This window comes from Cibotium barometz, chromosome 20, assembly GCF_041138505.1.
Source record: "Cibotium barometz isolate CiBa-2024 chromosome 20, ASM4113850v1, whole genome shotgun sequence".
NCBI lineage: Eukaryota > Viridiplantae > Streptophyta > Polypodiopsida > Cyatheales > Cibotiaceae > Cibotium > Cibotium barometz.
Window position 1 is genome coordinate 16,398,713 of NC_141065.1, and position 72,089 is coordinate 16,470,801.

At 40.7% G+C, this 72,089-nt stretch overlaps 1 protein-coding gene across 2 annotated transcripts; it reads right to left on the reverse strand.

Moving 5' to 3' along the window:
• Nucleotides 1–15,490: 15,490 nt before the first annotated feature.
• On the reverse strand, nt 15,491–35,739 carry LOC147627588 (uncharacterized). 2 transcript variants are annotated; one of them, XM_086814497.1, is made up of 6 exons: nt 35,582–35,739; nt 35,346–35,482; nt 17,534–17,616; nt 17,277–17,426; nt 16,433–16,476; nt 15,491–16,306 (listed from the first exon to the last, which is right to left on the reverse strand). In XM_086814497.1, the coding sequence occupies exons 1-6, from the start codon at nt 35,691–35,693 to the stop codon at nt 16,188–16,190; spliced, it is 645 nt and encodes a 214-aa protein (XP_086670623.1). In that variant the 5' UTR covers nt 35,694–35,739; the 3' UTR covers nt 15,491–16,187. The 2 variants fall into 2 exon arrangements, with proteins under 2 accessions (XP_086670623.1, XP_086670622.1); XM_086814496.1 differs by having other exon boundaries at nt 35,573–35,739.
• Nucleotides 35,740–72,089: the final 36,350 nt, after the last annotated feature.

Sequence of the window (72,089 nt, forward strand, 5' to 3'; positions counted from 1 at the left end):
TTAGCAGTGCTACCTTTTCTACTCCTCCTCTCTCTCTCTCTCTCTCTCTCTATGTGCATAGCCTTAAGATGATGTACATGCTGCTACCTTCTCTACTCCTCCTCTCTCTCTATGTGCACGGCATTAAGATGACATACATGTTGATGTCCCTATGGCATCATTGGCAACTAGAACGATCACCCTCTGCTCACTCAGGGGCCTTTTCGATAGTTCCTAGCCCATAGTACCCAGGAATATAATCAAGTATTCCATTCATTCCTCCCTCAGCGTACCTATGACATCATTGGCAACCAGAACGCTCACCACCTACTCACTCAAGGGCCTTTTCAATAGTTTTGTTGCAACTTTCCACTTTTAATATCATTATGCTTTTTATAGCACTTCTTTGTCATGTTCCCTACTTTTCCATAGTAATAACACTCTACGTTATTTGCATTCTGATTTCTTTGCCAACACCTCGTCCCCTTTGGCTCTCCTTACCTCTAGAGTGGCCTCTTCCACTTGTTTGCACATTTGAATCTTGTTGTTTTTTGTTGCTACCCATGATTTTTGTTTCCAAAAAGGCCTCCACCTGAGCCTCTAGATGATGATCTCCCTATGCTTCTATGTGTATCTTAGTAGAAGGCCTACTCATTTCAATTTCTGGAGGATGAACCTTCAATAATATTTATCTCATTAATGGATGAGAAGAGTAATCAATTCCTGAAAATCAAGAAAGTTCTCTTGAACTCCAATGGAGATTTGAAACTGGCCAAAACCATTGAAGGTAACAGACACCTTCATCTCTCAAACTCCAAAATGGAGGTCTGAAATTGGCTCTTTGCCAAGACCATTCAAGGTAATGGACACCATATCATCATCATCTAGTCATAGAGATCTAATAGAATCAAGGAAATCTATACAAGAACTTTAACCTTCATTAAGTAATTATTTATACTCATCTTTCCTTTGGTCACATTATGCAGCTCCTGCTTTAGTTGCATCTTCTGAGCTTGGGTGTTTGTGATGTACATCTTCACCAATGTGTCCCAAGCCTCCTTAGGAATTTATAAATCTTGTATATGCATAATCATAGAATCTGTCACTCTAACATATAACCAGTATAGCACCTTTCTGGCTTTTTTATTCCATGCTTTATATGCATGCACTTGCTGAGGGGTCCAATTTTCTTTAACAATATCCGGTTCCTTTTCATTGCTTGTGATGAACTCCCACTATCCTTTTCCTATAATAAGAAAATTGGTCATCTTCAACTTCCATGCCCATTAGTTATTCTTGTCTAGCTTCCTAATCACAATAATCTGTGATAAACTGTCAGACATCTTTGCAAAAAAGCTTATGCACTTGTAGTAAATTCGTAATCTTCTATAGTGGTACTGTAAACCTATTATAATGCCATTGTATGTGAACCAGTCATATATATATACATCTGCCAACACTTGTAACACTTAGATTCTCTACACAGCATGTCCTATAGCCAAACTTTTGCTACAAGTTTGCACTGAACAAGAAATTGGACATATATAGTCAAAATCAACACTTCATAGTGCTTGCAAAAAACTTGTGGAGCCAAAATGGGTCCAGACACACGCCCGAATCGTGCCAAAACATGCAAAAACTTAGTTAACCATGTTGACTATACATAATATGGTCTTCTTCCTTCACCCAAGAGAATGCCTCAATCTAAGACAATGGCTTCCCTGTCTGCCTGTAGCTCTCACAGAGCTACTAAAGTTATTACTTCAAAATCAAAGAGAGAAAGAAATAGAAATATCCTTACCCATGTATCACTTCCTTGCTTGCCTTGTTCTTGCCTCTTGCTTGCCTCCTTAGCTCTAATATCATAAAGAAAATGTGGGTAAAGGGAGAGCTTGAGTTCCTTGTTGCAAGCAAATACACACACACACAAGATAGAGCAAGACACAAGAGAGAGATGGATGGCTGAATTTTCTTCTATCTTTTTCTCTTCTATACAACCATTAACATAAAGACATAAGAGCACATACTATAAGGAAAAGTACTCTCTCACTATAACATACAATGGTCATTCCATAGTGTGAACCCAACTATATGAGGTGGCGTTATAATTATGCCATAACTCTAGTACTCGAAAGTGGTTGTAACACAGCCTACATCCACTGGCGGCATATCAACCATAATCTCACCAACCATGCCAGTGGCATAAGTGAGGACACTATCACCCAGGCAGATCATCAATGTTCATAGCACTAGTTGAGCTTGATATCTCAAAAAATATTTGATAGCACGGCACTGGATATCTAGATTTTTATCGGCATGTTTGTCATGTTTATCATGGTTATCAAGATTGACATGGGGAATCCTTCTTACACTTTTAGATTGAGAGATAACTTTGGTTACTTTGAATAGTTTATTTGTGATTTTTCTGGTTACTGATCTGACAACTATCCTTGAATAAAATTTATTAGGGTTATCACTTTAATCTCATAATCCATGTTTGTCTCATAGCTGTGACTAGTTGCATAGTGAATATTCGTAGTTGCTATTACTTTCTTGTACGATCATTGATCTTGCCTATTTTGACACTACTAATTAGGGAGCCTTATTTTTACAATCTGGTCCCTAGGTTTTACCTGCTGTATAGAGATATAATGGAGGAGATTGGGCACATTTCTTTGTAGTGTTGCATATGATACTCTTGGAGGTACTTTTTGAGCATCCTTTGATAGAGGCAATGGCTTTACATTGGCATTTCAGTGGGGCTCTAGTATGGTGGTAATTTTGTGGCTCTCACATGAGTTCAAGCCATAGGGAGCATAAGTCTTAACTATGATCAAGACCAATTCATGTATGTGATTTGATACTATAAGATTCCTCCCTCCAGCTTTTGAGATGTAAAGATGTGAGAACCTCCCCTTTAGTCTCTGTAATCATCCCCTATTTTAGAATGCAAAAAAACCTTGTTTTCCCTTGTAGAGAAAGAAAATATTCTAGAGAGAGATAATACAGTTTTGAAATATTTTTGGATAAGTATTTTCTCCCAGTCAATAGGAAGAGATCCCCTGAAACAAAATCTTAAAATGAAAAACTTGGATTAATCCTATTGGCCCTTCAAAACACTCTTTGGACCTTAACCAAATTTTTTTGAAAATGTGGACCCTTAGGGTAAGGTCTCTAATACACATTTTCAATTTTTGAAAATGTGGACCCTTAGGGTAAGGTCTCTAATACACATATTCAATTAGTTTCTAATGCACATTGGAAAATTATTTTTGAAATTTTGTTCTAGGAAAATTCATCTTAAATATAAGGAGAAACTTTGTATTCAAAAATATCTCAAAATTGAATTACCTCTCTCTAGAAGATTTTCTCTCTCTAGACCAAAAACAAGGAAAACAATGTTTTCTTGCATTATTCTGAAATAGGGGATGATTATAGGGGACTGAGAGGAGAGCTTATACATCTTTTAGGGCTTAGGAGGAACCTTTTAGTAGGGGTGTGGTTGGCTTCCGTGATGTCCTTTTAGCTTTGCTCAACCTCCTTAATGACTTGATATATTTCTTCCCATCAGTTGTGCATTGAGCTTTGTGAGTATGCTGGCATGGCGTTTAAGTAGGCATTTTGTAGAGGCTTGCATATGAAAATTGTGCATTTAAGTAGGCAATTTTGCACAGGCCTGCATATGAAAATTGTGCTCTATCATTTGGGCAAAAAGGATACTAAGGTTGGAGACGTACATCTCTATCTCATAATCTTATCACTCTTCTTGATTTAGATATTCCTCCACCCTATTGTACTTTGGCTTTATGCAGCGAAGAAGGCCCTTTTCTAGTTCATGGATTGTCACACCCGCCTAGTTGTGGCATCTATATCTTGCAATCGTAGGATGAGCAGCTTGTACCTTTCTTCTTCTCTTTATTCTACTTCCCACTTTTGGTGCTTTTCTATTGTATCTACCTCCTCACCACTGCCAAAACTTACTTGAATGCTTCCCACTGCCAAAACTTACTTTGAATGCTCTCCTTGTGCATGCTTCTTGGAAGATGATGGTTCTGCAGAGGCTCGGGTTTGGATTCAAGTGATTAGATCTTCCAATTTTAATGGGTCCACCAAATCTCAAGGAGGGAAAAATGGAATTGGATGGTGTGGTAGAGGCCAGCTTTGTTGTTGGCTTTGTTCCTTGCTTCACCACTACTATAGGTTCCTGGAGTGGTATGTTGGGGATAGTGACTTCCTCTTGCACCTCCAGAGTGGTAGGTTCTTGTGGGATTGGAGAAGATGGTGGTGGAGGTCTTGGTGCGTCTTTAGTGGTACTTTTGTGTCCCCCTCAGCATGAGTTGAAGTGGGTGGAGAAATAAAAAGAGGCCCTCTAGGGATGGTCTTCACTCTTTTCTTTGTTGCTTGTTCTAAGAGAGCTTAAGCCAAGTTGCATCATGCTATGACTGCTTGATTCTCCGCCAATTCCCTTCTCATTGCATTGTGTTCTGAGGTGGCCACCTCAGTTTCTTTGAGCTAACCTTTTGGTGGTGGAGTCCCGACATCGTGGATTAAAATTTATGCAAGGATATAGGGATTCACCACCTTGTTGCCATGCTTTGTGATGTAGTGTGTCAAAACCCTGTGGAGAATGCCCAAATCATCTTGTTCACCCTTATGCAAGACCTTGTGCATATCCACTCTATTATACCTTTCTACGGGATTCACTTACATGATCATGGAGGCAACCGTGCAAGCCTTCTCCAACTTGGGATCTTTGAGGGTAGCAAACTTAGCTCCATTGTTGTTGACCTTATTGGGTGGGCAGATGTCACAAAAATCTAGCTTCTTTGAGAAGGGTGTGGGCCTAGGTCTAACAGGCAGTCGGAGGGCATCCCTAATAAGATTTTTGGTTATCAAAATGGGCCTCTTGAATCCATCCACACCTGTGACCATGCCCCTCTTGGTGCCCTATTGGTATGAGGCTAAAAACTCGGCACATAGTTTTGTGCTACCCTTGCATTGCACGACCTCTACGAGGTTCCCGAGCCCTGCTTGCTTACAGCTTCTCCTTTAGCTTAGTGGCATTCACCAACTACATGCATCTGGCTGAATTATACTAAAAATAAATTTTTTGTCTGCTCCGGCTTCTCCTTTAGCTTAGTGTCATTCACCAACTGCATGCAGCTGGGTGAATGATACTAAAATAAACTTTTTTGTTGTCTATTGTCTCGAAGTGGTTGAGGATTGTGTCATGGCACTAGTCCATGAGTAGTCCGAGATAGCTTGCTTTTTGGTGGACCTACTTTGCCTTTCCCTTCTTGGACCGCTTCTTGGGGGTTCTATCATCTCCTCTTAAGGAAAAGGGTGACCTTGTATCCTTGTAAAGTGGATCCGAGTTGGTATCTTTGCTGCCATGATGTTGAAACAGAGAATATTTATCATTCCACTAAGATTGGTAGGAGCATCATCGTCCCTTGTTATAGAGGTACATGTTGGAATTATGTGTTAGAATAGAACTGTGAGATAGGAGGGAGAAATGAACCATAGCTCTATTTTCACACTTGGCCAAGATTCAATAGACTACATAATCACGGTGTTACAACGTGCATGATTTCACCCAATTTTGGTAGCATAACATTGGGGAAGGATTATAGGTGAAGCATTGGATGTGTGCATAAAAAATAAAATTTTATGATTGTGCAGTCATATGAGGCGGTGATGTGATTGTGCAAAGATAATGTAGAAATCACGATCGTGATTAAGAAGCCCACGATTGGTGATGTGGTAGTTACGAGGTGTGATTGGTGATGTGGCACCATGATTAGTGATGTGGCAATCACAGGTGGTAATTTTTGAGGTGTGATTGGTGACGGGGCACCATGATTGAGAAGCATGATTGGTGACATGATTATTAATGTGGCAATCACATGACATTATTTTTGAGGCGTGATTTGTGTGATTGGCACCGTGATTGAGAAGCGTGACTGGTGATATGGCAATTACGGTGTGTGACTGGTGATGTTGCACCGTGATTAGTTATGTGGCAATCAAGAGGCGTGATTTTTGAGGCATGATTGGTGACAAGGAACCATGATTAGTGACGTGACAATCACGGGGTGTGATTTTTTAGGTGTGATTGGTGACATGGCACCATGATTAGTGACATGACAATCATGCATCGTGATTCCGCAAACTACAGAATCACAATTGCACATGGATGTCATTGATTATGAATAAATGTTATTGGCACTCAATCCTCTTTGTTCCAAATCATTCCAAGCACCAATGACCTTGTTGTTGTACAATTCTGATGTAAATATATGCCTCATCTCATCTTTAAAGGTTGTCCAAGTTGACCTCATAACCATGAGAAGAAATGTGTCTCCACCAAGTGTGAGCATATTCTTCAAGGTGAAGAGTTTCAAAATAGACCTTTTCCCTTTCACTTTGTGGGTTGAGCTGAAAGTACATATCCATCTTATTGATCCATTCTCCAAACTCTTCATTGTAAGTGCTTTCTCCTTTAAACTTGGTGAGAACCACTTTGTCCTTTACCCCTTTGAATTCATCTCTATCTTCATTAGTGTTGTCAAAATGCATCCTTGTGGAATGTCTTCTATCATTCCAAGTTCCATCCATGCTGCGTGTGAAATCAAAGATGTTTCCCTTTTTCTTAATTCCAAAAAGAAGAAGGCATTTGATGATGATCTCCTCCCATAGACCTTGATGATGGTGGATGGTTATCCTTGTTAGCATAACCACCCTCATTACCTTTGCCAATGGAAATGCTCCTTGCTTGAGATGCCATTTCTTCATGTATCCTAGAAGAAGAAGCCAATCCTTGTGTACTATGCATTAGATCTTCACCCATGAGTTTTATCCATAGATTATTTGCCACCATGATGCATGCTTTCACCTTTAAGCTCATTCCTAAGGAAATACAACTCACTCATCATTCCTTCAATCAACATTTCTTGTTTCTTCTTGAAGCTATCCATCGTGCCCTCCATCATAGAATGCATCATTCATTATCATTGATTGCATCTCCATACTCATTGAAGTGTTTGTGCTAGGCATCTCCCCTTGGATATCTACATTCTCCTATCTAGAATGCATTTGATCCATAGCATTGTTGCCACTATCACCCACTTGCACTTGGGAAACATTCTCATCATCCATTGCATCCACATTATCATGCTCAACATTGGCATCTTACAACACCTCTTGACCGAATCAAACATTATCAGTTCAGCATAGAGAAACTGTAAAAAAATTACCATAATTTCTCCCAAAATGTTTGACTGAATCAAACATTATCAGTTCAGTTGTGCATAGAGAAACTACAAAAAATTTACCATAGTTTCTCCCAAAATCAATGCAGATTTCAATTTTCCACATTAAGTGATTATTCCACGTAATAGGCATCCAAAAGTATACAATTGCCCAACAATGGCCAACTCTCACTACCCAACCAATTTGCAATGCCAATGATTTTTCCACTTGAATACAACTCCAATGATTTATCCAATTGAATATGATTTTTTTGAAGAAGATGATGTTAGAGAAGAGCTTTATGCTTGTCAATCTCTCAACCAAGCCTTCTCACCTTCTTATCAAAGTTTGAAATCCAATGGCAAGGATTGAGACCAATTCTTCACACCGATATACCTAATCCTCCATCTATCCACTTTTTCAAGGCTCTCACAGGGATAGACGGATTCAAGCCATGCTCCCCTTTTGCCTCTTCAGTTATGCCAAAGTTACCTCTCAACATACTAGATTCTACAAGCCTTTTTAATTGAAATTTGTATATAACTATGAGCTTGCAATCAAGTATGTGAGTGTCCACTTACAACATAGGTACTTATAATTACATGCCAATACAATCCATATCAATACAAGATTTTAATGCCGATGGTGAGGCTTGCAAAGGTGAACTCCAAAAGGTTGTTGGGCAAAATACAACTTCAATCACTTGTCGTTCACTCAATACATGTGCCTCTTCACATATGTATATGACATTCCTTATGTCATTTGAATCAAACATAATTGATAGCATTAATTTTCATTTCAATAATGGTGTCCAATGCTCAACCATCATGCAATGAAGCCCACAAGGCATGTAGATATGAGAAAAGACAAGCCAAGAAGCTCAAATTCCATGAAAATGCCCAACCTTATGCATGAAGGTATGAGATTGATGTTTCCAATGTGTAATGAGGTTGAATGGAGGCATGTAAAGCTTAATAAGCTTGCATTTGAAGCAGAGCCATGTGGAAGAGCTTCATTCAAGCATGGCAGAATCCAAGAAACCTTGATTTTTCATGGAAATAACCAAAATTTGCAAGAGGAAATAGCTATGATCATTATGCATATATCCCTTCATTTAATAGAACATTAGCATTATCATTTGAAGATTATGGTAATTAGAAAGCTTAATTCTCATGAAAATCCCTAAACTTGATGCAAGAAAAGATGATTCAAGTTAAAGTTGATGAAATTCGTGAATGAAAGCATCAATTAAGATGATATGGCAAAAAGAGCTTTATTATGCAAAGCAAGAAAGAGATTATGCATTCAATCTCCTCGTGAAACCCTAGATGAGGTAGGCACAGCCCGTGTTTTCATTATGAGCAAAAAATAGTACTAATCACAACCCTATTAGGTGCCTTATGTCTTATAACAAGAGAACAAGACATAAGAAACAAGCTTTGATGATTGGAATAGCTAGGGTTTGAGATAGTGACCAACATGAAGGTTGCCACCTACATGAGCAGCCCGTGGAAGAAATCGTATCAAGCAACGCCATTTTTGCCCATAAAAGCTTCAAAACATTGCCAAAGATCTCCACGATGCCTTCCCATACCTCCAAGATGAACAAAATAACTCCAAATATACCGTAGAACCAAAAATGTGAGGGAGAGATGAAGGGAAAAGAAAGGAAGAAGATGTGCAGGTCCACACCTCCAAACTTTGCATGCCCTAATCAAATTTTGGTCCAAATTGTGTTCGATCACCAAGATTTCTCCAAAATTGATGCAATTTTTACCAAAATAGGCTCAGATCTTGACCAAGATCCATGATCCTCATGCCCCTTAATCCTTGTATGATCAACTTGAACATGAAACAAGATTTTTAAGAAAATTTTGGATAGAACTTCAAGAATCACATTTTTTTTAAAAAATGTAAAAAGCGAACTGAACTGAAGAAGAAGATGGATCAAGAGCTAGGCTCTGATACCAATGCAAGAAAGGTTAGCACTTGGAGTGCACACATCCTAGCATTCATTGCATGGAATGCACACATGAGTAGTCTTAACACCATGAAAGCTTGGGCATAAGTTCCAAGAAGATTGTATATTCCAAAAGTTAGTAAATGAACAAGTCCATGGGCTTATATACTTGGCCCCTTCTACACTACACTTATTAATTTCCATTTTACACTTGTCCATTGCCTTTGGCCCATACCATTATTTACATGGCATTAATAGCTTTGTTACACTCATGACATCAACCATGTATCTTGATCGTGATATCCACATGTGAACTGAATGATTTATCTCGATCGAGATATCACCAACACAAATCACAATCATTCACATCTAAATGCATGTAAATCTAGGTCATTTATTTTTCTTAGCCTAAAACTTGTAACACATAACCTCAAAGGCATAAGTTTTTTTTGTCCTCATTATCTTCCACCATCGTTTTTTTCACTCGCACCATTAGTGGTGATTTACATCTATATTAATGGTGCTTTAGAGCTTCATTAGTACCAAATTAAAGTTTTCTTGAGCCAATCATTGAGGCTTTCACATTGGCCTTTTACATTTGCTGGCTCTTTTGTGTTAATCCTTAGGGGCTAGTATGGAGTCATGCCAAGAGGGATGTGATGTAATTGTAGACCTCATCGCATTCATTATTGGCTATCTTTAAGAGTGCTGGAGCCACACCATCTATCCTCATATCAAAATTAGAGGTGATGTTCTCATCCCTAAGTAGCCTTCACAATGTCATGTATGTAGATGAGTGGATATAGCACATCATTGTATTGTCACATAGATTGACATATCACAAGGTGTGTAAGCTTAGTCCTATCAAAGGGGAGTATACTTGGACCCATTTCTTGATAGTTGTGGGATGCGAACTAGGGTAAAAAAGCCGGCAACACATATCTATAGTCAATATGTTGTTGCATATGGGAGGATGCCAACAAACGACCGCTAGATCCCCATATACTTTGTGAAGCAATTATACGCAGAGTTTTTCTTAGGAGAGCAGGTTGACTACACTAGCCATCCACCTAGTGGTGGTTCTAGTCGACGTCGTTTCCCCAAGACCAGGGGAGACAGCCTCCACCAGCCCTCCGTGTGTGAGATTCCTATCCTCCGTACTAAAAATAGAAACCATAGCAAAATACTAGACTAAGGGTAGAGAGAACTCACTTGGAACCCTCCATACATCAATATTCGCTATCGCTTAGCAAATCAATAGCTTTCCCAAATTAGGGAGGACACAATTAATAAACAACTTGCTAAAGAGTAATGCACGATAAGAGTTATCACAATCAATGAAACAACCTGCCACAGAGTAATACACAATAAGAGTGATCACATTAATAATTCCTTCATAAAAGTATCCTCTTAGAGTGAAAATTATAAAAGTATCCTCTAAAAATATTATAGGATGAAAATTGTTGTTTGCAAGAGAATAGTTATCATATAAATTGTTCCTTCATAAACATATCCTCTAAAAAAATTATAGGGTGAAAAATATTGATCGTACAATGGCCACATCATAGATTTTTGCTAAATGTGATGGCCACCCTTTGCATCTATATTGTGTTAGGGTGTACATGATGACAACAATGAAATATAAAATTTATCAAATGGATAGAATGGTTGTGCTTCATTGCTGCTAGTATTTGTGAGGAGAGGTTAGATGTGGAAAATCATCAAGGGCCGCTTAAAGTCCCCCATCAAAAAACAAAATCCAAAACTTTTTAAGCTCCTTGATTATGCAAGGACCTCACCACCCATTAAGGTAAAAATGGTGAATGATGCAATTATGAAAAATTCTTTCTAAGTTGTAACCACTGGCAGGCCACTATAGAAAAACTCATAACTTATTAAGAACGATTTTAAAGGTCTTTTTGTGTTTATGATAATATTACATCATGGAAATAAAAGATGTACAACATGCAATTAGTTTAGACACACCTTGTTAATAGTCGAGGTCTAACATTAAAACATAGTAGCTCAAGAAAGTATCGAGGCAGGTGACAAGGAATGGAGCACCACATTAGGACATTTCGGAGAGACTTTTAGAGGAGAGAGAAAATAGAGCACAACCAATGTGGAAGAAGCAAACGTAACGTTGAAAATATCTCAATTCATTAAAAATTTTCAAAAAATAATCATGTTCACATTCAATGAAAGTATCTTTTTAAAAAACGATCGAGTACACATTCAATGCAGGTATCTTTTTCAAATGAGGTAGAGTTACTTTATAAAATATGGCTTACGTCATCATTCAATAAGAAAAAGCACTTCGAAGCTAAACTTTGTAGACACTTGAGTCTATACATTTCTTCTGATGGTATTTTGATGTGGAATTTGGTGCTTTTGACATCACCATTACGTTCAGAGCGGCCAAAAATCCCCAAAGTGACTTTTGAATCACTTAAATTGGACACCTAAACAAGTAAAAACGGCCAAAAGAAGGGGAGAAGAGGCTCATACCATTTGGCGTGCATAGAGACCTCCATTTGGCGTACCAAGGCCTCTATGCGCGCCAAATGGCTATGAGCCTCTTCTCCCCTTATTTTGGTCGTTTTTGCCTCTCCAAGTGTCCGATTTAAGTAATTCAAAAGTCGTTTTAAGGTTTTTGCCCACTCTGGATGCAATGGTGATGTCAAAAGCACCAAATTCTACACCAAACTACCAAAAAGTGTAGACTATTAGGAGAGTAGCATCAAATTTTTAAAAAAGATGCCATATGATGGGTGAGTGCCTTTTGCAAACCCAAAAAGTTGAGAGGAACATGTAGCTAGTGCACATATTTCAATAGCTTGTCAGATCCATTTTTTTGTAACTTGTGATAGTTTCTTGTCAAGTACACATTTAATGAGGGTATCTTTTGAACATTTTTTCTAGAGAGAAAATAAGAGTGTGAATTTCTTACAAGGCCCGAGAAATGACCTCCGAAATTTCTTAATGAATAGGTGGAACAACTATATATACAAATATTTTTCTTATGATAAATCAAGGTACAAAAAGAAAATTTTATTTTTGTTCAAGAAAGAATAAGATGGATTTTAGAGAGTAGTTAATGTAAAAAAATTTATAGATTATAGTGCAATACAAACAAACAATGCTAGCGAGAAAAAAAAATTTTATAGATTATAGTGCAATACAAACAAACAATGCTAGCAAAAATTAAAAAATTATAATGCAATACAAACAAACAAAGCTAGAGAATAATACAAAATTATTTTGTCTTCCAACTAATGTGCTATAAAGAAGAGCGTCCATGGGAAGAAAGCAAGTAGATGAGATGGAGGCACATAGCAGGGAAGGGTGTGAATATGAAAGTTCAGATCACCGATGAATTCAAGTCTCTCAACCCTGACTGGATTCGCTTCCCCAAGCAACTCTGGACCAACCTAGCCAGAATACAAAGGCATAGAAGTGTAGGTAGATGAGTGAATGATGAATGAGAGGCTATGCTATCAATCTATATATAAGGTCCAAAGGATACTATGCTTATGTGGTGCTTCATGGTCGCCCCATGTGGCCATTGTCCGCTACTTGTGGGTCAATTCCACTTTTACTTAACGAATGACCTCCCCGAATAGGTTAATATTAGACTTCACATAAGATCTAAGATCTTGGTGTAACTTCTAAAGCCATCAAAACTTATATAGATGTCCATTTATGCCTTGTGACCCAAGAACAAGGCATCCTTAGAATATGTTCCTTGAGCGACGTGTAGTCTATTTAGTAGTATACTAAATAGTGCAAAAAGATACGAAAATGTGAGTCTACATGTAATATATTTAGTAGTATACAAAATTAACTAATCCATATTTGACTACCTAGCCCGTTCAATTTGAATCCTCCAAACTCCTTAACAAAATGAGTTAAAATGATACCCATGCAATTACAAATAGAGGGTGGAACATTGATTTCCAACAATGAATGTGGTTTTGATTGAGTAAGCTAAGTCCTTAGCCCATGTAGTTGTGTCATCCACCACATGCCATTATCTTGGAGCTACAGCAAATTTCAACTATTGCGACAAATTGCAAAGACCATCTTAGAGCTATAGAAGGATCAAGAAGTGTACAATTTTTCACTAGGAGAAGGAAGATCTAAATACAAAAGAAAGAAGAAGGTTGAGGTGGTGTTTGAGGTACAAGAGCCCCAAAAATGAAGCACACTGCTAAAAAAAATAATGCCAAATGGAGAACGACGACGATAGAAACAAAGCAACCAAAGGAATAGTCAAGATTGATATTATACAAGTAGATAAAAAATGCTATTAAATATCATAATGAGAATTATATGATGATTGAGGTGTTAGATATATATCCACCCTCATAGATCATGTTTTATAAGGCCCCCATTTTTAGGAAATTCCATGGTTGGGAAACTTAACACAGGCCTATTTTTAACCTTAACGTCGAAATGGTATTGGTAGATCTAGCACACCACTAGATTAGGTGTGGACCATTAGTCAAAAAATAAGGCGTGCCAAGGTGGACACCTTGTCTTGATATTTTAGGCCCAAACAATGATGTGCCCAAATGTTCTTTATGGGCCCCAAATGGTGGCACTAACTATGATCACATACTAACACGGTTTAATTATGATTAGTTCTCTGGGCCTATATAGATGCACTTTGAGGCCCATCTCTATATAGTTCATTAATCTTCACTGTGTGTTTTTCCCCTTACCTTTCCTTACAACCATCCTTGTATCTTTTCTAAATAAAATATCCTCCTCTTACTCTATTGTTACCTTTTTTTGTGGTTAAGCTATATTTTAAACAAATCCTACATTTTGTGAGTGCTCTATGTTAACACCAACGTTGGGAGTGGAAATTAGATAGTGAGAAATGGCCAGTAAGAGCCCTTACTCGCTACCAATGATTTGAGATTGTAAATGTACATGGCACCAAGTCAAACTCTTAAAGTTAAATATAAGGTTGAGTCAATTGTTATGACCTCGTGGAGTTGGTTTTGGGAATCAACAAAGGCCCCAACTATAACGATCATCTGAGAAGGTGTTGTAATATAGTTGTGGCCTTACTATTCTAGAGGCTTGGAGGCATAGACACATAGATTCATTCTAAGCTCTCATTGATGACGTTTTCGATAGCATGCTAGTTATGATATAGCATGTACCCCTTTCTTCTAAAACATAAGATGCTTTAAGGAGCCACTATGAAATAAACAACTCAACCACAAAGCTGAACTTAGAGAATTAGCTTCAAGCTAAGAAGCTTGGAGGAGAGACAAGACACTAGTTCTTAAGAAGGATCAAGCACATTTGAGACCAAATGGTTGCAATCGGCATGACTACCACCACTAAAAATTTTAGCTCAAAGGTGTGTCAAAATGTTGCCCCCCAAGTATGATAGCTTGGTAAAATACCATCACCACGTCTAACTTTTGAGGAGCTTGGCTCCATTTCATTAGATAATGAGGGTTTGTGATGACAAAGATTCACCTTGATTTGCCAACACAAAAGGGAAAGAAAAAGACCTTTGTTGAGTTTTGTGACTCAAACTGGATTGATGATTTGAACACCAAAACTCTCAATGACGAGGTATTATTTCATACTTGTTTATGGATGCATTTCTTGGATTAACAAGAACTACTTTGTGGGCCGAGTCAACACCATGAACAGCACCACCAGCTATGACCATGGACATTTTCATACTTGGTTCAGGATGTATCTCTTGGATTAACAAGAACTTCTTTTTGGGCTGAGTCAATGCCGTGAACGACACCAACTCTAACCATGGACCAATGGGGTCTCCCAATGTCTCCTACTAGGCTATATAGATGCACACTGAGGCCCGTCCCTACATAGTTCATCAATCATCACACTTTATTTTTCCCCTAGCTTACAACCACACTCTTAGTCAATCTAACACCCATCTAAGCTTCCTCCGTGGGAGCGTGGGCACTTAAAAGTAACACATCCTTGGATCTTAGTTGAGGTGCAGCATACTCCTACCAGTCTTCTATTGTGCTAAAGTTGTGATTTTTTTTTCTCTTGCATTGTGTGATTGCTGTATATTCACATCATTGTCATAGATTGGCTTGCAAGAGGACTGATGGCAGTAAAATAGGAAAGCTAAAGATTAAGTTCTGCAATGAATTTAAAGGAAGAAACAAAGAAATCAAACCCTAGCTAAATACTCAAAATTCTACTTTGTGTACAGTATAAACTTTGAGGCTATTTAGAATCCCGAGAGCCTAAAGGTACCAATTACTTACGCTCTTAGTTACACAATGAGGTATCTGGCACCAATTTAATGTTAAAAATTTTATGTGAACTTGATCATCATTGCTTCCTCTAATGCTTCTAGAAAATTGATTGGGAGGCTACAACTAAGAGAAGGTAAGCAAAAGGGGGACCAACCTTAAGTCTAGAGTAGAAAATGCTTTGCTGAAGAGTACCTTAAGCACTTCGAAAGCAGCAGTAATTGTGTTCCTTCATCTTCCATGTGAGTATGCATTATTAACTCGACCATGTGAGCATCCATTATTTAACTCAACCGCAGAGTCCTTCTCAGATGGTCAGATGGTAAGGCTAGCAGGTTCCCACCCACAAATTAAGTTTATCAGGTCATTGTATATCCTCTTCCAGTCACGTAGCTTGAATGAGAGCCTGTAACCACAAGTCACATTCTGTGTGCTAGAATTTGAGAGTTAATACTTTTGCAATGATCTGTATCCACCATGACCCGCCAAACTGTTAAGTCTTGCTTGGTAAAATGGATCACAAAGCACCTTGATAACAATGCCTACTTTAATGAAATTTGTACTCCCTGGCTTTGTTAGGTTAATTTATACTGTTGTCATACTTCAATACTCCATGGCTTTGTTCTTACACTGTTCTCATACTTCAACTGTCTTTTTTTTACGTAGGGATAAATATCCATCCATACAATTTATCAAGCATACTGCCCTTCAAACTCTAGAAGTGTATGATGGACCTAGAGATCCTTCCAAGAGGGTGTTAGGAATTCTATGAAAGCCATCCACACCGAAATATCCCATGTCTCCTCATGAGATGCAATAAGACCATCATCATTCAGTCGGTAGACTGTCGTTCCTGCAGAAGGAAACAATCCTACACTCCTTAAAAAAAACTAGCTCTTGAAAACAGGACATGCAAACAGCAGCCCTCAATCAAAATACCCACACAAGAAGATAGGAAATCATCATTATTTCAACAAACCTTCATATGGTAAGATGTGAGGATGCCACGGAATTTTCAGGTACCTGAAGAAAGAGCAGTTAGTTCCCGAACCATTTATTGATGTTTCTTCAGCAATAAAGCATAAGATACCCTTATACAATGTGTAGATCCCATTGGCATATACATCACAGAGGCCCATCAAAAATCACCCATCTCCTCCTCATGCATTACCAGCCTACAGAGTTCATTGTGGATGGATGGCCATGTGCTAGCCTCCATATAGGACCTACATGAGTTGTGTCTTTGGGTAGTGTGAAAAGAGGGATATCCCTTGGGGAAGATCGTATGGCCCCTGTGCGATCTTGATCACATCTTTCTTTGGGTAGTGTACAGCACCTAAGATTGCGGAGCCAAACATATGCCAGGTCGAGGATGTGCATCTCAAGGTGCACAATTTGATTCCTAACTTGGAGAGCTCAATTTTGTAAAATAATGGGACCTAGCCCTTGCAGACAGCAGAGACTCAGGGTTCCATGCTTTACAAACAGATCCCTCACCCATCCACCCAAAGGGACAGGTTGGACAGGGGAGATGCCCCGCCCATCAGGTGACATCTCTTCTTTTCACAAGCAGGAGATCTGTTTGTAAAGACCTTCAGTATCACTTAGCAGAAACCCATCTTATTTAGTGATGTCAAGTTGGTCTACTGTCCACCAACAGGACAACATGGTGCTCATATCTTCACTACGGCTCTTTGTGGACACTAGTTGGAGGCTGGAGCAGCATCTACATCTGCTTACCAGCTTGTTTTCCAGTCTCAAAGGTCATTCACCCCTCTCGACTTGCATGTAGTATAAGACCTGGATCTGCAAAAGCAACTTACCCCTCTAGTTTCCACTTCGCTTGAACTGTGCGTGGACTGCTCACATCAATAGATATCAACTCATGATGTGATGACTTTGGATCAAACAAAAGCTTTATTGCCGCCACATACTTGTCAACTCCCTGTATATCTGTGGTTGGATCAACAAATCTGAAATTCCAAAAATATCAAAAAAATAGTTATACATTTAACGAGTGAGTGTTAAAAAAGAATGTCAAAAAAGGGGATTGGATTAAGAAACTGAATCCGAACCTTGCCTGCAATTATCATCGTAGATTGTCCGAGTCAAATCACCAGTGACATAGTATTGCCCATTACGAATGTCATTCTCAATTATTTCCTGCATTTAAAGGTAAAAAGATAACCTCATACCATAGCTGTCAAAACATCCAACGAAATGAAACAGCAACCCCACAATTTTGAAAATGGTAAAAAATGAAGAACAAAATGGATCCCAATGCCATGTCATCATGTCATCATCCAGGTCATAGGGCTACTTGTGCTCCATAGACAACCGCACAAGCATGGGCAGAAACACATTGATGCATACAATACAAGGAAGATTTGGTTGAAGAAGCGCCACAATGGCAATGGCATTGCTGCTCTTAGTGGCTGCCCTACTCAAAATCTCTTTATTGACAATCAGGTAGTAGATGATCCACCTGTTGAATATGATCATGATTAGCAGAGCCCACGCATTAGGCAACCTCCATCAAGGACGGTCTTTCCCCGGGATCTCAAAAGTGATGCCAGGCAGGTCAGGCCACAAACAAAGATTCAACAAACTATGCACAAGATGATTGGGCATTCATTGTGCACTAATGATCCTTCTATCCATGATGTATGCATGTCAGTGATTGATCAACATGTCTGGTACTTTGATAGTGGTGCTAGCAAGCGCATTGCATCTCAGCATGATTTATTTTCCTCCCTTGAGTCTCCTCCTCAAGGAGACACAATCACATGTGCAAACAACTCCTCGTATCCAACGAAAAGAGTTGATAAGGTTGTGCTCATTGTTGCAAATGGTGAGACAATCACTCTCACAAGTAATCTAGAGAATGACACGGTGGCTACTTGTTCTTGCAAGAACTTCGCACTCACGAGAACTCCACCACTGGTGAAACATAGATTCTTCTTAGAAGATGTGTCAAAGTTGCCAAAGCTTGAGGCCCTTTTGAAACATGTATGCGAAGGATGCATTTTGGACAAGATGCAACAGGTGTCATCCCTTGAACCATTGCCTGAAAGCCTTTCCTAATATACCCAAAGTGGCATCCGACTCACAGGGCTGCCATTACCCTTGGGTCTTGTGGAACACCACCAACCAACCTCATGGAACTTCTTCCATGTCTTGTGCTACCCTCCTTGGACTGTGCACCTTCATCTGGGACACCATCAATGTTTATCATTGCTGAACCTGATTCTAATACAATGTTGCCTGGTCACCACACCACCAAAAGATCAAGACATGGGTGATGGTTTCGTCCATGCGCGATGTAGTAAGGGTGGGTGGGGCATGGGCTACAACAATATCTCAAAATCTGCCTGAAGCTCTGATACCAATGTCACATGCAAAAGCTCTGGGAATCTTCTTTAGCCCTAAACACCTTCCTGGAACATGCTGATGCAAAACGCAAGCAAGAGATGGAGAGAAGAGAGAGAGATAGCTAAGTTTCAATATATTTATATAATACAAAAAAGGTACATTCATGGCAAGCCATAGGCTGCCCCATAAAAGAGTCCTATTTTACTGATCCTACTCCCTAGAGGAGTGAATACCTACCATGAGCTCAGCCCTTGCTATTTATAGGCCCTTGAAACATATCTAGATGCATTGATAGGTCTATGGGCTAGCCAAAGGCCAGCTCATAGCTTGGCTGGCCCATAAGGGCAATACTTTGGCCATAGAGGGCACATAGGCAGCCAGTCGTCGACAGCCTCCAGGTGCCCCCTATCACAATCGGCCAGCACTAGAGGGCCACAAGCAGTAGTCAACGATCAACCTATTGCATGCTACATTAATCTTTATACATAGGAGATAAGAGCTGTAGAGATAGAGAGTCGACACCAGATTGGGTCCCAACTACCCACTTAAGGGCCCCATCCTGCAAGCAGGAGTACTTCTTTTACCAAGACTTTACCAAGAAACTTACTTGACGATGGCAGTTGACTGTGGAATGCCAAATGCAAGGACAAGGTAGACCAAATGTCGGCTGAATCATCAAGCGGTCTGTAGACAACTTAAAACCACTTTGAGAGCCAATGTGCACACCCACATCTGCTGGGAGAATGCGGGACTCATGGCTGAATGCTGAAGATGACTTCTTCTACTGCCTTGGACTGAAGCACAAGTGCTATGCTGAAAAGACGTATGCACAAGTTAGAGACTCATGCACACATGCTGGCTGCTTTGTTTGCTGAACTGTGAAAGAATGAAATGATTTATGCAACGACTGAAGGACTGCTTATATATAAGCACCTAGCACAAGTCAGTTTGCTAATAAGTTGTCGGCCTATAGGAAATTGTCCACGACTTGCTGAACGCATGTATGCTGTGTTTATGCCCACACCTATGAAATGCACACCCTTGTACTACTGGCCGACTGGGCCTCATGCTGGCCGACTGGACATATGCCCTCTTGGGCTGGCTGGCTGGGCACTAAGGCCAATGCTTGGCCCCTTTGATGGCTCATGGGCTGCCCTATGAGCAAGGCCCTTAGGCTGGAAATAGGCAAGCCTATGCCCATGCACTAATAAGCTGTCCGCCTTTAGGAAATTGTCCACGACTCGCAGATTGCTTTTATACAAGGTGTACATGGGCTGTTCTGAATTTTCAGCAAATACCACATCTCTACTGACAAAAATCCTTCGTGTAGTTGGATTATAAAGACGGTATCCTTTGCTCTCATTGCTGTAGCCCACAAAAATGCATTTAATTGCTTTGTCATCTAGCTTTGTTCGGAGTTGTTGTGGCACATGTGCATATGCCAAACACCCAAATGTACGCATATAATCCACTGTTGGCTTTCGGCTATACCAAGCCTCAAATGGTGTTATGGTTTTCAAAGCTTTCGTTGGACACTTGTTCAACACATGAGTTGCACACATTATAGCTTCCATCCAAAATTTGTGAGGCAACTTTTGTGCTTTCACCATGCATCTTGCCATCTCCATGAGAGATCTATTTTTCCTTTCAGCTACACCATTCTGTTGCGGTGTATAAGGCATAGTACATTGGTGTTTGATGCCCTTTTGAAGCATATAATCCATGAATGCATTTGACATGTATTCTCCACCTCTATCTGAGCGGAGTGTTTGGACTTTACATCCACACATATTTTCAGCCATTGCTACAAAGTGTCGAAAGCATGTTTGCTTGCATGAAGTGATGTGGCTCGAAGCACCACTATCAAAATACCATGATGCATTCTGTCTGTCAAATGCAATGCAAGACATATCAGTGTCTGAAGCACTTGGTGTGCCACTAGTGCATGTGACCAAAAAAGTGTACTCTTCTTGGATTACATTAGCTGATTGCTGTGCTTTGTCATCAAAAGAGTCTGCTACTGCATTGCCTCCTTCTTTCCTTTTCTCTTTTGCAATCCGCTTCCTACATTCACTGATGTAGTGTCCAGGCTTATGGCAGTAGTGACATTTGCCCTTCTTTTTGGGCTTGTTTGCATCCCCTTTGTGAGACTTTTCACCACCAGAAGAGGGCTGTCCATGACCAGCCTTGCTAGACTGTTGTCCCCCATGCTTAAAGCTCTTTGCTTTACCCTTATCCTTGGCTGTAAATGCCTTGTCTCCACCACGGTTGCTCGATAAGTTTGCTCTTGTTTGCTCTTCCTGCAAGAGTAAACCCACCAGCTCTTCAAAAGTGACGGGATCACCACCTCCTCTCATTGAGAGGTTGAGAGAGGTGTGAAAGCCCAAGTAGGAAGGTGGTAAAGAATGAAGAGTGTTGGTGACCATCTATCTGTCTGGGATAACCTCATCAATGTTGAGCAATTGTTCCTGCAAATCTTTCACTTTGGTGAGATGATATGCCATGGAGTCACCCTCATCCATAGAAAGAAGATCCAATTGCCTCTTCAAGTAGGCAACTCTTGCCTCGTTGCGTACCTGATACATTGCTTCCAATGTGTCCCATGCAAGCTTCGATGTCTTGCAAGAACGAATGTGCAGAATAATAGTCCTTTTCACTGAAAGGGCTATCAATGACATGGCCTGTGCATCTCTAGAGTCCCATCTCTTCTGCTCTTGTGTGGAAGCAGGTTCTACATCAGGAGCTCTTTGAGCACCTCCCCTTTGAGGCGTGGCTGGCTGTATGGTAAGTGGGCGTGTGTCATCACCACACACGATGCCCCAAAGCCCTTTGGCTACCAGCAAATTACGGATCATGAAACTCCAGAGGGAGTAGTTAGATCCATCCAACTTGTCCTCTTGGGTGAGCACACCAAATACACCTGTAGCATTCTGTGCCATGTCAACAAAATATACCTGCAAGCAAACCAAGCACCAATGTGCACTGCCACGCAACCAAATGTCCTGTGCAAATGTATGCCTGCAAACCAGAGCAAGTGTAAACCTACACCAAATTGTCCAATTACACACAATGTGTATACATACGCGACAAATCACAGCTGTAATGCCCAATTACATGCTCCAATCTGAAAATCCCCAATTTTTATGCACTCCAATCGCTTCAATGTGCATTTAATTGGCCAATTTTCACAAAAGCCCCAAATTTTTGCAAATGAAAGAGGTTCAATTTGCTGATTTTGACCTCAATTTTAAAAACCCCCAAATTGCAATTTTTCAATTTGGCCTCAAATTGAGAAATCCCCCAAATTGCACCTGCAACTTTTCTTTGAATCTGACTTGCACAGAAGTGTCTACAAAATTTGAATATTTTAATGCATATTTTCACTCACATGGAAAGTGCCTGCAGGCAAGTGCAGTACGGATGGCAGGGACTTCTCTTGTAGGCGTCAGTCCAGGTCTAGATGTGTTGCTTTGCTTGCAGGCGGCACGCCAGGTGTAGGTATCGGGGCAGGCAAGCGCAGGCAGAGGCGGGCTGCCAGCGCAGGTCGAGGTGTGGTGCCACCGGGGGTCGGAGGCGGCGATGGGCGCGAACAGCGGACGGAGGCACAGGGCGAGCACAAATGGGGCAAGCAAGTCCGCGGGGGCCCAGAACGGGTTGGAGCCAACAGCTGGGCTCGTGCGGAGCTTGGAGCAGACGGCGCGGCTATTGCTGGGCGGAACGGAGCAGCAACGTCGACGGCGGGTCTGGGCGGCCGGAACGCAACGTCGGCTCTGGGCGTCCTGAACCGAGCAGCGACGGAGCGGCTCTAGGCGACCGGAACGGGGCGCTGACGGGCGGAGGCGGTTCTGGCAGCACTGTCGCCGCCAGCTGGAGGGGGAGGCGCCGCCCGTGGGCTGAGCGGCGGTGGTGGGCTCCCCACTAGTGCCGCCGGTTTTTGGTGGCCGAACGGCGACGGAAATCTACAAGATTTCTTCCAGCGGCAGAATTCCAGGGCCAGCTCCCAGCTCTGATACCAATTATTGGTGTTGGACTCACACACTCACACACACAAACCTGCACATTAGGGTTAGGTGCAGGATAGAGAAGCTCGCACAGAAATGAGAGAGAGAGAGAGAGAGAGCCAAAAGTGTGGTATCCACAAAATGCAAGTCAACCCTTGCATGTGTGCCACATCCATATAATATAGAAGTACAAAATATTATATGTAGAGTGTCCTCTCACACTTGATATCCAAGGGGAAAAACCACATGGGAAAAAGTGCCCTTAGTTAAGCCCTATTCACACATAGCACTACCATAAGTGAGCATATGCCTACACACAAGTCGGTTGCTAATAATCTGTTGGCCTATAGGAAATTGTCCATGACTTGCAGAAATGCATATACGTTGTGTTTATGGCCACATGTGAAATGCGCACCCTCCTACTGCTGGCCGACTGGGCACATGCCCTCTTGGGCTGGCCGGTTGGTGTAACATGCAACGGAAGTATTCGTAATTGAGGATCCTATCACACACATGCTCACACCGTCTTCTGTATCCTAAGTTTCACGAGTTTAGCAATCCACTTTAACACTTCAAACTTTAAGAGATTTGAGAGAGAGAGAGAGAGAGAGAGAGAGAGAGAGAGATGGAAACTATACACCGTATGGGGTCCCGAATTACCCACTGAAGGGCCCCCCATCCCGTTACCGGAATAGTATTTGCTTTATTACTTTGAAGAGACTGACGGTGGACTGACGATAAGCCAAACGCAAGATCTCGAAAGACCAAGAGTCGGGCTGAACTGTACACGGCTGTAGAAGCACCAATGATGTCCAATCTCGAGCCTGTGCACTCTTCCCAATGGAATGAGGAAGGGCTGCAAATCTGAGGTTGAGATAGGGGCTGTTTGGGACTGTTCTAGGCTATGTATGAATGCTGTAAATGAATAGGAATGCTGAGTTTTACCTTCACCAAGTGGCTGTAGCAAAACGATGAAGATATGAATGCTGAAAACGCAAAGGGGATTGAAGGCTAATTGCTGTAGATGCTGCGTTTTATTGCATAGAGGCTGAATTGCTCATGCATTGATGCTCCTAGATGCTGATGAGGAAAACGCTGAGGTATGAGGTGCTGAATTCTGCAATCGCTTTATGCTCCTTGTGCTGAAGGCTCCAAGCGTTGAGTGCTTCAAGGCTGAATGAGATATGATTGAATAAATGGATGATATGCTGGGCTGTTTATATGGACATGGGGTGCTGGTCGGCTGGCTATAGGGCTGGCCGACTGCACTTGTCCAATAAAAATATATAAATGATGTAAAAAATGCCCATAAATGCTGTAAAATATGGGAATAATACTGGATAAATTCTGATGGGTGCTAGATGATATCTGAAGGCTTCTGCAATGGTTTAGATGGCCTACATGCATATGGAATGAATGCTATGCATAAATGCACACATGTCCTGATGCAAACTCTAAGGCTTCTACTGACTCTACATGCATGAATGCATCTCTTCAAGTGGGTTAAGGGACTTGGACAGACTGACTGACTGTCTAAGGCTGAGAATGACCTACGTAGCTCGTGCCTGACTTATCCTGGACTGAGGATTACAATGGGGTCACGGCGTACGACAAATATCATCCTAAAAGGTACTAATACTATACAATGTTGCACTGATGATGATGAGCCAGCTTGTCACCATGCACTACAGTGCAGAGTGCATGTGACATTCCCTCCTTAGCTTGGCCGCAGATTCATGGCTTCCAAGTAGTCCGCCAACAACTGGGCATACTCTTGAAAGAATTCCTTGTCTAGCCAAACGGCTTCGTAGGTACCTCGATCTCAGAACTTCGTATAGAACTGACGTATCTGTCGACTGTAACCATGCTTCCAACGATGAAGAAGGATTTGCTCAAGCTCGATGACTTCGGCTTCGTCTACCACGTCTAGTTGTTCATCTCAAACATCAAAAACTTTTGGTCCAACATATGGTTTTAGCCAAGAAACATGGAAGACATCATGCATCGTCCAACTGTTAGGTAATTTCAACTTCATGGAGACATCACTTAGCTTTTTAACTATTGGGAAAGGTCCAAAACTACGGAATGAAAGCTTGGAACAACGTTTGCCCACTTGTTTCAATCTTTGTTTCATGATGTGCAGATAGACCCAATCACCTTCCTTGAAGTGGACATCTCGTCTTGACTTATTTGCCTATCTGCTATAAGCTTCCTGTGCTTTGGTCAAGCGGTCCTTTACTGACTCAATGATTTCGGAAAATGCTTCTATGGTTTTATTAGCCTCTAGAGATGGAGACACCAATCTCGTCAAAAGAGAAGAGAAACAGCGACCAAAGGCTGCTTCATATGGAGTCCGTCCAACACTGGATGAATGAATATCGTTCAAGATAGCTTGGACCAATGGAAGATAATGTTCCCATTTGGACTACTGGTCATGACATATGACTTGAGAACATCAAAGGCCAACTGGTTATAAATTTATGTCTGGCAGTCTGTTTGTGGATGGAATGCACTAGACAACTGTAACTTAGTTCAAAAGTTTTCGAATAATGCCCTCCAGAAATGCAAGGTAAACTTGGAATCTCTATCTAAGGTGATGGTGCTAGGCAAACCACAAATTGGGTACCAATGCTTGAGAAAAAGACGTTCTATGTCCTCAGCTGTGACCGTATGCTTGCATGGGATGAGCATGCAAAATTTACGAAAGCAATCCACAATGGTAAAACACTGAGTGTTATGGGATCCCGTGGATGCTGATAGAGGCCCTACAAAATCCATAGATATATAGATGAAAGGTCCGTCGGGGATAGGCAAAGGTTGAAGTAAACCAGCCTTCTTTGTATGTGGAACCTTTACCTTTTGACAAATCTTACAGGCTTGAACATGTGAATATACATCATGCCTCATTTTTGGCCAATAAAAGGACCGTTCTAATTTCTCGAGGGTACTGTTGATACCTCTATGTCCTCTAACTAAGAAGTCATGGGCATCATGGAGAAGAGCTGATCGCTTTTCCCGAATGACACAGAGGTGGTTCTTGAAGAACAACCAACCGTTCTGTACTGAATAATGGCCAAGGTCAGAAGTGAGAGCCAAATTATATTGAGTACCAAACTCAGGGGAGTCGACATATTGGTCTTTCACACTATCTAAGTCCTTCCCCGTGATTTCGAGAATGGTAAACTCCTGCACTGCTTGGATGCTGGCCTTTCAACTAAGAGCATCTACTATTGGGTTATGCTTACTATAGGGATGTACTCAATCATTCCTCCAAACTATTGGAAGAGTTGACTCCACCTTGCTTGCCGATCACTCCACTGGGCACTTGGCATGGTTTGAAGCCACTTAAGTGCTTGATGATCTGTTTTTACTATGAAGACCTGTCCATAAATAAAAGACTTCCAATGTTTGAGCGCTGTGATCACACCCAAAAGCTCTTTGTCATAAACCGAATAATTATTTTCGGCGACATCCAACTTTCTACTGTAGTATTCCACTGGTCTATTGTCCTGCTCTGGAGAACTGCACCTATGGCTACATTACTTGCATCGGTAATGACCTCGAAAGGTTCATCCCAAGATGCTAACTTCAAAATAGGCGCCTCCAAGGCAGCTTTCTGGAGTGCACGGAATGCATCAAGCGCCTTGCATGTGACTGAGACTTTTTGTTTACGAGTCTTCACTCCTTTGAGCAAGTCGGTGAGAGGTGCTGCAAGGTTGGAAAACTGATGAACATGGGTGCGTGTTTTAGGCTTGACAAAGACCTACGAAAGAACGGATCTCTTGGGCAGTCTGAGGAATGTCCCAATCTAAGATTTCATGAATCTTTGAGGCGTCTAGTTGAATCCCATCGGAATCGATGATATAGCCCAAGTATTGAACTTACTTAATGCCGAAGATAGACTTTTTGGCATTTATGTAGAGCCCATTATCTGGCAAAAGTTGCAAGACTTTCTCCACATCTTTCTCATGCTGCTCCGTAGTGGCTGAGAATACAAGTATGTCATCAATAAAGATGAAGACACACTTACCAATGAGGACTGCGAAGATCCTGGACATCATTTTATTGAAGGTTGCGGGTGCATTTGTAAGCCCAAAAGGTATGACTATGAACTCGTAGTGACCACGCTCTGTCCGGAAAGCTATTTTGGAAATGTTAGCTTCAAAAATGCGGGCCTGATGGTAACTCTTGAGGTCGATCTTCGTGAAAAATTTAGCACCGTCTAAACGCTCCAAAATGTACTCAATCCTTGACATAGGTAGCTTATTCTTAATGGTGAGTTTATTTAATGCCCTGTAGTCTACACAAAGGCATGCAAACTTGTCCTTCTTTTGGACAAATAGGATGGGTGCAGCAAATGGTGAGAAAGGCCGAACGAATCCGGCTCGGAGGAGCTCAGATAATTGTCTTTCTAGCTCGCCCTCTAAGGTCTTGGAAAGACGATAGGGAAACCTGCTAGGAGGTTCTAATGCAGGGACCAAATCAATATGGTGGTCCTCAGGACGGGATGGAGGGAGACTGGGCACAAGATCGTCCCTAAGCATAATATTCTGATGTCTGGATAGGAGGTCTGCTAACTATGGGACTGAAGATGAGATAGATGCTACCCATGAGGTAGAGGCTGTTTGAGCACGAAGATAAAGTAGTGCTCATTCCGCTCCCTTGCGGATAGCTTGTCAAGCCTGGAGGTGCGAAATCAATGGGATGCCGAGAATGCTTCTATCCCCATGAATCATGGCAGACTCAGGAAAATCTTTACAGAGAGTAAAAGTGTCCTGCGCCCAATCGGGAATAGGCTCATATTGGCAAAACCACTAGATTCCTAAGATCATGTCACACCCAAAAAGAGGCAAGACAATGAAATCTCGTTGGAATGAGGCCGTCTGAACTTCAAAGGTAAATTGTTGTGCCTTCTGAGATATGTGGGTGCAGAGACCAGGTGTGAACCCGTCCGCATCCAAATGATATGGTACTAATGTGCAATTCATCTTGTTAGCCAACTGGGGAGAGATGGGGTCTTCAGAACTGCCCATGTCGAATAGGACTACAAACTGTCGGCCCTTGATAGAGCCATAACTTCGGATGAGGCTTTTCTGTGCAGCATCGCTCTCACCCTCCTGCTTAGCATCAAATACCATGGATGGCATAGGATGCATAGAAGGTAAAAGCTGAACCGCATTGGTGGTAGCTGGAGATGCTGTGGCAACTGTGGCAGAAGGTGCTTTGGGGGCTTGTTTCGCTTGCCATTTGTGGCAATCCTTCTTACCATGCCCTATGATGTGACAGAAAAAACATCTATTTTCTGATTGGTATTGCTTTTGCTCCTCTGGAGGAAGATAACCTCCAGTAATGCCTGCCTTAGCCTTTTCATCGAGGGTTTTCTTAGGCTTAGATTCTTTATCCTTTTTACCCCCTGAACTGGAGCTATTACTGCCGTCCTTCTTAGCATCTTTAGAAGATGCATTACCTTTCCCTGGCTGTGCAGCAGATTGCTGCTGCTGGGGTTTGGTACTAGACTGGGATGACTGCTTGGGCTTGCCTCCGTTCATCTTCATTTTCTCATTTTGAGCGAGAGCCAAAGCCCGGTCATATGTACTAGGTTCAAAGTTGCGAACTGTGAACTAGATGTTGGGATCCAATCCACGAATGAATTGCTCCATCTTGACCTGCGCAAATAGCCCGAACTGCTGTGCTAAAGTAATAACCTTTCCGGAAAACTAAAGCACTAGAGACCCGTTCTGTCTGAGTCCATAAAACTCATCTGCCAAACCGGTCATATACTGGGGCGAGAGAAATCTGGTCTTCAGGTCACGAACAAACGTATCCCAGCTAAAAGTTGTGACACCTGTGGTCTAGTCTGTATGAAGATTAGACCAATGCTGCCACCGAGTGACTGCCTCACCTGTGAGGTGAGGAGCCGCTATGTGGACTCTATCTTGAGGATCTGTGATCCTAGCTCATGGAAAATGAGTAGTAAATTGATGAATAAACCGATTAACTGCTAAATGATCACACTTACCATCATACTTACTAAAATTTGGTTGACTTCGAATGACAGTAGTTGATGCCACGGACTGCTGTTTGGTGGCACCTAAGGCTAGGGAAGCTGAAGAGAGGTACTGGTATCTAAGATGCATGGCCTCCTTTTCTCGTTGGTGCTCGAGTAACATACGTTCTCGATCGAGCTCTCGTTGGTGCTCCCGAGCGGCGAGTTCAACCTGACGCCGGTCTTCTTCGATCCTGTGTTGGGCTTCCTCATAGTCCCGTCTATCTACTTTTTCTTGTTGTTTTCTTGCTTCTGCTTTTGCTTTTTCCTCTCCGTCTGGCCTCGTCTTCTCTTCTTTGTTGTTTCATCTAAAAGAAGAGGGATATGTAGTCGGGGGCTACTGGAGGCAGAGGAGGACGTGCGGCTGTTGCCTCCAAGAGTTGGAGACGCTCCATGAGAAGCTGGTTTTGAGCTCTAAGTAGAGCTATGGTGTCTGCTGTAGTCGGAAGAGCAAGGTCTCCTTCGGGGGAGACTTCTTCTGGTTGATGAGTACTCTCCACTGTAGACATGATGCTGAAGTCGGTGGTCATGCCGGAACGCAATCTGACCATCCAAGGATACTCTCACGCTAGGATACGGTGTGTGTGGACAAGCTGAATCTGATACCAATGTAACATGCAACGGAAGTATTCGTAATTGAGGATCCTGTCACACAAATGCTCACACCATCTAATGTATCCTAAGTTTCGCAAGTTTAGCAATCCACTTTAAGACTTCAAACTTTAAGAGAGAGAGAGAGAGAGAGAGAGAGAGAGAGAGAGAGAGAGAGATGGAAAATGTACACCGTATGGGGTCCTGAATTACCCACTGAAGGGCCCCCTATCCCGTTACCGGAATAGTATTTGCTTTAGTATTTTGAAGAGACTGACGGTGGACGTCATGACGATAAGCCAAACGCAAGATCTCGAAAGACCAAGCGTCCAGCTGAACTGTACACGGCTGTAGAGGCACCAATGATGTCCAATCTCGAGCCTATGCATTGGGGCACTCAAACCAACGATGAGGTCCATTGCAAATTGTGCACAATCCTATCTTTTGTTGATCCCATCCAGAAGGGACAGTGAAAGGGCGAGGATTGCGAGATTGGTCACGTTCTTGGTCTCGTCCACAATCCGAACTACGTGGTTGGAAGGACTGAGGACGTCGGGACTGAAAAGAGGACAATTCTTCTGATCAACGAGGGTGTTGAGAATTATTCCATTGGGGATTAGGCCAGGAGGTAGAAGTGCCAGAAGATTCTCTTCGACTATCTCGGTTCATACGAGACCCATTGGTTTTCTTAAAGGCATTAGCTCGACCGGAAGAGGCCGAATTTCGAGAATTAATGTCCACAACGTGCTCAGCGTAACGTATGGCATCAGCAAGATCGACAGGACTATATTTCTGAACATCGGCACGCAGCCTGGGGTTAAGACCTTCAATGAAGGCATGAAGTTCGTCCGCTGGGGACAAGGAGTCAATCTTCAGTATCAAGTTGGTGAACTGGGAGATATAAGAGGCCAAGGAACCAGTTTGATCCAAATGGCGTAAGCGAGTACGGGCTTGGAAATCCGCATTGGCAGGTATGTACTACTTGCGGAGGACCCACTCAAATTTTCCCCACGTTGTAACCGATTTTCCAACGTGCTGTCATCGTTGCCACCACAATAAAGCATTGTCTTTGAGGAGGGATAACGCAAAAATCACCTTTTTTCGAATCAGAAAGGATCATGGTTTCAAAGTATAACCGTAGTTTGTAGAGCCATTGGTCTAAGATGCGCTTATTGCGCTGACCACCATAAGATTCATGGGGTTTAATTTCCAGTTTCTTTGTTTTACTAGCTTGTAAAAGGCGATAAAGAGTTTTAAGGTCGTCGCCTTCTACCTCGAAAGGAGTGACGTCTACGTCCGCTGGTACTGTTGCTGAAACATCTGTTGTTGGTACGGAACTCGTGTAGGAGTGGCGATCCGTGTGGAGCTGCTGGATCTGTGAAGCCAAGGATGCCATGGACTCCTGGAATTGTTGTTGGAACTGCTGCTGAAGTTGCTGCAAAGCTTGCTTTCATTCTGGAGGAGCCGGTGTGTCAACAGATTCAGCCATGAGAGAAGATGCAGATGTAGAGGCTGCAGGGTGACGAGGCTCTGGGGTTTTTTGCTGCTGATGACGCCGCTGGACTCTAGTAAGAACCATCAGCTGGAGGGTGCGGCAACTGCAAATCCCGTGAGGAGAGGCTACGTGCTAGTGAAGCGGCTATGGACCATCCAGTATAATGAGGACGATCCTCTGGGACTGGGCTCGCACGAGAGTCTGCTACTGGAGAAGAAGGTACAGGGGTAGGGGCAGCTACTAGTGTCGAAGCTGTATAATCTGGTGTAGAAGGGCGCACCGTGAACGAAGCGAGATAAACGTTCTCAGAATAGGTGCAATATTCACGAAAATTGATGCTGCACTCGGGAAGAATAGCGCCCAGACGAACACAGATCACCCACACATCGAACTCACAAAGGTGATAAGTCGGTGTGGCTATCTGAACACGGTAATGAGTGGGCTCTAAAGAGGAGGGCACACTCACTGGAACAGGGATAGAGACCGGTGGAGAAACACAAGTAGGAGAGGACACTATGGACTGTGAGGGTGTATCCTGTAAATAACTGAATTCATAGGTTTCCTCTGCCATAAGCCGTTGGAGAAGAGGGTAATGTGTGTCCACGTGATCTGGGAGATGCTCTTAAACCTGTAAAAAGTGATATTGGCCCCTTATGAGTGGAGAGCTCGCAAAAGAATGAAGTGGCGGGTTTCTGATATTCTAATGCTCCACATTATGTGAGATTTTAATGCCCAATAAAATGGAAAAATCACACCTGAAGAAGATTGCCATAATGAATGTGGTTGCTGTCGGAGAAGCAGGGTTAGGGTTAGGGTTAGGGTTAGGGTTTGGGCATGTCATAGGGCGAAAAAAGTTTGCTCTGATACCACTATGAAGCTTTTATAGCTTAATTAACATGATTAAGACTTAATTAATGAACATAAGACAAATGCTGCAGAAAAAGACGGAGTGATTGCATTGAGACGGAGACCTTTCTTAAATAGAGGCCGAAAAGGTACAATTGAAGAGGCACATCCCTCGAAAGGGGTGTGGCTCTTGAGACAATGGTTATGTCCTTTGGACTTAGGAGTGTGTCTTTAATGAATAGACATGTTCTTTGATAGTGACCCATGTGCAAGGGTGTGACCCTTCACAGGTGTCTTTACAGTTAATTAGGAATTAAGAAGTAATTAGGGAGAGATTAAGAGAGTTAGTCACAATCGTGACAGCTACCACAAGTAGACATGTTCTTTGATAGTGACCCATGTGCAAGGGTGTGACCCTTCACAGGTGTCTTTACAGTTAATTAGGAATTAAGAAGTAATTAGGGAGAGATTAAGAGAGTTAGTCACAATCGTGACAGCTACCACAAGTAAAGCATTTCCCCTCGCTCATATATTGCTCTTTCTACTTTGCAGTGAGACCATAGTCTTTCACTTCTAAGAGATGCTTCTTGGTAAACTTATTTTCAGCCTTTGGATCATTTTTATCTTGGTTTGATCCTTTTTAGATGGTTGTCCACTATTTTGCAAGTTTTGGATAACCCTCTCTTTGCCTTGAAATAAGAATTCAGCCTTACTGGATCGACTCAACTTGAGTTCCAATTACTTGGTAGCAATGGGCGGCTGCGATTAGTTGCTGTAAGGTGTGACTAGGATACATTTGTAGTCCCACTTTGTACACGGGTTATAATCACAATTGAAACCTTCTCTTCCTTTCCGCCTTTGGAACATATATAAATGGAGACACCTCCAAAAGCACTTTGCAAAATTTCTGCACATATGCATTCACCGTTTCCTCCTCATTTTGCTTCACCCAATCCCACTTCATTGGTATCTCATTTAATGCATTGGGAGGCAAGAACTGGGATAAAATCTCTCCTTGAACTCTTCCCATGATCTAACAGGATTTGGTGAAAGCTTCTTAGTAAGCCACCAATGAGCAGCAATACCTTTCATGAACATGCTTACATGCCAGATCATAGATTTTTGAGTGAAATCCTCATCACTAAAAGCAATATTAAGCTGGGCAATAAAAGCAAGTGCCTTTGATGCATCATATTCTCCATGATATATATCAAACTTCGCAGATTTGTCTCCGACTTTGAAGTCATGAGACTTTGATGCATTAGCCTACATCTCAACATGTTTCCCCACATGTATGTCCATTGGGACAGCCCCTGACCGGCATCATTTTAGGAACAAAGGATAATGGCATCATTTTAGGAACAAATGGTAATGCATTGGGCATAGAAACATGTGCCCTATAAACATGAGGCAAGGCTGGCCCCTCAACACATATTGGTGCATTTTCACCCATAAATTCTCCCTCACAAGCACACTTGAGAGCATGAGTAGCATGAGAGATACGCGGAATACCTACACCAACAAAAAAATTACAGCCCATGTTACATGTATTGTGTATGCACATTTTCAATCGACAATGAGCTTCAACTCTTCTCATTGTGCATAAAGAAGAGCTTGCATACGAGTAAGTTCAGCCCTTAAGGCTATGGACTCTTCTTCATGCATGTTCTCTTTACCACGGGATGACTGTCCCACATGTTCCTGTTCTCTAGTATGCACCACATGCGTTTGCTCATCCTATAAAGCATTGGAAGCATGCATTTCATTGTCCTCGCTTCTTGTGTTGGCATTTCAACACTCACTGTAGGGCTGTCCATAGTGTTCTAAGTGTAGAGATAGCTAGTGTTCGCGGTGATCCTCTTTCCAGATGGAAGTGAAAGAGAACCATATACTCTGATACCAATGTAATTCCGCAAGTCAGTGTGGAATGCTTAGTTGAACACAATGCTAATCAAAACACTTAAATACACCAAGATTTAATGGACAACAAGCACAATACAAGATGTAATTTGTTGAATTGACAAGGGACGCACAATGAGCCGGACCAGCCAGCCCCTCCCTCAAATAATGTTTATTGATCTTGGGAGAATCAAGTACATAGTGTAATGAGCATTTCTGACCAAATTTCCATACTAATGTATATGAATACAGTATACAATATAGTTGTTGATGAAGATCTGCAACTCATACTACCCTCTCAAGTGTCCATGTTCCCTACGATCTACTCTCTATTGTTCCGCCCACACATGGTAGAAACAATCTACAAGAGGACACGCAGGACAAGAGAACACTACACAGGGTACGTGAACATGGAGTTCTTCTCCTCCCTCCTACTACTTGCTTCTATAATTGAGCATTATAGCTTACCAATTGCAAGTAGAGTCAATGACAGCAGAAGTCTTGGCGATGGAAGCGTCTAGAGTGTGAAAATCTTCAATATGTCGTGATTCTTCACGACAAATGCCTTCAAGTGGATGCAGGGAACTCTAAGAAAGCTCAACTTGAGAAAAGAAGACTGAAATTAGGGTTTTCAACCAAAAGACCATAAGTTACAGGAAATAAAAGGATTGTTTTTCTGAATTTCAATCATTACGAGTATGTAAGTGAGTGAATACCACCTAGAAACACTCTTGGAAGCTTGGAAATCACACTAGCAAGCTTGGATATGGTGGTGGGAAGAAGAAAGTACACAAAATACAACCAAAGAGCCTCATGAAGGAGGGCGCCAACCTCTAAAGAGAGAAGGAAGAGAGAACTTTTTTTATTTTATTTTTTCTTTCCGTGTTGCATTTTTGCATATCAACAACCTATATTTTGATGCTTCGGTATATAGAAGACAATCTTATGAATATCTTGTGGTTGGATCTGAATCTGATGATAGCCAGTCTTTGAGTCAATCAGACTAAAGAATGTTGCGCCTTCCAGCTGATCCAATATATCTTCAACCCTCAGTATAGAAACCCGATTCTTGATTTTAATCTTGTTCAAGGCTTTGTAATCCACGCACATGCGGAATGTGCCATCCTTCTTATGTACTAGAAGCACTGGAGAACAAAAGGGTTAAGAACTAGGCCATATCAACCCCTTTGATAGAGCAAGTCTTGTACTTGTGTCATAATCTCTTCTTGTTGTACCGCACTCACAAGGTAAGGAGGTCAATTCGGGGTTGAACTCCCAAGAATCAACTCTATCACACGATCCTCTGTTTGCTCAAGAGGCAACTAAGCAATCCTTGTATCCTTCTAGAAACTGTAGTCTCTCCCTCTCAAGAGAATTCAAATCTTTCACTGAATATTCACTCTTAGATGGAAGACTTTATTGCTTTGGAAATAAAAACATGGGATACATAGGGATGGTATCTCCCTTCTTCCTTTTCTTATGCTTAAAAGAAATGGTCCTCTCGGGAATCTGGATAATAGCACTCATTTTGTATGAACATTCACATTTGCATACTATCACATAATCACATGTACACAAGCACATGTGCATACATACCATCACATAAGCATCTGTTGATTCACATTGGCTGCAGCAGAAGTACCTTTATTTTTGCAATGGGTAAGTGAAAATCCTTAGGTTGGGCAGCCACTGAACTGCTCTCGCATGCAGGGGTTGCTAGTGTGAATAAGCAGCCGGACAAGACGTCCCGCCTTCCCAGCTTCAAATCAACCTGAGAGCCTACAGCCAGACCGGTAAAGATTTTGATTTAGACAAAGGGAGGTGCCTTTTTTTCACTAAAATCGATCGCCCAAATGTGGCATAATGGACCTTCCTTACGTCCACGTTGGCATCTCGCAAGGGGCAGTACTGCCTGTGTCTTCTGTTGTTTTTGCGTGGGTAGTCCTGTCACTGCCACAGGAACGAGAAAACAACACAGTTGTGACGCCATTGATGAAAAGTTTAGAATGGTGCCCTAGATAATGGTTTACATTTAAAACAATTAGAAATTCAAAGTGGACCTTAAGAGCTCTAAAGGATCACACTCCTTCAACCTGAGAATTTGGTGGACTCATATATTTAACCCCCCCCCTTGGCTCAACTTAATACAAGGACATCTAGAAGGTTAAACAATAGGGTTTAAGAAGACTAGGGGACCTATGGGACTTTTCACAGGTTGGCTGGAAAGAGTTGCATCGGATTGAAGGGGAATTTGGAATGAGTTAGTTACAAGTTCTGTGCTAGAAGAGGTTGAGAAAGGATGGACCTCAACAGTCTTCAATGGAGCCTCTTGGATACATGATCGGGCCTGGTTCAATGGGGTCAAACTGGATAGAATAACTACCAAGGCACTATATGAGGAAATGAGTAAGAGTGAGCTTAATGTCAGATACTAGGTGGTGCTTGAGTATTTGGAGGAAGAGGTGGAGTTTAATATGGGAATTGCAGATTCTAGTGAAAGCTCAAACAATTCTTTGGAGAGTATGTTTGTTGGCTTTACCCCTTGGATTTAAACTGCTTCAAAAAAACTTTACAGTGCTAGAATTTGTCCTAGATGCAAATCACCAATTGAAGAGAGGGAGCATGCTTTTTATGACTGTCCTTGCAATCAGGGGGTTTTGGGGTAGGATAGGTAAGTTGGTGGATGAAAGCTTGGTGGTTAAGGGATCTTGGGGTGACTAGTTATTAGAGAGATTAATTAATGGGGCAGGAGAGGGGGATTTAATATTCTGTATTATAAGATATTGTTGCCTGTGGGGGATTTGGATTTCTAGGAAATTGTTGATATTTAATAAAGAATTTAGCCAGGGGTTAAATGTGTCAGAGATGATCTTCAAATGTGTGCACTATTATTGGTCTATATATTATGTTAATAAGCTGAATAATAATTTGTTTGTTGAGGCAGTCCAGGCAGGGATTAGGTGGTACAGGCCTCAGTTGATGGGATATTAGAACATACTAGGGTACCCTAATATTTGTTGATATGTGGCAGGTGTACACTTAGAAAGATGTGAGGAACAAATATCCCAAGTTTGGGCCCAAAACTAAAAGGTGGTACCAAAAGGAAAAGCAATCAGTGGATACTTTGTGGCCTTAATTGAAAACCATGTGGGTAGGAGACCAGTGATGGAAATTTAGACTAAGGGTGACTATTTTAAAGAGCAAACCCCTATGGGATTCATTTCTGTTGAGATATCGAACTCAACTAGTGCTACATCGGACATTGATGACCCGCCTGGGTGATAGCTTCCGCATCTACACCACTGGCATGGTTGGTGAGATTATGGGTGATATGCGGCCAGTGGGATGACAGGTTGTGTGACAGCCATTTTGGATTACTAGAGACTGGCATAGTTATAGCATCGGCTCATTTAGTCGGGTTCACATTATGGACCGACCCTTGTATGTTGTAGTAGTAGTAGTTGAGTACTAACCCATATAGTGTGTACTCTTATCTTTATGTTATGTTGGTTGAGTAGAGAAGAAAAATATAGAAGAAAATTCAACTATCCATCTCTCTTGTGTCTTGCTCTCTCTTGTGTGTGTGTGTTTGCTTGCTAGGGTTTGAAGCTCTCCCTCTCTCGCACATTCTCTTTAATTTTTGATAATGTGTTGATTGCTTGTATGTAGCTGGGGTACCACATATCTTGGGAGATATCTTGGGAAGAAAATTCAACTATCCATCTCTCTTGTGTGTGTGTGTGTTTGCTTGCTAGGGTTTGAAGCTCTCCCTCTCTCGCACATTCTCTTTAATTTCTGATAATGTGTTGATTGCTTGTATGTAGCTGGGGTACCACATATCTTGGGAGATATCTTCTTTTGTTTCAGAGGATGAGAGGTGGGATCTAATATGTGATCTTCTCAATAGGGACTAGGAGTAGAAGTCATGTCTTGTTGTGAGTGGTTGTTTTTGCCCTATTAATATAAATATATAATTATTGTTCTTAAAAAAAAGACCCACATGGGAATAGTGGAATAGCAATGGGCCCTTGACTTCTCTCCGAGGCACTAAATGTCTCGTGAATGCTACCGCGGTATTATGGTTTGGGACCATAATAAGATACTAGTGGGCAACCTATGCTTCGTACATCTTTTACGGAGTTCAAAATTTAAATTCTACCCAAACCTCCTCCTCCCCTTCCAGAACCTCCAAATTCTTACCACGTGGTGGCAACTTTGTGAAACTCTTCCTTTATATAATATAAAGAAGAGTTGAAAGGTCCCACACTTTTTTGTCAAAATATCATATCGTTTAGTCTTCCTTCCCCAACCTGTGTAACAATGCATTGCTATGCCCTACACACCAATGCATTGCTCTGTCCTACGTGTGGAGGACCAAGGTAACATAAAATAGGTATACAAACTCTTAAAAAGAATAACCCCCCATCTTACGTTATTTTAAAAAATGAATACTCCTTAAATATTTTTTAAAAATTCAAGGTTTCAAAGGTTTTCCCCTCTATTTTCTTGGTACTAAATCAATTTGAATCTTTCATTTTCGTTAATGTAGGTAATTAACATTGCATGCATGGAAATTATCTTCCCTTTACGTGTCAGAAGCCCTCTTTTTCTTAAACATGATCGCTCTGCTCTCTCTCTCTCAATAGAGGGTGAAGGGGCCTCTACGTTTTCTTACAGCTCTCTATGTTGTTTTACGCCTAGCCAGGTGGAGTGAGTTGTGTGTTGTGTGTTGTGTGTTCTAAGCATGGTTTGATCCATTAGTAAAATATACTCAATTTCCTTAGCTTAGAGGGGTTGGGGTTGGCCGATATTGATGCAACGAAGCACAGTGAAGGTTGAAACTTGCATTTTTAGACGAGCATCTGCATCAGCAGTATGCTACCTCAAATTTGTGCTGTCTCAAATCTGTAGCCGTTTTGCTCCGCACGCCAAACTACTAAATTAGTCTTCTGCATTTTAGTATTCAACATTTTGCACTTGGGTTGTAGATTTAGCATCAGCCACTTCCGCTTGCTGAGAGATATCAAGCTCAACTAGTGCTACGCCGCGGACATTGATGACCCGCCTGTGTGACAACTTTCGCACTTATGCCACTGACATGGTTGGTGAGATTATGGTCGATATGCGGCCAATGGATGACAGACTGTGTGACAACCACTTTGGAGTACTAGAGTTATGGCCCAGTTATAGTGCCAACTCATATAGATGGGTTCACATTATAGACCGACCACTTTGTATGTTGTAGGAGAGTACTTTTCCTTTATGTATGTACTCTTATCTTTTAGTTATATGGTTGTAGAGAAGAGAAGAAGATAGAAGAAAATACAGCAATCCATCTCTCTTCTGTGTGTGTGTGTATGTGTGTGTGTTTGCTTGCAACAAGGAACTAAAGCTCTCTCTCTCCCCCACATTCTCTTTATGGTATCAGAGCTCCGGTTCATGTGAGAGCTAAGGAGGCAAGTAAGAGGCAAGAACAAGCAAGTAAGGAAGCGGTACACGGGTAAGAGCATCACCATCTCTTTCCCTTCTTAGTTTAGGTACAACACCCCTCGATAGCTCCGGGAGCTACACATCTCCGATTGAGGAGCTGTCTTCACATGCTTGGAGGTGCCTTTGTGGAACTTAGTACTTTGTACTGTAGTTTTGTAGCCTGAATCGTGTTTCGGGCGCGTCTTGGTCTCTGTTCTATCATCACTGCAAGGTATTTTTGACAGTTTTGAGAAGTTCTGGTCGAAATCTAGTTATTGCAATGTAGCAGTGTGATTTAGGAGTGCAGACAGTGTTTGCACGTGTATTGTTGACATTGGGTGTATGTATTGGTGAGATCTAGTTATCTACAAGTTATGTTGAAGTAGTCACTCACGGAGTGGCTATCATATAGCCACTCATCACGGAGTGGCTATCATATATGATAGTCACTCACGGAGTGGCTATCATATAGCCTATCATCCAAAGTGGCTATCACATAGCCTATCATCCAATGGTAGCATATCGACTATAATCTCACCAACCATGCCAGTGGCATAAGTGCGGAAGCTATCACCCACGAGGGTCATTAAGGTTCGCTTCTTGTATCACTAGTCGAGCTCGATATCTCAACACTCCCCCTCGAGCTCAACTCCACAAACTGCACTCCAAGTAAGCTCCTAAACCTGTGGAGCTTCTCTGTGCCCAATGCCTTTGTGAAGATGTTGGCAACCCGATCCTTTGTGCTGACATATACCACATCTACATCACCTACTAGAACCTTCTCCCTCACAAAGTGATAGTGCCCCTCAATGTTCTTCATTCTAGCATGGTATACTAGGTTACTGACCAGCTATATGCTACTCGCGTTGTCACAATAAATGATAACTACCCTATCCACGGGCTCACCCATATCACCAAGTAGCTTTTGAAACCAAGCTACTTCACAAGCTGCCATAGTAGCACCCCTGTAACTCTGCCTCTGTACTCGACAAGGCAACTATTGGATGCTTCTTACTGCTCCAACTCACAGCAGCAACCCTCCTAAATGAGAACATAAAACCACTGGTAGATCTCTTGTCTGCAACACTACTAGCCCAATCAGCATATGTGTACCCATGTAGCTGTATCTCTATACCAGCCTCATAGAAAATCCATAATCAACTGTGGACTTTATGTACCTGAGAATCCGTCTAGCCGCATCCAAGTGTGGCTTCCTAGGGGCCTGCATAAACTGACTCACAAGTCCAACAATATAACTCAAGTCTAGCCTAGTAATGGTCATGTAGATCAAACTACCCACTATGCGGGTCCTCCAAAAGCTCACTTGTATCTACGGAAAGCTTTGCATTCTTCTCCAATGGCACACACATAGGCTTACAACCTGTCATACCATACTTGGACAACATGTCTAAGCCATATTGCCTCTACAATAACAAAATGCCATGAGATGATCTCACCACCTCTATGCCCAAAAAATACCACAGCTCACCCAAATCCTTCATCTCAAACTTTTGCTTCAAAAGCTTCCTGACATTATGTATGTCAACATCATTATCACCAGTGATAATCAAGTCATCCACATAGATGACTAATAGCACGATCCCTCTATCTGTCTTTTTCACATAAAGTAAATAATCTGCATTGGATATCTGAAATCCAATGGTAACAAGATACTCCTCTCACTGATCTTGTTTGACCATGCTCTGGGTGCTTGCTTTAAGCCATACAAGGCTTTGTGTAACCTGTAAACAAAATCTGGTTGATAATAACCTGGTGGCTACATCATGTAAACTTCTTCTTGTTGCAAATCACTATGCAAGAAGGGATTCTTTACATCCATCTGATGTAAAAACCAATCCTTTGCTGCAGCCATAGTAATGACAGCTCTCACGGTTGCCATTATTGCAACCGGGCTGAATGTCTCTTCATAGTCAATGCCATAAGTCTGCGCATAGCCTTTGGTCACCCAAATCCTTCATCTCAAACTTTTGGTTCAAAATCTTCCTGCATCATGTATGTCAACATCACTATCACCAGTGATAATTAAGTCATCCACATAGATGACTAATAGCATGATCCCTCTATCTGTCTTTTTCACATAAAGTGAAAAATCTGCATTGGATATCTGAAATCCAATGGTAACAAGATACTCCCCGATCTTGTTTGACTATGCTCTGGGTGCCTGCTTTAAGCCATACAAGGCTTTGCGTAACCTGCAGACAAAATCTGGGTGTGCATCACTCTCATAACTTGGTGGTTACATCATGTAAACTTCTTGCAAGAAGGCATTCTTTACATCCATTTGATGTAAAGACCAACCCTTTACTGCAGCTATAGCAATGACAGCTCTCACGGTTGCCATTATTACAATCGGGCTGAATGTCTCTTCATAGTCAATGCCATAAGTCTGCGTATAGCCTTTAGCCACCGCTCTTGCATTATACCTACTCATTGAACCATTAGTGTTATGCTTGACTTTATACACCCACTTACATCCAAGTGCCTTCTGTTCCTTAGGCAAAGGCACTAACTCCGATGTTGTATTTGTATCCAATGGTGCCATCTCCTCATTCATGGCATCTTCCCATTTCTTATTTCCAAGTGCTTGCTCAAAACAAGTGGGCTCCGATTCCTTTAATGCTTTAACCATGTAAGCATAATGATGGATTGTATATCCATCATATCTCAACTTGTCAACAGGGTACCTAACGTCGTAGACTTGTGTACACTTGGATCACTGCCAGGTGTCCTCAAAACAGCCCTTGTTCTCCTTACACCAGGAGTAACCACAGATGGAATGCCAAGCTCCTCATCAAGGCTCTGCTCCTCAGAGCCACTAGAGTCACCATCCACATATGAGTGATGTGCTGACAAATCAGGCATGTCACTCATATGAGTGACGTGCTGACAAATCAAGCACAAAAGGTTGATCTACCTTTTCCTTCCCTTTTCGTGATACATGTGTACCTACATCTGTCCTCAACCTACTTGACCATGGGCTAACATTGGATCCACTGCTAGAGGACTCTCCAGGTCCACTAAGCACGATTGGTGCTCTACATGTGGCGCAACATCAGCACTTCTTACATTTGTATCTTCTGTTGCCTTCACTGCTGCTGGTGCATACCAACTACTCATCTCGTCAAAGACAACATCTCTGCTTACTTGCATCTCATGAGTGGTAGGGTTATAATATCTATAACCTTTCTGCTTCATAGCATAACCAATAAAGATGTATTTCTCTGCCTTTGGATCCCACTTTGTTCTCACTTCATCAAAAACATGCACATATGCAATACACCCAAACACTTTCAAGTGAGATACATCCGATCTTATGCCTATAAACTTCTGTTCAGGTGTCATACCATGAACAACTGCAGTGGGTGTCCTGTTTATAACGTATACAACAGTTGCTACTGTTTTTGCCCAAAAATTATGTGACATATTCTTTTTTCAGCCACCATCAAGGCACGTGTCACTTCTGCAATGTGCCTTTTTTTTTAAATTTTTGCAACACCATTCTATTGTGGTGTATCTGCATATGTAAACTGTCTCTTGATTCCCTGCTTCCTCAGGACATCGCTGAACTCATTGGTTGGAGAAATATTATCCCCTACCATCTGATCTCAGGTATTTTATTTGCATGCCTTTTTTCTTCTTAATCAAGGCTTTAAATCTCTAAAAGTGAGCAAACATCTCACTTTTCTCCTTTGTGAAGTAAACCCATACTTTCCTAATGTGGTCATCAATGAATGTAACATAGTACCTACAACCTGCAATTGTTGTAGTCTTGGTTGGTCCCATACATCTAAATGTATGACATCTAATGGCCTTGCACTGACATGATTTTCATGTGGGAATGCATGTTTGGCTTGCTTACGAAGCTAACATGCTTTACATACTTTGTGCATACCATCAACCTTAAACTTTGGCAAACCTGCAATATTTTGGGCCTGCATAGACTTGAGTTGTTGTACATCCACATGACCCATTAATGTGCTTGTGCCATATGTCAATATCTGAAATGACACCTGTTTCATGTGCAAACATGGCTACCTTTACTTCAAGGATGTTCACATCCAAAGTAAACATCCAGCCATTTCTGTTATCCTTTGCAACCAAGCGACACTGATTTTTGAAGTCTTCCACCATAAAACATCCTTGAGGATTAAACCTCACTTGCAGACCCTGCTCAACCATCTGTCTAATAGAAACTAGGTTCTTTGTAATATTTGGAATATGGAGTACATTTGCCAAGTACTTCATTTTGCCATCCTGCATAGATAATGGCACTTTACCAACATGCGCAATGGGATGCGTAGTGTCATCACCTGTTTCTACACAACCTAGTTTTTCTATTTTTTGCATGTCTCTAAACCACTCAGCATGACTGGTCATGTGTTTAGAGACACCAGAATCTACATACCATGTATCTTGAGATCTTGACACATCTCCTGTTATGAAACGAAGCATGTGCTGCATCACAATCAGCTGCTCACTTCTAGCATCACCTCTCTGTTTACTAGATGATGCATAGTTGCCTTCCACTTTTAATGTCGTTCTGCTTTTTATAGCAGTCATTTGCCATGTGCCCTGGTTTGCCACAATAATAGCACTCTATGCTATTTGTATTTTGATTCTAAGACAATACATGATTTTCCTTGCACCATGGTTCCAATCCTTGAATGCCTTTATGTATGTTGGAGTGGCATTCTCTTCAGACAACTCAGGAGGCTCCTCATTGTCTCCTTCAACATAGTCCCAAAATCCTTTACCTATAAGGAAATTGGTCATTCTAAACTTCCACGCATGGAACTTGTTCTTGTTCAGCTTCTCACTGACAATTTGATTGATTCCATCGACAAACACGTTTTCCTGCAACAATTAAAAAACTGTAACAGACAATTTTTATATGCAACCTGTAATACATCAGTATCTTGGAGTACTAGAGTTATGGCATAGTTATAGCACCAACTCTTATAGTCGGGCTCACACTATAGACCGACCACTTTGTATGTTGTAGGAGAGTACTTTCCCTTTATGTATGTACTCTTATCTTTTAGTTATATGGTTGTAGAGAAGAGAAGAAGATAGAAGAAAATTCAACCATCCATCTCTCTTGTGCCTTGTACTCTCTTGTGTGTGTGTTTGTGTTTGCTTGCAAGGAACTCAAGCTCTCTCTCTCCCCCACATTCTCTTTATGCTCTGCAAACTTAGATCGTTAGAGTCTACACATCAACTTTTGACCTACTAATGCCATGTCATCTTCTAACCTGCTTTTGATGCCACATCATCATCCGACCTACGTAAGCCACATCATCGTTTGACCTACGAAAGCCACATCATCGTCTGACATGCTGATGCCACATCATCTTAGAGCCAGGTGTCTGAAACAGCTACCGGAGCCAACTATTTGAACCAGCTATCGAAATCAACTTCATGAACCACTGCTGAAATGAGCTTCCTCAATCAACTGACAGAATCAATCATCTACATTACCTGTCAGAGATAGCCATCTAAGTCAACCTGCTGTACTGAGACAAGCTATCGATCCGCTGAGTAGACCTGCTCCTAACAACCAGCAACTTGCTGCTGACAGTCATCCCGCTGCCTTTCACATTCCAGAGTTGGCAATCAATGTTTGGTCGGGTTTATTCGCTTGTTGGTCGAGTTTACTTGCAGCAACTTGCTGCTGACAATCATCCCGCTGCCTTTCACATTCCAGAGTTGGCAATCAATGTTGGTCGGGTTTACTTTCTTAGCCAGGTTCTCTATAGTCAGAATCGCCTTTCGAAGTCAACCTGTCAGAGTTATCTCCAGCTCTATCATAATCCAAAAGCAAAATCAACTGCCTATTTTGCTGGCTCAATGGTGCCCACCTTGATTAGCCTGCACTTGGAGGGAGCTGAAAAACTTAATAGTACAAGCTATGCTACATGGAAGCTGAAGATGGAGTCACTATTATTCTTCTAAGATTGTTGGGAGATGGTTTCTATGGAGAGACCATTTGATCTAACTGCTGAAGCCCTAGCAAAATGGGACAAGAAGGCCATGTTTGTTTTCCACATGATAAAGTTGAGTGTGAAGGATGACATTCTCAGCCATTTGAGGGAGGTGTTGACTCCCAAAGAAGCTTGGGACAACCTAAAGAAGGTGTATGAATCTAAAAGCACTTTAAGGCAAATTGCCTTGAGAGTTGAACTCACAAATGAGACAAGGAAGCCTAATGAGAATGCTACAGACTTCATTAAGCGGGTGAAAGATCTGCATACAGCAAGCTGATAGATGTGGGAGACAAGATGTCCGACAACAAGCTTGCTATACAATCATCATCCATGCTGAAGGCAAGGGCTGAAGGTAAGCTATGAAGGTCTTGTTCAAGGCCTCATCATTATGAGGGGAAAACCCTCATTAGACGAAATGGAGCATATCCTTAAGGACAAGGATCAAAGACAAGCAACCATGAAGAACACCCATGGTAGCAACAGCACTTCATCAAGTAACAATGACAAAGCCCTCTTCACAACAAGAGATAGAGGAAGATCAAATAATAAAAGAGGAAGAGGAAGACAGAAAAGCATATCAGCCCAGCAACAATAACAATGATAAAGGTACTCATGAAAGTACTTATTCTTCTAATGGTAGAGGTGGCTATTCCTCTAGAGGTAGAGGAAGAGTTAGAACTTCCAATAACTCCATTCAATGTTATTACTGTAAAAAATATGGACATTTTGAGAAAGATTGCAAGACAAAGCGAGGTGATCTGAAAGGGAAATCAGTTATCTATGCTGAAGATGGAAGCTCTCAAAGCTTTACCACTGCCAATACTTTTCTTTCTATTATAGAGATCAAAGAGACCACCCATGTAGACTATGTGCCAGCAAGCACGGGAACCATGGTGGATTGATAGTGGGGCAAAGCCCCACATGACTTCTCATGCTTAATATTTTTCTAAGTTGGATTCTACTCACGATGGTTTGATTTATACTACAGAGAGCAGTCCTAATGCAGAGAGCATTAGGGCTACAAAGAGCAGTCCTAATTCTATCATAGGTAAAGGAGAAGTTTCCCTTGAGCTGAACATAGGGGAAAGGAAGCAGCTTGGAGATGTCCTCTTGGTGCCTTCACTCACAAGAACCTCCTCTCAGTTGGTGCCATGGTAAATAAAGGCTTCAGAGTGGAATTTAAAGGTCAGCAATGCCTAGGCAGAGATCCTCAACACAGCTTCAGAGTGGAATTTAAAGGTTAGCAATGCCTAGTCAGAGATCCTCAACACAGCTACAAGGTATTTGGAAGAGGTCAAAAGCATGGCAAACTCTTCAAGTTGAGTGGATTAGTAGAAAAACTATCAACAATGCAAGCTGATAGGTCAGCCTCCTTACCTCCATCAAAATTGTTGGAATTGGGGTTAGGGTTTCAACAATGCTGCACACACACAAGATAGAGAAGCTTGAGAGCACAAAAACTCACTAGAATAGAATGAACAAATGTGTGCCAGATATAAAAGATAAGTATACGCCCCAAAATGAGTAGATAAGAAGGTGTACATACGCATGGGGGAAAAAACCTCCCAGTGAGGGAAAAAGTGCCCCGGTGGTCCTAAGTGTGTTCACACACATCACACTACCATATAATGCTACAAATCCTCCTTGGAGTGATGATGTGAACATGTATAGGGTATGGCCGATCAATCTTGAAAAGGCAGCAAGCCCAAAGCTTTACGAAAAGCTTCAAACTTTTCACAAGGAAGAGCCTTCGTGAATAAATCTGCCATGTTGTTATGAGTAGGCACATAGACCAAGCCGATCTTTGCTCCTACAAAGAGTCTTTCCCTAACAAAGTGGTAATGCACCTCAATGTGCTTAGTGTGAGCATGAAACACTAGGTTCCTCGTAACTGCTAATGCGCTCTGGTTGTCAGTGAAAATCATAGTGCTAGACGACTGTCCAGCACCACCCAAATCAGCCATAAGATGTCTGAGCACACACACTCAACTGTAGCTGCTGTAATAAAAGCTACCCTGTACTCAGCTTCAGAGCTGGAAGTGGCCACTATAGGCTGCTTCTTACTGCATGATATACATGAATCACCAAGGTGAAAGCAAAACCCACTAGTGGACACTCGTGTGTCATAACATCTAGCCCAATCTGAGTCACTAAAAGCATGCAGCTGTGACTCACCCCCCTTTGGATAAAATAATCCAAAATACAGAGTGCCCTGCAAATAGTGAAAAACCCGCTTGATAGCCTGCCAATGCTTCGTACTTGGGCTGTGCATAAATCTGTTCAACTGTGAGACTGCATATTGTATATCTGGTCTCGTGTTGCATACATAAAGAAGGGATCCAATAGCTGCTGATACAAAATAGCATCAAAAGAGTCTCCTGCATCTTGAAGACTAAGTTGAGTACTTGTCTCCATAGGTGTAGAAACAGGTTTACAGTCTTCAAGATTAAACCTCTTCAATAGCTTCTATATATATTTAGACTGCAGCATAACAATGCCATCATTGCACTGCATAAACTAAATCTCCAAATAATAATGCAAGGGCCCCAAATCTGACATCTCAAACGATGACTACAAATTAGCCTTAAAGGCTGAAATCTTATCTATATTGGGTCTTGTGAGTAGCATGTTATCAACGTATAGAACGATGACCAAAAATGTTTCCTTCCACCCTTGATGTGCTGCCAAAGCAATGAGACACCTAATGGTAGTTATACGAGATGTGGGTACAAATGTCTCATCTCATAATCAATGCTCTTTTGCTCGGCATACCCCTTTGCAACAAGTCTGGACTTGTAGCGACAATCAATGCTACCATCTTCTTTGCGTTTTAACTTGTAAACCCACTTAGTACCAATGGCCTTCTTGCCATGAGGTAGATCTATCAAATACCAGGTGTCATTCTTGAGTATAGAGTTATACTCATCCTGCATAGCATGCATCCAATGATCATTATCATGTGCTTCCTCAAAGGAAATAGGTTCCTCCTCATTACATAAAGTAGAAATGAGAACATGATCCACATGAGAATAATCTACATGATGAGAACTTGTACGAGTTCTGCTAGGTAAAGAAGCTGCCAACTTGCTATCCCTCAATGTCTGCACAAGTCATTTTGGCATATGCATAGATTCTTCTATGGCTGCTCTCTCCTCATCCACTACATCCTTAATAATTGCCTCATCAAAAGGTTGATTTGCAAGCTGATTTTGCACCTACAAAGGCTAAATTTTAGCACTTGATTGAGCATTCAATTGCTCTACATATGGCTGCCCTCCATTAAACAAAGGTAGGAGCGAATCAAACATGTCCTGTGAGCATACATTCTGCTGGTTTTTGCATGAAAGCATGGGCTGAACTGAGTTTTCGACAAAAACAACATCTCTACTTACCAAAATCCGCTTTGAGGGGCTGGATGGTAGAGTCTATATCCCTTGCTTTTTGAACTGTATCCCACAAATATGCATTTAACTGTCTTATTATCAAGCTTACTGCATTGTTGCTCAGGCACAAGAGCATAAGCAAGACAACCAAAAACACGCAAATGAGCCACAGAAGGCTTCCTTCCATGCCAAGCTGCATAAGGAGTTTTAGACTGCAAGGCCTTGGTAGGGCATTTGTTCAACACATAGTTTGCATGCACATAGTTGCCTCTAGCCAAAAACCATGAGGTAAATCTTGGGCTTTCACCATACATCGTGCCATCTCCATGAGAGACCTATTCTTCCTCTCAGTCACACCATTTTGTTGAGGTGTGTATAGCATTGTACATTGATGCCTTATGCCTTTTTCAGCCATATATGCATGAAATTCCTTGGACATATACTCCCCCCCTTGATCTGAACAACAAAGGGTACCAACTTTACATTCACATGCATTTTCAGCCATGGATATGAAGTGCTTAAAGCACATAAAACCCTTTAACTTTTGCTTTAATGGATACACCCAGCTATATCTGGAGTAATCATTAATAAAAGTGACAAAGTAGAGATATCCCCCAATAGATGGTGCCCTCATAAGACCACATACATCACTATGTATAAGCTGTAATTTCTTAACAGCTCTCATAGATCTATCCTTTGGAAATGATGCCCGATGCATTTTACCAAGAATACACCCCTCACATAAATGTCTAGTAGGGGTCTCAAGAGTTGGCAACTCAGACACCATATCATGCCTTTGAAGGCGTAACAAACTGCCATAATTCAGATAGCCAAATCGTGCATGCCATAATTCTGCATCACTCATAGTACTAGTCGTAGAGACTAAGCAAGCATCATGCTGCAACTTCTCAAATACATCCATCTTATATAGGCCATGAAACAAGGTACCTGAGGCAATGATAGAATAACCATCATTTCTATCCTGAACTGTACATCTGTCATCCACAAATTTCATCGTCAAGCCTGACAAGGCTAAGGGTGAACTGACAGCAAGTTCTTCTTAATGCCTGGCACATATAAAACTTTCGAAAGAGTAAATGTGCCCCCATTTGCACCAGTGAGCACAACTCTACCAACTCCTTTGATAAGATATGAGGAACCATTTGCACATGTGATGGTTCTTGCACTTGGGATAGATTCCAGAGATGAGAACAAACTTTTTTGTGAAGTAATGTGCTTACTAGCACCACTGTCAAAGTACCAAGCATCTGATTCTGCCACCACTGACATGCATACATCATAAACAGAAGGGTCATAACTGCAATGTACAGTCCATGCCCAATCATCTTGAGCAAAACTTGCAGATTTCTTCTTCTTTGCACTTGGTGTAGATGCATTAGCCACACAACCATGCCCGGTTCTTTCTTTTTCTCCTTCTCTAACCTTTTCTTGCACTCATGTATGTAGTGCCCTGGTTTCCTACAATAGTGACACTTGCCCTTCTTTTTAGGCTTATCACCTTCTTTCTATGCATCCTTACCTGAGGATTCTGATTTTGGCTTATAGCCCACCATGCGAAGAAGCTTTACCTTTGCCTTTCTGATTGGCAACAAAAGCTTGGTCACCAACTCGCATATTAGATCTGTTTTACCTAGACTACTCTTCTTGCAAGAGTACTGAAACCAGCTCATCAAATGTAAGGGCATTTGGATTTCCCTTCATCATGAGTCTAAGGGTAGAGACAAAACTCTTATAAGAATCTAGCAATGCATGAGAACTATGGGCACCAATGTACTATCAGGATATATCTCATCCACACTAGCAAGTTGCTCCTTAAAATCTTTGATCTTGGCCAAAAAGCTATCCATTGAGTCTCCCTCATTCATGTGCTCAGACTCCAACTGTTTGCGCAGATATGTAACACGTGCTTCATTGCACACCACCTGGTATAATGCCGCAAGTGCATCCCATGCCTGTTTTGAAGTCTTACATGACTGAATATGAGGAATAATGCTTCGCTTCACAAAAAGTGCAAGCAATGCATGTGCCTGTGCATCTCTTCCATCCCATCTCGTTTGAGCAACAGTGGGAGGTACTGGTGGTACATGTGGAGGAGCCACATCTGTATTGGATTCTACTTTAGATGTACCGACAGCACCTGGTTGCACTGGTAGTTGTGAAACAGGATGAGTTTCACTACCAGTGACCACATTCCAAAGGCCTTTAGTAGCAACCAGTACATGCCTCATCATATAGGACCACAATTGGTAGTTAGTCCCATCAAGTTTGTCCTCAGCAGACAACATGTTGAATACATCACTACTACCAGCCATGACTTTCTACCAAATGCAAAATCTTTCAACACACTGCAAGTACTCAGTATTCATTGAATGTAACCCTGGATGGCTACCAACTAACTGAATCACCTGCAAAGTGTATGAAAAATAACACAGAGTAGCCATCCAGGATGGCTACCAACTAACTGAATCACCTTCAAAGTGTATGAAAAATAGAGTGTCGATGGCAAAAGTATGATGGCCGATGTTGTCGAAGACATTGTAGATGTTGCTACACACCAAATCTTTGCCGCTACACAGCCCAAACACCCAAAATCAAGTAGAACCAATCCAAAATGACGCCTCTCTCCAGAACGTCTACAAAAACCTTGCGGTGCCCAAAACATGCTCGAAACGCGCCCTAATCGCGTTACAGACCCCGAAAATGGTGTATACGTTGTATACACCATGCTACAATATACACCTTCTTCTCCTAAGAGGGTATCTCAATCGGAGACAAAAAAAACAAGGTCGTGAGAGGAGGGAGGCAGACTACTAGATCGTGTCAAGGAAGCTAGCTCTGATACCAATTGTTGGAATGAGGGTTAGGGTTTTAACAATGCACACACAAAAGATAGAGAAGCTTGAGAGCACACAAACTCACTAGAATAGAATGAAAAAATGTGTGCCATATACAAAAGATAAGTACAAATTATGGCATAAAAGGTATGGTCACTTGAATTTCAATAGCATGTGTCAAAGCTGAAATCAAAAGGCATGATTTTGGGCATACCATCTCTACAAAAAGTTGATAATGTATGTGAAGCCTGTTGCATTGGCAAACAGTCCAAGGCACCATTTTCTAAAAGCACAAGTAGAGCAAGAGGATTCCTTGACCTCATTCACACATATGTCTATGAATCATCCCACACTCCTTTAATTGGTGGTAATACATACTATGTTTCTTCATAGATGATTACTCCAAATACACTTGGGTTTTCTTCATGAAATCTAAAGCTATAGTATTTGGCATTTTTAAAGAGTTTCATGTTACGGTTGTGACCTTTGATGAGACTATCAGTTGGACATCAGCTCATCCATCAAATGCAGGCACCCCTTCTTCATCTACTCTCAAAGGGATATCACCTTTGGAAGACTCCATTCAAGAATTGGAGGAAGAAGATGATGCCCACCAAGCAACCTAATGAGGTTTATCAGAGACATAAAGCAACCCAAAGGTTAACATGTCATAGAGATAATGATTTAGACTTTGAACATACCAATTATGCTCTCTTAACATCTTTGATGCAACATGGTGAACCCCTCTTCTATGAGGATGCCTATGATCAGAAATAATGGATAGATGCAATGAACAAAGAAACGGCTGCATTGCACAAGAATCACACTTGGGATCTGTGTTAGCTTCCAACTTACAAGAAAGCCATAGGCTGCAAATGGTTCTACAAGCTAAAGTACAATAAGGAAGGAAAGATAGACAGGTACAAAGCTAAAGTACAATAAGGAAGGAGAGATAGACAAGTACAAAGCAACACTTGTGGCTAATTTTTTTCTCAAAAACAGGGGGTTGATTATGAAGAGACCTTTGCACCAATAGCCAAGATGAATTCCATCAGGTTAGTCCTTTCTCTAGCTTCTCTTCATAAGTGGAAATTGTGGCGAATGGATGTTAACAATGCTTTCCTCAATGGCCAACTTGAGGAAGAAGTCTACATGTAGCAGCCTACAGGTTATGTCAAAGCAGGAACATAACATCTTGTTTGCAAGAGCTGTAGAGGAGCCTATACAGTTTGAAATAGGCTTCAGCTTGAAGTGACTAGGACTATAGTAGGTGGCATCATCATCTCTCAACAAAAGTACTTGCATACTATTCTCAGTAAGTTTGGTATGGAGACATGCAAGCTAGTATCTACACCAATGGAATCCACTCTGAAGCTGACAGAGGATGAAATAGGTCATCCTTTTGATATTACTTTGTACATGTAACTCATTGGTTCTCTCACATTTACTTGACTATCAATAGGCATGATCTCTGTTTTACAATAAATAGTCTTACTCAGTTTATGCAGAACCCCAAATTGTCTCATTGGGACTGCAGCCAAAAGAATGCTCAAATATTTGAAAGGTACTCAGCATTGGGTATTTTATATGCAGGTGACACACTGAGTCTACATGGATTTAGTCTCTGACTATGCATCCTACCTGATGGATAGAAGAAGCATCAATGAAAATGCATTCTTTCTTAATGAAGGAGCCATTTCATGGTGTTCTAAGAAGCAAAATACAGTTAGCCTTTCCTCTATAGAGGCTGAATACAAAGCTTTAACCACCTCAACTTGTGAAGCTATATGGCTGAAAAGATGTTTACAAGAACTTGGACTCTAAGGAGTTGATAATCCTACTTTTATTCTCTATGATAACATATCAGCTAAAGACTTAGCCAAGAATCCAGTCATGCATCAAAGGACCAAGCATATTGAAGTCAGAGAACATTTCATCAGGAAAAAGCTACACTCAGGTGACATAGTGTCATAGCATTGCAATACCAAAGAGAATGTTGCAGACATCTTCATTAAAGCCCTAGGCAAAGAGCTCTTTTTTAAGCATAGAGCAGGCCTTGGCATGATAGAGCTTCCCTTAAGGTTTGAAGAGTAAGGGAAGGCTCCACAGTTGCTCCCATGCTTGGAGAAAGGGAAGGCTCAATAGTCTTTCCCACAAAATAAATATATTTTAGATTTTTCAATTTTTCATTTTGCATGTTTGACTCAACAGCCTGAATCAATTGACTGAATCAGCTATCTAAGTCATGCTGGAGTCAGCTTCCATCATGTAGAGTTTGTCAGAGTCAATTTGCTGAATCAACTGACTAAATCACCTTTTTGAATCAACTAATTGAATTAGCTATCTCAGTCACCTAACTGAATCACATGATTGAATCAATTTGTAGTCAGCTATCTAACAAAGGTTCAAAGATATTGCTGATCTTGAGGGAAGGTGTTAAAAGATGCAAGATTCACACCATTCTAAGGTTTCCAAAGCCTTGCAGCAGATACGCTGCATGTTTGGTAGAAATTGATTCCTACATCAAAGGAGGGATTGCAGGTTGCCATCGTTTTATGAAATAATTATGCATAGCTAACCTGACCGCCGTCGATTTAGTTACAGAATTCTGGTCACACTTATTTGATTACATCAACAGAGATGAAGCATGACATGTCTACTATCGGCAACAATGAGCTATTCATCCTGGATCATTATAAAAGCCTATTTTGTATGCAGCTGCTAATGGTGAATTGGAGTGAACTAAAGTGAACAAGATAGTGAGAAGAAGCCACCTACTGAGTGTAGCCGGAGCTTGACACTCACATCACTATATGAACTATCAGATCTGAGTTGTTTAAGCTCCTTAGTATAGGATTAGGGTTTTGGAGATTATCCCATCCACAGATTAGAGTCAAAATTTATTATTCTTGTATCTCATCTAATTCAGTAATATAAACAGTGTTGATTGAGTTTTAACTTGTTCATTCAATTGATATGATGGTCATTGTGTTGTATTTCCTCCTGTCCTCACAATTTTCATACCACTGACATAAGGCGATTTACCATCTTACCCTTGCAAATGGGCACTTATCCTTTCTAAGAAGGTAGTAGAACATATAAAGCAACCTTACCCTATGTTTTATGGAAAATAGAAAAAGTTTACGGATTCCATGTACATAGTTGCTTAAGATAGTAATAGAGGTCATGACTAGTGTTCTCTTTCCTCTTTCCTCTTCCCTCTTCTTGCTTGTTTGTGTGCCATTGAATCTTCCTTGCTTGATAGATGCATGCTAGATACGTTTGATTATAGGTTGTCTTCTTGCATTAGCTTCCCTTTCATTCCCTGCCTATTGTGAGAGAGAAACATCACAAAGGGGCATCTCTTTTTTCCTCCATCTAGGCATAGAGAGCTTTATCTTCACCCCATTGGCAAAGGAGTATTCCTATGAGACAACGGAATACTCCTTTGCCAATGGGGTGAAGATAGATGGAGTGAGGACGGGACGAATGAGCTAGCCCACCCACATATGGAAGTTGCACATTGTGGCTCTAAGGTAAGACCCATCGGCATGCAATGAGCCCAAATCTGTCATCCCAAATGACACATGTAATTTAGCCTCGAAGGCTGAAATCTTCTCCTCATAGTATAAATAGAACTCTTTATATCAAAAATACCTATATGGAGAGCTTTAGCACTTATTTTTCTATTTAGGTTTCCTTGAAGTAACCAAGAGAAACCTACTATTTCAATTATAATAGATGAAGAATAACTTGGAAGGATTAAACCCTCTTCTGAAAAATTGGTTGTCTTCAACTTCAAAGGGGAGACTACTATCTATAAAATGAGGCCAGAGTGTCAAACTTGTGTTAAATTTATTAAAACATTAAAAATATCTATATGGAGTGCTTTAACATTTATTATTCTGTTTGGGTTCCCTTGAAGTAACCAAGAGTAGCCTACTATATTAATTGTAACAAAAATTAGAAATCTTGGAGGAAATCCAAACTTGTGTCAAATGCCTTAATCCCTCTTCTTAAAAATTGGTTGTGTGCAACTCCAAACTATTTCTAAAATAAGGCTAGAGTGTTGTCAATGAAATATGAAGAAATGAGATGATGGGTGCCTACTCATATGATGACTCCTTTAACATGTAGACTAAAAAATAGGCTTGGGTAGTGAGGTTTATTGATGTAGATTATAGAAGAGTCTATCGTTGGGAATCTCCTCTTTTCTCAATGAAGACTCCATATAGTTAGCTTCTTGGTTCTTGAATCTGAACTCCTTTTCTTTGTGCCCCAGCTTCTTACAATGATCACACTTTGGTTTGTGCTTGAGTCTGCATTTGCTTTGGTAATGTCCCATCCTTCCACAGTGAAAGCATTTCTTGGTGGTTTTGTTCGAGTGCATGTTTCACAATTGTGCTTCCTTGCTTTAGCTCATTTTCTTCTTAAAGAAGTGAGGAGACACATCCTTCCAAGATTGGTTCTATAAATTTTTTTAGAGTAGTCACCAATGCATTATACTCTTTCGGCATGCTTTTTAAGAGAATGGCTAATGCACTTTATCTCCTATCTTGGCATTTATGCCATTGTTGTGTCATTATGCTTTTCATCTTACTAACTAGTTGTGCTAGTGACTCACTGAATTCCATTTCTAGCTCATAGAATTCAATTTTGAGATGAATCTCTTGATTTTTTTGCTTTAGCTCCAAACATCAAGTTTAACTCTTCCCATGCATCTTTGGCATTATCCTTGTGATCAATGAGATTAGGCCTCAAATGTAACCCAATAAGTGATAATGCTTGCTCATCTTTCTCTAGCCACTCATCAGTTTTGTTATTGGGCACATCTTCCTTAACCATCTTCCAAATATCTTTTTGTGCATAAAGTGATATTTCATTTGTTTTACTTAAGTGTGAAACCCTTCCCCTAGTGAACCTCAACATGGCTTGTTACGTTTGTTGCCATTTTGAGGTGGTAGCTTTAACTTAGGTAGTGTCTTTATCTCTTGTAAATCTAGCAATGAAAATGAGAGCAAGGGTTTGCAAGTGAGTGATTTTTAAAGTGAAAATTATGGTTCCCCAGATGGAAACCAACCCAAATGAGTGACTAATAAGCTCATTTTTTGCTAATTGCTATTAATTTACTGTTAATTGATTGATTATATCTTAATTATAGCAATTAGTAGAGCTAAAGTTTGGTGGATCAAATTGGGCATGTGTGTGTAATCATTGAAGGGGATTTTTGCACAAGATTGTTTTTCTTGATAAGGACGAGTGTCCTATGTAAAAGGAATCACCTCAACAACCCTAAAACAATGAACATCTGTGTTGAAAAAGCGACTAGTTTTTTTGCCTCTCGTGCTCACACTTGTGGATGAAATTGTCTAAGACTTTATTTGTAGGCTCCTTGTACCATGCTATAGGCACACCTAAAAGGGATTAGAGAGATTTGATGCATAGGTGACAAATGCTTCAAAAGACTAGTCGATGGTAGTTCATAAAATTCGCAGCATAGATTGTAAAACTAGCAAAATCCTCTGGTGACCTTGGTTTCCTAGAAGTGGAGCGAGTGGCTAAGAGGGCTTGGCTAATGGTTGAGAGAAGGAGGAGAAATCAGCTCTGAAAGTTATAGCCACAAGGGACATGAAAGGATAAGGTTGTGATTAGTGAGCTTAAAATCAAAGGATGAGGTTGTGATTAGTGAGCACAATGATAAGATTAGTGATAATGTGGTTGAGATTTGGCTAATGAGAACTGAGAGCTAAAACCTCACGCTATGGGTATGGAAGCTTATGGGCTAAAAATATGATGCAAAACCCTAAGGTAAGGTGGATGTTGTCTAAGTACACATATAATGATGAGAAAATAAACTAATAAATCTTTAAAATCAAGTTCAATTAGGTTACAAGATTGAGACTTTTACTCATAGAAAGACTTGAGAGCTCGCTTGATTTGATTGCCTTGAAAATGACCCCTTTTTCATGAGGTGGGTACAACTTGGCTTTGTTTGTTAGCTCATGTGAGATATTTCATACTTGCTCATGTGACTGTTTACTAGACTGACACACACCTCCTACCTTCCTTGTGCTCTCCATGACACCATATTTCTCAACATCCTCTCTTAGAACCTAAATCTATTAAGGAAGTAAGAAACTCTTCTAACCATCTATCCAAGTTCACATAAAATGTTACTACCATGCTAAAGATTTTTTTTCCTATAATACCCATCAAGATCTGATACCAATTTGTTGGAAGGGACTCATCAAATACACATCATCACAAGAAGCTACAGTTCACTCATGAATAAAAGAGCATAAAGTTGAATCCTTGTTTGTGTATTACGTGTGTAGTTTATATATATGTACCAAATACAATGATAGTGGCTTACGTAAATATCCCTTAAGAGGACTATCAAAGGTCTTGACATTTGGACTACCCATAACTGTTCATATCCTCTATTAATTTTTTTAAAATCACCATATATGATCCTTAGTCTATAATCATACAAATGTGATAACACCTAAACAAATGAGAATGTATCCTAGGTGCTAAATAGGTAGACATTAATCTTCAAAAGTTCCTAGTACATCTTTGAAGCTACAAAGAGGAGGATATTGTGCACTTTTGTATTCACAATTTGGATGCCTTTTGTTTAGAGGGCAAGGTTTGTGAGTTATGAAAAATATTTCCCATTAAATGTAGATGAAAAGAGAAATGGACCAAGGCAAGGGTTTTCCTTCGAACCCACATGTGTTACTACATGGCTTGGGGAAGTACATACATAATTACACCTCCAAAGCACCTAGCTGAGTGGTTTCTACATATTTTCAACCTAGTCTCCTTTCATGAAAATGTAGCTACTCTTTATAGTAGCAAATATCTTGGACATACCTTTGGAGCACTCAAATGGCTCTACTCTTAAGCTACCTACTAATGATACTATTAATTAGCAAAAAAACTTAATAAATTAAGAAATTTATGTTTTTTAAAAAAAGTAAGAACTCTGTTAAAATTATAAAATTAGGCAAATTCAAGAAAATTATAAAATTAGGCAAATTCAAGAAAATTAAACAAAATGGATAAGATTTGGAGGTGCATGTAAATCCAAGTCACATAAAACTTACAAACACATATGCATATAAAGAACCAGTTTCAAAAATACTAAAAATCACTTTATCAAAAGAGGATGATTTGCATGAAACTAGGCCATGGAAAGATATCTTCTCTATTATAAACTCAGGACCCTAAGTTGCTCCATAAGTTGCTACTATGACTCTTGAGAGAACACCTAAAGAAGAAGGGAATCAATAGAATAATGACTGATCTTAAGTTTACGGACATTATGAGTCCATAGTAATGCCATTTGGATTGACGAGATGAATGCCCCTACTACCTTTAATTGGTTGATGTAGAAATATTTAGAGAGCATCATGATTTTGTTATGGTCTTCTTTGTGATAATGTTCTAGTTTATTTTAAGATTGTTGTTGATCATAAGAAGCATGTGCACAAAGTCTTAGAGACTCTTAGAAAGCACAAACTTCTTTCTAAGAAAATAAACTATACCTTCTTTACCAACAAGATTGAATATTTAGGGTCCATAGTGTCGAAATATAGTATATCCCTATGAAGTTGCAAGCTATCAAATGATCGATTAGCTAGAACCAAAGATGGTGAAGGAAGTTAGAGGATTCCTAGAATTGATAGGATGGTATTAGCAGATATTTATTCCTTGATATGCCAAGATAGCTTCTTCACTGTTGATAGTACTTCTTAAGAAGAATATTCTATTATGTTGGTCTGTAATGTGCCTTTGTTAATAAGCTAAAGTTCGCCTTGGTGTGAATCCGGTGCTGAAATTGCCCAATTTTGGGAAGCCCTTTAAAGTTATTATTGATGCCAGTGGATTCGATGTTGGAGGAATTCTAATGTAAGAAGGACATACCATAGCTTATGAGTCTCAAAATTAAAGACCACATGAAAGGAACTACAATGTTCATGATATTGATTCGCTTATAGTAGTAGTACATGCCTTGAAGCTTTGCAACACTATCTCCTTGGATAGAAGTCTACTTTGGTTACAAATCAGAAGAGCTTAAAGTGGATTTTCACTCAGAATGATCTTAACATGAGGCAAAGAAGGTGGGTGTAGATGCTCGAAGAGTTTGATTTTGAGATTAAGTATAGATCAGGCAAGGAGAATGTAGTGGCAAATGCACTTAGCAAGAAGGCTTCCTTACTCACAAGTTACAATAATCTATAACTCTCCACATGTTGAGAGTAATGAGATAAGATTGTATCAAACAAATTCGTTGTTATTATATTACTTAATCCAGAGAGTAAGATTACTCTCAAGAAATCAAGAAAGTTCAAGGATTTAAGATTAAAGATTGATGCTTATACTTCGATAGTTAGTTATATGTTCCTCAAGATAAATATCTTAAGATAAGAATTTTAAATGAAGCTCATGATAGCATTATAGCAAGACACCTCAACTAGGTAAAGACTTTCATGGTAGTAAAGAAAAAAAAAATTGGGCTTGAACTTAAAAGAGATGTATTGCAGCATATTCGACAATGCCTATTAAAAGATACAAGATTCACACCATCTAAGGTTACAAATCCTTAGAGAAACGCACCACCTGGTTGGTGAACAAAATTCCTACATCAAAGGAGAATTTGTAGATTGCCATCGTCTCAGGAGATAATTCTAAAAAGTTGACGTAACCACTGTGTTTAGCTGACCTGGAAGCTGTAGAATTTTTGGTCACACCTAACATCGGTGGAGATGAAGCCTCGATCATGATGCGTCTACTATCGATGACATGAGCTATCCATCCTAGATCATTATAAAAGCCTATTTTATATGAATTTGTTTTATATGCAGCTCTGCTTTAAGAGCAACTTGAGGAGGTGAACTGAAGTGAACAAGAGCAAACTTTGAGCAGAAGCCACCTCCTAAGTGTAGCTTGAGCTGACACTCACTGCACTATATGAATTGTCAGATCTGAGTTGGTTGAGCTCCTTAGTACTAGAATTAGGGTTTTTAGGATTAGCCCATTCATAGTTTAGAGTCAGAATTTATCACTCTCCTATCTCATCTGTTTCAGAAATATAAACACTACTGATTTAATTTTAACTTGTTCATTCAATCAGATGTGTTGTGATCGTTGTGTCACATTTTCTCCTGTCCTGACGATTTTCAAATGGTATCAGAGCCTCATTTACTCCATTACGTAGAGTCTACCAAGGAACTACCTATCCCCTGAGATCAAGCACACCAGCATCTACATCAGCTTCAGTCACACGCTACCTCAGATCTACAGTCATTCTACTCTACATCGGCACTACAAAAACTACTAAGTTAGTCTTCTATATTTTGATATTTAGCATTCATCACGTGGGCTATAGATTCAGTATCATCCACTTATGCCTACTGCTTCTACAGACTTAGATCTCCAAAATCTACATCAACTTTTGACCCGCTAATGCCACATCATCTTTTGATCTACAGTACTGATGCCACATCATCTTTTGATTTGTGCTGATTCCACATCATCTTTTGATCTACTAATTCCATGTCATCTTTTGATGTGCTAAAGCCACATCATCTTTCAACCCACAAAAGCCACATCATCGTTTGACCTACAAGAGTTACATCATTGTCTGACCTACTGAAGCCACATCATCCTCTGACCTGCGCTGATGCCACATCATCTTTCGATCATTGGAGCCAACTGTCTGAAACAACTATCAAAGCTAGCCTTTTAAAATAGCTATTGAAGCCAGCTATCTAAACTAGCTCTACCAAAGCTAGCTTCCTGAATTAGCTTCTTGAATTGGCTACTGACAAAATCAACCACCCACATTAACTGTCAATAGTAGCCATTTGAGTCAACCTACTCCTATGAGACAAGTCGTCGAACTGCTCTACTAACAAGCCGGCAACCTGCTACTACTGATAGCCATTGACATGCCTGTTGACATCCATTGACTTGGTCATCGCCTGTTGTTGCACAACTTTCCACATTCCAGAGTCAGCATTTAGCATTTGGCCAGGTTTACTCATTAGGCCAATTTTACTCATTTGGCTGGGTTTACTCATTTGGCTAGGTTTATTAATTTGGTCAAGTTTACTCATTTGGTTGGGTTTACTCGTTTGGCAAGGTTTAGTACAGTCAAAAATAGCTTTCAGATTCACCTTTATCAGAGTCAGCTCTAGTTGTCAAAACCCAAAGAAGGTAGAATCAGCTGACTATTCTAGACTGAATGGCACCCAACTCGAGTAATCTACACTTGGAGGGAGCTAAAAAACTCAATAGTACAAACTATGCAACGTGGAAGCTGAAGATGGAGTCACTATTACTCTTCCAAGATTGTTGGGAGATGGTTGGGAGATGGTTTCTATGGAGAAAATTGATCTATCTATTGAAGCCATAGCAAAATGGGATAAGAAGGCTTTTTTTTTGTCCACATGATAAAGTTGAGTGTGAAGGATGACATCCTCAGCCATTTGAGGAAGGTGCTGACTCCCAAAGAAGCTTGGGACAATTTGAAGAAGCTGTATGAGTCTAAAAGCACTTCAAGACAGATTGCCTTGAGAGCTAAATTGACAAATGATATAAGGAAGCCCAATAAGAATGCTACAAATTCCATCAAGTAGGTGAAAGATCTGCATCAACCGATAGATGTGCGAGACAAGATATCTAACAACGAGCTTGTTATAATTATCATCCATGGGCTAAAGTCAAGATATGAAGGTCTCATCATTCTGAGGGAAAAACCCTCGCTAGACAAAATGGAGCAGATCCTTAGGGAGGACAAGGATCAAAGACAAGAAGCCATGAAGAACATCCATGGAATCAAAGCAGCACTTTAGCAAGTAACAATGACAAAGCCCTCTTCACAACAAGAGGAGGAGGAAGATTAAATAATCAAAGAGGAAGAGGAAGACATAACAACTACTAGCCCAACCAACACCAACAATGATCAAGGTACTTATTCTTCTAATGGTAGAGGTGGCTATTCCCCTAGAGGTAGAGGAAGAGGTAGAACATCCAATAACTCCATTCAATGTTATTACTATCAAAAATATGGAAATTTTGAGAAAGATTATAGGAAAAAGCAAGCTAATCTGAAGGGGAAATCAATCAGCTTGTAGACCATGGCAGCAGCATCAAGCAGGAACCATGGTGGATTCATAGTGGGGCAAGCTCCCACATGACTTCTCATGTTGAATATTTTTCTAAGTTGGATTATACTCATGATGGTCTGATTTATACTGTAGACAGCACTCTTGGTGCCTTCACTCACCGAGAACATACTCTAAGTTGGAGCCATGGTGGATAAAGGCTTCAAAGTAGAATTTGAAGGTCAACAATGCCTGATCAGAGATCCTCAACACAGCTACAAGGTCATCAAAAGAGGTTAGAAGCATGGCAAACCCTTCAAGTTCACTGGATCAGTGCAAAGTGTTAGCAATGCAAGTTGATAGGTCAGCCTCCTTACCTCCATTAGAATTATGGCATAAAAGGTATGGTCACCTGAATCTCAATAGCATGTGCCTGTTGTTGGTGGCTGAAATCAAAAGGCATGGTTTTGTGCATACCATCTCTGCAAAAACTTGGTAAAGTATGTGAAGCCTATTCCATTGGCAAGCAGTCCAAGAGCACCATTCTCTAGAAGCACAAGTAGATCAAGAGGAGTCCTTGACCCCATACATCCACATCCACATCATGCATTCATCCATCTACATCAACCCACATCATTCACACATCAAACCACATCATCCATACATCAATCTACATTAATCTACATCATTCACACATCAAACCACATCATCCATTCATCCATCTACATCAATCCACATCATTCACACATTAAACCACATCATCCATATATCCATCCACATTAATCTACATCATTCACACATCAAACCACATCATCGGTTTATTCCTAGAAGTAGAATTACAGCACCTTTATCAGTGATGGATCGTGTATATCATAGCATGTCTCCATCGTAGTATCACATTTTTATGCATACGTGATTGAGGCAGTGACTTTTGGAGCCGAGATGCTCTTTGTATATATCAAAAACTTTTGATAATATTTCACTTAGTGGCAATACATACTATGTTTCCTTCATAGTAGATGATTACTCCAGATAGTATTTAGTATTTTCAAACAGTTCCATGTTATGGTTCATAACATGAAGGAAGAAGCATCAAGGTCCTCAAGTCAGACAATGAAGAATACCTCTCAAAGGACTTTAGCAAATACCTTCTTGAGCATGGCATCAGACCTGCAGCTATATACCTCAGCAAAATGGAGTTGCTCTGCTGAGAGGAAGAATAGAGTCTTGTTTTAGTCAGCCAAGTGTATGCTAAAGGATAAGAACCTCTCCAACACCTACTGGTCTGAAGCTATCAGCATAGCATGCTACCTAATGAACAAATCCCCAACTGAAGCACTCCAAGGCATCACCCCATATGAAGCTTTTCATGGACTTAAGCCTCAGGTGCATTATCTCAGAGTATTTGGATGTTTAGCTTTTTCTCATATTCCAAATGCACATAGGAAGAAGCTTGATGACAAGTCAAGAAAGTGTGTGTTTGTTGGATATAGTAGTGAGCATAAGGCTTACAAACTCTATGATCCAATCAACAAGGAAACATTTATGTCAAGGGATGTGATCTTTAATGAGATTGTCAGCTAGACATCAGCTCCTCCGTCAGATGCAGTTCATCTCCTCTCAAAATGGAGATAGCACCTTTGGAAGACTCCATTAACCCCAGCAGAGGCGCACAACGCAACCACTTTTGGATTGGCCCGCACAGGAAGCTCCGGAATGTGTTCCAGTGCCCGGACCAAGTAAAGTGCAGTTTCGAGATGCTGTGACTCTCGTCGAGACGACATACCTCAGTCGGGGCAGCCTCTGCCACCACAGGCCCAAAAGGATCTTCCGGAAACAACCGTCCCAACAGCCTGATTTTGCCGAGAGTGAAGGATGGGATGGATTGCTCAACGCCCCTCTACAAATCAAATTGGATCACCTTCTTAAATTGGTTCCAAATTTTCATAAAGCACTGCTTTCGTCGGAGAGGATGGGCAAGGCGATCACACCGACTGCGGTGTCATATCCATGCAAATAGCACACCTAGAGCCTACCAAAGCCAAAAAGAAGCCCCAAAGGTTAACATATCATAGAGGTAACAATTCAGACTTTGAACAAACCAATTATGCTCTCTTAACATCACTAATGCAGCATGATGAACCCCTCTTTTGTGAGGATGCCTATGATAAGAAAGAATGGACAAATGCAATGGACAAACAAATGATTGCATTGCACAAGAATCACACTTGGGATCTGCATAAGCTTCCACCCCAACAAGAAAGCTATAGGCTACAAATGGATCTACAAGCAAAAGTACAACAAGGAAGGAAAGATAGACAAGTACAAAGCAAGACTTGTGGCTAAAGGTTTTGCTCAAAAAAAGGGGTTAATTATGAAGAGACATTTGCACCAGTAGTAGCCAAGATGAATTCCATGAAGTTAGTCCTTTCTCTAGCTTCTCTTCATAGGTGGAAATTATGGCAAATGGATTTCAACAATTTCTTCCTCAATGGCCAACTTGAGGAACAAGTATACATGCAACAGCCGATAGGTTATGTCAAAGTAGGAACATAGCATCTTGTTTGCAAACTGCAAAAGCTTGTATGGTTTGAAACAAGCTACAAGAGCCTGGTGTGGCAGATTTGATGAGTATCTCAAAGCTCAAGGCTTCCAGAAGAGTAATGCAGATCTACTACATGATGGTGAAAGGGAAGGGAATTGTTCTTGCTCTTTTGTATGTTGATGATTTGATTTTTACAGGAAGCAATGAATCCATGGTTGTAGCTATCAAATCCAAACTCTCAATTGAATTTGAAATGAAAGATCTTGGATGCTTGCACTATATCCTTGGGATTCAAGTAGCTAGGACCACAGCAAGTGGTATCTTCATCTCTCAGTAAAAATACCTACAGCAAGTGGTATCTTCATCTCTCAGTAAAAATACCTACAGACTATTCTCAAGAAGTTTGGTATAGAACCTACAAGCCAATATCTACACCAATGGAATCCAATGTGAAGCTGACAAAGGATGAAACATGTCATCCTTCTGATACTACTTTATACAAGCAACTCATTGGTTCTCTCATCTACATGACTATCACTAGTAGGCCTGACCTTTGTTTTGCAGTAAATAGTCTTGCTCAGTTTATGCAAAACCCTAAATTGTCTCATTAGATTACACCCAAAAGAGTGCTCAGATACTTGAAAGTCACTCAGCATTGGGGTATCTTACATGTAGGTCGTGACACATTAAGTCTGCATGGGTTTAGTGATTCTGACTTTGGAGTTTGTCAGATGAATAAAAGAAGCATCAGTAGAAATGCATTCTTTCTTGGTGCAGGAGCCATTTCATGGTGTTCTAAGAAAAAAATACAGTCAACCTTTCCTCTATAGAGGATAAATACAAGGCTTTAACCACCTCAACCTATGAAGCTATCTGGTTGAAAAGATGCTTTGCAAAAGAACTTGGTTTTTATAGAGTTGATCCTACTCCTATTCTTTGTGATAACATATCAACTTAAGCTTTAGCCAAAAATCTAGTCTGCATCAAAGGACCAAGCATATTGAAGTCAAAGAACATTTGATCAGGGAGAAGATACACTCAGGTGACATAGTGTTGTAGCATTACAATACCAAGGAGAATGTTGCCAACATCTTCACTAAATCCCTAGGCAAAGAACTCTTTTTCAAGCATTACAATACCAAAGAGAATGTTGCCAACATCTTCACTAAAGCCCTAGGCAAACAGATCTTTTTCAAGCATAGAACAGGCCTTGGCACATGTTGGAACTTCCCTTAAGGGAAGGTGTTTGAAGAGTAAGAGAAGGCTCCACGGCTACTCCATGCTTGGAGAAAGGGAAGGCTCATTAGTCTCCACGATAAACATGGTTTAGATTTTTTAAAATTTTTCATTTTGTAGGTGTGAGTCAGCTATCTAAATCAGTTGACCAAATCATCTATCAGAGTCAACTAACTAAATCAGCTAACTAAAGAAGCTACTAGCTTGTCAACTTCCTATCTATGAAGTCTATCAAAGTCAGTCTTCTAAATCAACTAACTAAATCAAGTCAAGGTCATCTTATGATCTACGGAGTCAGCTGTCAAAAAAAAGGTTCAGAGATGTTGCTAATATTGAGGGAAGGTGTTAAAAGATGTAAGATTCACACAATCTAAGGTTAGAAAGCCTTGGACAAATACGTCGCCTAGTTGGTGAATAGAATTCCTACATCAAAGGAGAAGTTACAGGTCATCATCGTCTCAGGAGACAATTCTACAAAGCTAACCTAACTTCCTCAATTTAGCTGACAGGAAGCGACAAAATTTTTGGTCACACCTAAGTGATAACATCAACGGAGATGAAGCCTTGATCATCATAACGCATCTACTATCGCGACGACGATGACAAGTTGTTCATCCTGGATCATTATAAAAGTCTATTTTGTGCAACTACTAACAGTAAATTGAGATGACCTGAAGTGAACAAAGCTTTGAGAGAGCAACAAAAGCCACCTCTGCAGAGTGTAGCCTGAGTTGACACTCATAGCACTGTATGAATTATGAGATTTGAGCTGGTTGAGCTCCTTTAATATTAGGATTAGGGTTTTTGGGATTAGCCCACCATCCACATTTTAGAGTCAGAATTTATCACTCTTGTATCATCTCATCTATTTTAAAAATATAAATAGTGTTGATTCAGTTTTAATTTGTTCATTCAATTAGATGTGCTAATCGTTGTGTCACATTTCATCCTGTCCTCGCGTGATTTTCCCAAAAGAAGGTAAAAATGCCAAGAAAATTGCATTTCCTCGACATTCTATAGATGAACTAGAAATGCATAAGCATGGACTTCATTACTAGATTGCCTTTAAATAATGCTAGATATGAGTCCATATTAGTGGTGATAGATTGATTAAAAAAGGTCACTCATCTCATTAAAGAAGACTTATTCAACTCTCAGTGTTGCTAAAGTATTTTTTAAAGAAAGTATTTAGACTCCATAGATTACCCCTGATGATTGGGAGGTGAAGTTTACATCTTGTAATTTGGACTGCTTTCTTCAAAGCTGTAGGAACCTCTCTAGATCTCAATATTGCCTATCATCCAGAGATCGATTAGCCAGATCAAGAGACTAAACCAAGTAATTGAATATATCGTTCAAGAATTTTATGGACGAGAGTCTAAAAGATGTTTGAATTATCTTCAATTGGTAAAGTTTGCCTATAAGCATCTCATCATTGGAGCATAGGAATGAATCCATTCAAAGCAATATACAGACATGATTGTGTGATGTTTTTCAATTAGTCCAACCCACAAATTAGAGTGCAAATGTCAAAGGAAAAGTTAATATCTTAATATCAAATGTAGTTAATAAAGAAAGATACCAAAGCTCCCCAAGATAGACAAAAGCAATATGCCGATCTGAAGCGTGCTTCTAGAGAATTTGAAGAAGGTGAAATGTTTTCTCTTCGAGTATGAACCCAACAGGATTTCTCTTTCCTTGGGTAAATACAAGAAGCTATCACCCAGATATTGTAGACCTTATGTGGTTATAAAGGAAAAGTGGAGATCAAGCTTATGAGCTTTTACTTCCTCCATACTTAAAGATCCACAATGTGTTTCATGTGAGCTTATTGAAGAAGTATGTACCACATCCGAGTCATATATTGGATGATGAGTAGGAATCCTTTCCTACTCTCAAGGCCACATGGAAGTAGATTCACCTGAAGAAGCAATTTTTGATGTCAAGGAAAAGCCCCTCAGTAATAGACTCTTAAGAGAATATCTAATTAAATGGAAGTTCTTCTCAGTTGAAGATGCTAATTATAAAAAGGAGGAAGATATAATAAGATATTATAACTAAATTGTGAGATAATGATATCTCATATTTTCAAGTGGGGGAGAATGTAAGATCCCTCCTCATTGTTCATCCACATTTTCAAGGGTACATGTAAATCTAGTGTACTTATTCTAGAAAAATTCTAGTGACAGAAAAAAAATATTTCTAAAAACTTTGTTTAATAAAATGGGAGTAGTCTAAAGTTCCCAAAATTATTAAGAAAAAATAATTCTAGAAAATAAGTGTAAGAAATTGGTAAATTAGAATAAATAAATTGTGAAAAAAGGGCATAGGTGCACATAGGGGTGTATATATGTATACTAGTGTGAGAGAAAAAATAATTTCTAAGAGGTTGTGTTGGAAGTAAGGAAAATTGTAGATCAAATGAGAGTCTTGAGCATGCCTTTTGTGGAATCCCATGGCAATAAACCTTTATCTGATAAGCATAAACAGTGAATCAACATGAAGGTACCTTGGAGATGCTCTGTACTCTCATCAGCATATTCTTTGATGGTGAGGAAGGGTAGGCCTCTTGGATACCAAAGTTGTCGATCGCAACTTGGCCATTATCATTAGCAAGTATTTCTTCATACCCTCCCATGACTCAACTGAATGCTCACGTTGTGCGCCTGCTTGTAGGCATGGGCAATTTTGAATGTGATGATTCATATCTCGAGCAACTCAGCCAGCCCAACCACCGGTTCGAAAGCCTTGATCCTTTTGCTACATGGACTACAATGATTTGGTGATTCATTTTCCCCAGCTCTCTTGCATCTGGCTTGTCTCCCACTAAAGAGTAGGGTACAGTTGGCTGGGTTCCTATTGCATAGGCTTCTGTTTGGGTGGGAGTGGTGGGGTTGAATGGAGTGATGCTGCATTAGATGAGGCTCTAGTAGGGGATTCCCGCTCATGATTATTTGCTATTCTAGGAGATTGAGAATGGGTTCCAGTGGTTACTCGGGGTCAAGAGTGTTAGTGGGAAATCAAAGCAAGAAGAGGGGAATTCTCTCTCAATACTCGTACATCAGTATCATCTTTAGTTTTCTTATTTAAATGCTACATAAATAAGAAGTTACGGGACTAAACACCCAATAGGTGTTGTCATCTTCCTCTTTCGTTTTATCCCTATCCCCATCATTGGAAGTGGGGGTGGTTTCTTTGTGATAAATAAATCATGTAGAGCATGCAAATCCTCTTCCTCAGGGAATGAGGGATACTCAGTGTGCACCTGCTGGTGAAAATCATAGACTAATGTTATTAATAAGGTTTGTAAATGTGCACAAATGAGATCAAAAAGTCTTTAAATACCATAAGGATTATATTTTTTACTATTATGAATTAGCAAGTGCTGGTGGGTGTCCCAAGCCTCAACCCAGCCATGCATTAGCATCCAATTCAAGCTATCTTACATTTTAGGAAGGTGAGTTAAATCTTTGAGAGATCCCTGCCCCCACCGCGCAACAAATTCTAGGGTACTAGGAGCGGAAGTAGGAGCGGAAGTAGCACTTCTTATGCGGGGCAAGGTCCCTCACTTGGGGCCTCGCCCACGTACATCCGGACAAGAGACTAATCCCTCAGTTCTTCCAAAACTGAACCCCGAAAAAACTTCCCTCGCCCGAAAAAACACAGGCGATTCCTCCAGGATATTTTTACTCTAACGTAGTCAAAAGCCTTAACTAACTGAACTGATCTGACCACCAAACCCATAAGTCCCATAGTCAGATCAAGGAAGAAAAGATTGCACTCGGCTCATAGAGACCAACACTTTTTTCCTCATTGATAGGCACAAACATTGATTCTTTTCCATAGAACAATTTTTATTCGAGATTTACTTCATCTATCATACCATAACAGAATTGAGTCTCATTTTAGGGATCCATCAATCCAGCCTAACCCCATGTAGTCCCGTGGGTTAGCCAACCGCCCAACCACTGTAGTAATGGGATCCATTTAAGAATTTGGTTAGGTTTTGTCCCGAGTACCAGGGAAAAGAGTTCCCAGGCCCCCTAGCTGGATATTCATGCAAACTTAAAACTAGTCACACCACTTACACACCCAATATGAAATTGCCTTTTTCATAGATTCAGTTGTCTTTAAAATAATCTTTTAATGAAACTATAGTATCATTGATCATAATCTTCCAAAATATCCGGTTGAATCCTAATTTCTAATTTTTCTTTCATCGGTGTACTTATGGCATCATTGGAAACCAGAACGCTCACCACCTGTCCACTCAGGGGCAATAGTTCCTAGCTCATAGTACCCGAGAATATATTCACTTATAAAAATCAAAATGGAATCTCCGTCGAAGAGATCGATAAGATCAACCAACAGATCCATATAAAAGAGCCATGGACTCATCCGTTAGGACCAGCAAGGTCAATCAACCAATAGATCCATATAAAAGAGCCATGGACTTATCCGTTGCGGATTGCTTGCATTTGCTGCTCCATATCATCAAGCATCTGTCTGGACATCTCAACCCTGATCAATGGGTCAGACCAAGTTAATGGTGTGAGAAAATCTTGTCCGTACAGAGCTTTGAATGGGCTCATCCCGATACTTCGGTGATAAGAGACATTATAAGCAAACTCCACTAGATGTAAGTAGCTTAGCCACTTCTTGGGTTCTCTACCACAACATGACCAAAGAATATCTTCGTTTACTCTTTCATTCTGGCCATCTATCTTGGGATGATAAGATGTACTAAGATCTAAGGAAGTTCCCACTGCTTCAAAGAATGCAATCTAGAACCTTGATATGTGAACTTAGAATCTCTATCGCTCACTATTTTTCTGGGTAAGCCATGCAACCTGAAAATCTCCTTGAGGAAGAGTCTGGCAACATCTACTGCTGCAGAGTAGGTTTCTTTTACTGGAATTAGATGGGCAACCTTGGTTAATCTGTCAACTACCACAAAAATGGAGTTGTAACCTGATTGCACTGACAGTAATCCAGTAACAAAATCCATACTGATACATCCCCACTTCATTTGTGGAATGTCTAAGGGATGCAGCTTTCCTAGCATCTTAACCCTTTCTGCCTTGACTCTTTGACATGTTAAGCATTGACGTACATGATTAAGTACATCTCTTTTGAGTCCTGGCCAGAAGAAGCTCTTCTTACAGACATATAGGTCTTTATGAACCCTAGATGTCAGCTATCGAGCTATCATGGGCTTCTCTCAAAATTTTTCCCTTTGTTTCCTTATCATTGGGGATGCATAGCCGATTGTTATAATACATGCATCCTTCGTCCAATTTGTATCCAAGAGCTCGACTCATTTCTTGAGGAATCTTGCTTTCCTGCATCAATAGGGGCAAAGAATCTGTCCTGCATGATCTTCTCTCTTGCTTCACTGATCAATGGATTTGATACTAATGTTATTGCAAGCAAGGAGGCTTGAGCGCATTGGTTACCACATTTTCTTTCCCCAGTCGGTACTTTATCTCAAAGTCAAGTTCCTGCTCTGCAGGGTCTGCATCCACCTTCTTTGATGCATGTTGAGATCCCTTTGGGTGAAGATCCACTTTAGACTTTGATGATCTATCACATCAAGGTGAATCTCTATCCCAAGAGATAATGTCTCCACAACTTTAGAGCATAAACTACTAAGAGTAACTCCAAGTCATGGATAGTGTAATTCCTCTCATGCGTTCTGAGTTTTTTGGATTCATAGGCTACTGCATGACCTTCCTCCATAAGTGCACCTCCTAGGGCAAAACCACTGGCATCTATCACT

Coding starts and splice junctions, on each gene's coding strand:
- LOC147627588 (XM_086814496.1), bottom strand. CDS start 35,693: ATGGCGTCACAACTGTGTTGTTTTCTCGTTCCTGTGGCAGTGACAGGA. Junction 35,483..35,572: donor CCAACGTGGACGTAAGGAAG/GTCCATTATGCC, acceptor GTCTGGCTGTAG/GCTCTCAGGTTGATTTGAAG. Junction 16,477..17,276: donor GCGAAGTGGAAACTAGAGGG/GTAAGTTGCTTT, acceptor CTCTTTCTTCAG/GTACCTGAAAATTCCGTGGC.